The sequence below is a fragment of the Anas platyrhynchos genome, chromosome 5 (assembly GCF_047663525.1).
Source record: "Anas platyrhynchos isolate ZD024472 breed Pekin duck chromosome 5, IASCAAS_PekinDuck_T2T, whole genome shotgun sequence".
In the NCBI taxonomy this organism is placed as follows: Eukaryota; Metazoa; Chordata; class Aves; order Anseriformes; family Anatidae; genus Anas; species Anas platyrhynchos.
The window spans coordinates 987650-1059738 of record NC_092591.1 but is presented as its reverse complement, the minus strand read 5'-3'; the positions used below and the strand labels follow the sequence as shown (position 1 = coordinate 1059738).

The 72089-nt window shown below is 45.4% G+C and overlaps 2 long non-coding RNA genes across 3 annotated transcripts; one reads left to right on the top strand and one right to left on the bottom strand.

The window, feature by feature from the left end:
- The first annotated feature begins 28812 nt into the window (after window positions 1-28812).
- On the top strand, window positions 28813-33238 carry LOC110353436 (uncharacterized). Of its 2 annotated transcripts, none has more exons than XR_011809370.1 (4): window positions 28813-29093; window positions 29198-29303; window positions 30543-30675; window positions 31070-33238. It is a non-coding gene; the product is annotated as an uncharacterized lncRNA (long non-coding RNA). The 2 variants fall into 2 exon arrangements; XR_011809371.1 differs by having other exon boundaries at window positions 31044-33238.
- A 35823-nt stretch (window positions 33239-69061) lies between these two features.
- Window positions 69062-71152, bottom strand: LOC110353435 (uncharacterized). Its single transcript, XR_002403912.4, has 2 exons — window positions 70719-71152; window positions 69062-69888 (listed from the first exon to the last, which is right to left on the bottom strand). It is a non-coding gene; the product is annotated as an uncharacterized lncRNA (long non-coding RNA).
- Window positions 71153-72089: the final 937 nt, after the last annotated feature.

The following is a 72089-nucleotide window of genomic DNA, read 5'->3' as shown; positions in this document are numbered from 1 at the left end:
AGAGGTGGTCGGGCACTGGCACAGGCTGCCCAGGGCAGTGGGCACTGCACCGAGCCTGCCGGAGGTCAAGAAGTGTTTGGACACTGCTCTCAGACATGGGGTCTGATTTTTGGGTGGTGCTGTGTGTTCTATTCCCTTATAACAGTTTTATAGCAATGTTTCTTGATTGCACTACATTTGCTCCTAGTAGACAAAAAGAAATATTGTGAATTCTATACGTTTAAGATCAAGACAAACCTAAATTAATGGTGGCTTTTCCAACTCCAAGTATTCATGTCATCCTGTTCTTCACATATACCATTTATTCCCTTAATTTTTGAAGTGTTTCTCTTTTGTATCTTATAAATCGAGTTTTTTTCAGCTGGGGTGGATGCATTGCAACAATTATCTGAAGAGCATGAATACCTGGCATGTACTGTTGATGAGAAACCCACGAAGGAATAGTTCATAGACTTTGTAAGGCTTATTCTCAGACGTTTGTGATGAAACACTTTGACATGAAAGGAAATGTATCATCATTATCAAGAATATTAGTAATGAGGTTATTGTAAATAGAGTGGGTGGCAGAGATGATCTAAATGGAGTGGTAGAGGTGGCTTCATTCTCAGATATGTAATTATCATGTATATAAATAAACATTAACAGGTGTATAGGGACAAAGAATTCCATTATCATGTGTTGTGGGAACTGGGGAGATGTGCCTTGGAAAACAGGGCTTTCAGCTGCGATTGGAGATCAAGAGGACTGGCTGTATCTTGGTTTAGAGTGCTGAGAGCTAGGCTCTTAAATCAGAGTAAGTCACCCTGGATTCTGTTTGTAACTAATGAAGAGATATGAGAACATCAGAAGGGCAGTTGTTACGCAGGTAAATCAGATGGATGGGAGCTAATTGCCCATTCCTCCCTGTGGGCTCTAAAGGGAGCCCAGAAAGCTGGCTCAGATTTAGATGTCTAATATTTATATGAGGAAAGGATTTCACTCTAAATATATGTGAGCTCCCATGGAAACACTGAGGCTAAGGAGGATTAATGTCTCTTTGGCTACTTGGAGGTGGAAGAAATGAGAATGTCCTCTCTTGTGCTCTCCCTCGAGGCTCTGCACAGAAGGGCTGCCACCTCTCACAAGGGCTGGTGGATGGGAAAGAAGCCCTCACACAACCCGTAAGAATCAGCAAGAGTTCTTTATTGCTGGGTGTTTGGCGGCTCCAAGCTAGTGCTTGGGATGGAGCCTGCGGGACGATGAGTAGGGAGCTCGCCGGGCCCTGCTGCAAAGCTTCTGGAATTCTCTGCCGGCACGGAGCAGAGACCTGCCGGCGTAGTCCCAGGTCTGCTGCGGCCGAGCTGGATCCACTTCCATGGGCTCCTCCGCCTCTTGTGGACCCGGCTCCATGGGCTCCATGGAGTTAGGCAGGAGGACGAGCCAGTCCTGGCCTGGGACTGCCCACCTGGGCTGCCTCCCACCGGGTGTGTTCTCTGGCCAGGGTGCCACACCGGGGGGTCGCCCAGTTCCACATGCAGGCCCCATGCCGCTCTCCAGGCCATTTCCAGGCATGGGTTCAACGCTGCCGTCTGTTTGACGGCCACGGCTGGGTCCCACGCTGCCTTCTGGCCGTCGGGCCCGCCTCAGCTCCCCACGGCTCTCCGCCTCACTGCACGCCACCCCTGCACCGGCTAGGCCCAGGCCCCTGCTGCTGTACGGCTGAGGGGCTGGCCTGCTCCCCGCATGGCTGCGGTGCCAGTGGTATTGCTGATAGATGTCTGTGGGCCGGGCACCACACATCCCCTGAGCACTGCTGACTTCTGTGCCACAGGTGCTGTCCCTCTGCCCACCACGCATCCTCCTCTCAATAGCTGCCGTCCCTCTCGGTGCTTCCTCAGACCGCTTCGCTGTCCTCACACCGAGGGGGGCTGCCGCTCGCCTTGCTCCTTCTCTAGCCTTCCGCCTGCCTCAGAGGCTCTCAGAGGACCGAGTCGCTGAGCAAGTGGAGGGCCAGCGGCAGCGGGGCCTCTTTTATAGGGCCCAGGGCAAAGGCGGGGCCATGGTGGCCACTGGGACCTCCAGGAGCCTCTGTGATGGAGGGGCCCAAAGGCGGCTGTGCTGGGAGCAGCCTGGGAGATGCCCTCACGTGGACAAGGAGGAGGGTTGGGGGGCTGAGGGCCCCTTTTCTGGGGCTGGTGGCCCCGGGCCATTTGGCTTGCCAGGAGAAAGGCTGCCCCATGCAATCCTGCCTCAACCCATTTTTCTTCACATCTCCAAGGGTTAGAATCTCTTGTTAACAACAGAAATTACATGTCCTGGATTATTTCGTGTATTGTTTACAGACGTTGTGAATTTTCCTCTGGATCTATTAATATTCTCAAGTTCAACTATGTAAGGATCTGCAAATTTCATCACAAAGCTGGTTTCCTTTCCTTTGCGCTAGGAGGCTACTCAAATTCAGCTGTAATGCTGTTCTTTCCAGTACTGCAGTCACTTTTCAGTTGCATTTTGTTCTGCCATCCGTTACAAATTCACATTCTAGTTACAGCCCCAAATACACACATACCAGAGCAGCACAGTAAAAATAAAAATAAAAAAAATTAAAAAAGCAGTAGTGCCCAGCCTCCTAAACTTCAGTGCGATGCATAAGAAATTGAATTAGATTATGACCGACATATCCACAAGCTACGCAACTTGTAGAGCTCCACTTTTTAACAAACAAGGCCTCTCCAATCCTGGCAAGCCCCTCAACTAAAATAATGTATACTAAGTAAAAGCTGAAAAAATTATGCACTCTACTTTTAGTCAGCTTAAATACTGTTTTCCATACTTGTGCTCAATTAGCAGCAGTATTATAACAGTTTAAAAATTATCAGAAGTAAATAATTGATATTATGCAAAACATATCTAGCCATCAACAGTTCTTAGTATAGCACATCATGTTCAAGTTTGTTACAATGATTTTAATTCCTTGGCCAAATGTTATGTTAGGAAAAATATTTTAAGGATTAATTACTTAATGCAAGGTTTTAGAAAACAAGAAATTAGAAGCCTGCAGAGCAACAGGCTGTAAAACACGAGGGAGAGCTCTTTAGACAATGCTCTATGTTCAGTGTTAGGCAAAAGTATTCATCATTTACAGACACAAAATGTTCATGACTTGAAATTTTATCAGTGTCCCCGTTATATTCCACTCTAAGAAAAGACAGGGTCTTGCTTCAAATGTTGGAGCACTTCCAGTATCTGTAAATTTTAACATGTATCCTTTGCTTGCCAAACATGAGAGCTAGCTGTCAAATTCCTCCGAGATACGATAAAGATGGCACTCAGGATTCAAACTCTCATTTATATAACATAACACATACAAAAGATTTTTAGACTTGATATGGTATAAAGCTTAAATTCTGGTTGATCTAGGAAAAAAAAAAAAAAACAAAAAAACAAACAAAAAAAAAAAACAAAAAAACAAAAACACTGGCAATAACAACAAAAATAAGAATGAAATGAGAATGTGGTTGGAAAAAAAAAAAAAAAGAAGAAGAAAAATACAGGACATAGAAAAAAAAAAAAAACAAAAACATAAACAAACAAAAAATCTTCCATTTAAATATTTTACCCCAGAGGAAGCTAAGAGCTGACTTGATCATGGTGTGCATGTATTTATGCATGTTCCTGTTAAGAAAAGGTTCTTTAATGTATCAGGCAAGGAAATGCTGAGACCTACTTGGTGGAAGTTCAAACTGGAATTTCTGAACACTAGAAAGAATCTCACAAGGAATGAGGTGTTAACTTGGTACAGGAGATGTAATAGCATGTAGCAGACACTGTTGCTAACTCCCTAAATAATAAGTAGCTGTTTTTCTAAAAAATTATTCTCTCCCAAGTCCTAAGAGTTGATGCAAAAGGACAAAATCTACATTTTGCATTCTACAGTAGCCCTGGTTAGAAGCTGAGTATTGTTGCAACGCTCTGAACCCATCTCATTAAATGAAACCCAAATTCACCCCAGCATTCTCAGGAACAGTATTATTACAATGGAGACTAAATACAAAAAATAATAGTAGTAATAATAATTAATACCCATTACATCTTTTCATCACAAGACATTCAGAATCTGCCACATTAACTGGTAAAGCCAGTTCAAAATGCATTTAGTAGAAAGTGATATTTTTCAAGCAAAAGCTTCCGTTCAGATTCATGTATTTAGTCACGCTGTAAGGAAGTGTGTGGTGGTTTCGTGCTGATTGGCAGCTCAGCTCCAACACTGCTCTCTCACTCCCCCTCCTCAACAGAACAGGGGCAGAAAATACCACAAAAATGGGCTCAACGTTTGAGACAAGGACAGGGAGAGCGCTCACCAATTACTGTCACAGACAAAACAAACTCAGCATAAGAAGATTAATACAATTTATTGCCTATCACTAACAGACTAGAGCAGTGAGAATTAGAAGCAAAGTAAAAACGCCTTCCCCCCAACCACCCTCTTCCACCTCCTCTCCCCAAGCAGCGCAGGGGAACGGGGACTGGGGGCTGCGGTCACTGCCTGAGGCTTCGTCTCTGCTGCCTCCCCGGACCCTCTGCGCCCCTGCTCCCCGTGGGGTCCCTCCCATGGATGCCGTCCTTCCCCAGCTGAGCCTGGGGGGTCTGCCCACAGGCTGCAGCTCTTCATCAAGAGCCTGGAGCACCTCTGGAGCACCTCTCGACAGGCTGAGAGAGTTGGGGTCATTCAGCCTGGAGAAGAGAAGGCTCCGAATGGGGCGGGGGGCAGCCTGTTCTAATGGGAGATGTCCCTGTGAGGTTGGGGTTGAATCCCTTTCCCTCTGATACCGGATAATTTCAGCCACTATGGCTGTCTTTCCCATCAGACCATGTTGGAACTGTTGGGAACTGCCTGAGACATGGAGCCAGGGAGGAGGAGGAGGTACATCATGTCTGTGCTTTTTTCATAAACTCTGGCTTAGCTCAGCGGCCTGTTGTCAGCCCCCCACTCTCAGCGAGGTGTACACGCTTCTGCTATTGCCCGGAAAGGAGGACAGACAACTCCAAGCAGTCTTACCCTATTGTAAAGAAGGGACACAGAACAAGGGGGTGAACTGCTTTTGGAATTGGCTTGTGCTATTTCACAATTGGTTGGAGGTGGAAACTGTGACTTACATTTAAACAGCGTCTTCAGTTTTATTGCTCTTTATATGCAGAACTCAGTAAAGAGGACAGGGCAGTCAGGGTAGCAGCAGTGCAGCAACAGGACACTGCGCACAGGCTTGTGTCACCTGCTGAAAGAGAAAAAGAGTTCTGCTGCTGAAATCTGAGGAGAGCTGTTTATTCATGCAGCATAAAGAACAAATTGCTAGTGCATATGAGTGAAATCAAGTTTGCTAATGATGATAATTCAGAATAATTAATCCAGTTCGATTTCCTGAGTTAACAGTGCATTTTCATGGGGATTAAAACAGACTGCATTTATTTTTTACATTGGTGTTCATAGGTGATTTCATACAAAACTACATCTTCATTGCTTTCAACATTTTTCCTTATTTGGGATATTTTTAATATATTCAAGAATACTCAGCAAGACTCTTCCTGAAGGCAGTACTACGGTGGGATAGGACTAACAAGCTGCATCTCTGTTGTAAAAATGTTTGGGTGGGAAGGGACAGTAAAGATCGTCTAGTCACAACCCCCTGCCATGGGCAGGGCCCCCTGCCCCCAGCCCCCTGCCCCCAGCCCCATCCAGCCTGGCCTTGGGCACTGCCAGGGATGGGGCAGCCACAGCTCCTGGGGCAGCCTGGGCAGGGCCTCACCGCCCTCTGAGGGAAGGATTTCCTCCTAATACCTGATCTCAACCTACCCTATTTTAGTTTAAAGCCATTCCCCCTTGCCTTATTGCTACACTCCCTGACAAAGGGTCCCTCCCCAGCTTTCTTACGAGCCCCCACTAGGTGCTGGCAGGTTGCAATGAGATCTCCCCGGAGCCTTCTCTTCTCCAGGCTGAACGACCCCAACTCTCTTGGCCTGTCTTCGTAGGAGAGGTGCTCCAGCCCCCTGATCATCCTCATGGACCTCCTCAGGACTTGTTCTAATACCTCCATTTCCCTCCTGTTCTGGGACCCCAGAGCTGAGCGCAGGGCTGCAGGTGGGGTCTCACAGAGCAGAGCAGAGGGGCACAATCCCCTCCCTCGCCCTGCTGCCCACGCTGCTGTTGGTGCAGCCCGGGGTATGGTTGGCTTTCTGGGCTGCAGGCACACATTGCTGCCTCATGTCGAGCTTCTCGTCTACCAACACCATTACTTAGTTTGTCATCATGGTTCCAGGACTTCACAACAGTGGAGTGGGCAGTAAAACAAATTTACTTTTCTTAGCAGATGCTCACATTGCCTCTTGTTGCATATTCAAAGTTATCCACAAGCTTCATAGAAATGTGGTTAAATTCTCTGTTTGAGACAGCTGGTGAAGACTAGGCTGACCAGACTGAATAATAATACTGCGATAAATATGACTTCCTTTAGAAAAGACTGCAGAAGTACCACGTGTACTGAACCACGATAATATTAGTATCAAGCCTGCTCTAGTTATGAATTAAATATGATTTTTATTCATTTATGTTATTTTTATTTACAGACCTTGCAGTCTCTAGATCTGAATATTTAGTTGTGTTAATTCCAGTGTATTGCCAACAGACTTTCTGGAAGGCTGTCCATCCCCCTGTTATAACTGTTGAGCCAGGTACCCTCTGGTAGATGCCCGTGCTCAGAGAGGCAGAGGTCTCTGGTTTTTGTTACATGCTGAGCAAAGTGTTTTTGATAAATAAAGACCACAGCAATAGAAGGGGAAAGTGTCATTTTTCAAAGTAAACAATGGTAGTCTGAAATGGAGATTTTCTGAGATCTGAACAGTTAAATGGAAAAAAAAAAAAAAAAAAGACCATAAATTACATGAGATAAGAAGATAGCCAAGCAAGAGTATTGATTAAGCTTTGAAACAGAAGTATTTACTAGTAAGTTATCATTATACTCTGACATAATACAAGAACTGTTTAGTTAGGGGAAAAGTGGCTTACAGAACGCTCTATTTATAGCATGGCACAGCGTGGCACGACAGAGCATAGTTCAGCTGGAGGGACCTACAAATGATCATCGAGTCCTACTGCCTGACCACTTACTTCAAAGGTAACCAAAAGTTGAAGTATATTATGAAGGGCATTATCTAAAAGTCTCTTGAACACTGGTAAGATAAAATCAATAGATTTAATAGATTTGGTGTGCCAAAATATAAATCTAGATGGAGTTTATTTAACTCCCAGTTCTACTGGCAGTTATGGGGTTACACTTTTCTGTAACTACATCACATTTACAGTAGCAATCTGTGTCATTTTTGTGGATAGCTCATCTTTTAAATTAATTTCTTTGTGAAATTTTCTTGCTGTCCTTTAAAAAAATTCTTCCACTTCCTTGTATTTAATGAAAACAGATGGCAAGACCTACTTCTCACCATACACCCCTGCCTGTATGCATATGTAATGAAGAAAATCATTACAAAAAAAAAAAGAAAAGGAGGCAGGGCGGGTGTGACAGCTATGCCTCTCAAGCCCTCAGGAGCGTACTGTACCAATCTCCAGGTGATGGAATAGATTAACTGGGTACCTCTTGTAGGATACCTTGTACCTCACAGAATTGTTTGTGACACCGTAACTGTCCAAGAGCAGATGCCTGTTGCTGTAATATACAACATTCCACCTAGTATTTTGTGCAAAGGCAACTGTAGGGCTATAAGGGAGATACGTAAGACCTCTCCCTCTCACCCATCCCTTCCTATGTGCCAGCTTTCAGTGATACTATTCCAAAATAAACCTTAGCCTTCAGCAGTACAGACTACAAGATGTCCTGTGGCAGAAGTACTGCCTTTATACTTTGTAGCTGCACAGACTTTTTCTTTGCTGAATTTGCACAGCTGCTTTTTGAACCCATGAAAATTGGTAGCATCAAAATATCCTGTGCTAAGGAGCTCCCCAGGGAAGGCTCTATTGCACATCCCACTTCGCTTGTTCTGATACAGCTTCCTGCTGTCTACTTTTGATGTTTCCTAGTTCTTGCGTTAGAACAACATGTGTACTTTTTCTTTCTTACTCTGAATACATTTTCCATTTCATTCTGTTCAGTGAATATTCTGGAATCTGCTTATCAAAAAAGGAAGAAATGGTCACAATGAACTAATGACATTTCTTCCATTTTGTTGAACTTTTTAATGTCAGATCAACAGTTCAGAGCAAATTTGGATCAAAGGAGACCAAAAAACAAAGAAAAATAGATTTGTTGAAGAAAGTTTCAAACAATAAGCAACATTTTCTCAAATTTATGTATATTGAGATGAGTACACACAGAGATTTTGTCACTGCTGACGAGGTTGGTTAAAATTTTGCAGTCATATAGAATAATAATCTAATATCCAATAAGCTAGTATCTGCTTGTGATTATTAAAATTATTCAATGCAAGTGATGCATTTGTAATTTTCACGTTAACTTATTTGAAACCTCAAAATTTCATCTTTGGGGCACTGGGATTTTCCCTTTTTCTATGTACAGTGTTTGCAAGAAATTGCCTTGTGCAAGGTGATAATACCTTTCACAGGTTGTCGTTATAGTCAGGAAATGTTTTATGGCAATAAATGTGTTAGTTCTGAAAAAGATTGAAGATATGACAGATTCTTTTAAAAATACTCAGTATACACAAATAAGAAATATGATGTGTCTGTATGCAATACAAACTTCTGGATGTGAAAAGTCACTTTTGTTCAAGTGAGCTAGAAATGTAGTTTCTTTTCATAAGCATGCATTCCTTGCTGAGAGAACTTTTTGCTGCAAAACCTAAAATAAAATAAAATAAAATAAAATAATTTTGGAAAAAGAAAAACAAAACAAAACAAAAAACAACACCTGTATTTCTTAGGCAAATCTTTGATTTCAAAGGGAATTTCTGCCTGAATGATAAATATGTGGCAGTTCTACATTCTTTTAAATCAATGGAAGTGCAAAATGTGGAATCTTTTAGAGTCAGATCAAATGAGATAGAGGTTACAGGATTTATCCCTAATACTTTAAAAATCAAATATTTTTAATTTTGTTTTTGTTGTTGAGGCTGAAGGAAGGATGGAGAACATATTTCCTATTTCATTGCAATACGCTTTGAATTATTATAAGACTGGCATGTTAATCATCTGTTTGATGATATCACTGTCTTCATGGGAAGCAACAGAGAAGTAAGAGTGATCAACCTTTACATATTCAACTCATTCACATTCTATATCATAACAGAGATATATCTGGATGTAGGCTGGAAGAAATAATCACTTTCTCCTTCATGCCAAGTTCTTAAACTGGGATTGAAGCCATTGACTTGTTTTAATTAACTCTAATGATCAATTAGATTAAATAAGTGTTAAGATGCACAAACTATAACTTTCAATTATCAAATGATTTTTAAGGCAGCTTGTTAGGATGCAAATGCATAACAGCCTCCAGGCAAGAGGATCCCACCTTGGAGGCAAAGGGAGCCTTTACAATGGCTTCTTTCATTTACAGCCTGACAGCAGACAAGCATTACGGTGTCCAGAAGGAACATACACGGTCCCACTGTGCATCCTGCCCTGCAGTTATATGCAAGATAAAGCATTACACAGTTTTATTCTTGTTGATTTAATTTACTTCCAATGTAGGTGTCATGATAAATGATGACAGATTTGCCCTGTCAATCAGATTAAGAAGAGAATAGCAAAACTAATTTGGCTTATCAACAAGAGAATAAATCTTGTTGGGAGGTGGTTACAGTTTTCTTATTCATACCAGCTTCCTCTACCAGGAGGATCTCAACCACTACATCATGAAGGCTTGTCAGGAGCAAACCTGAAAACCTTGCCCTGGTCTCTCTTTTTCTTCATGTGCTAAGAAAGCAGATAGAGGAGGTTCTGGCCCTATGACTGCAATAAACAGTTGTTCCCTCAAATCATTAATTCTTGAATGAAGTAGTTCCTCACAGCTGTGGATTCTTTCAAGTCAGCTATGACAAAATTTTTATCACTGGGTGGTATGCTGATTTATTCATTTTTTGGAAAATCATTTGGCAACTTGGAACTGATTCTACATTTCAGAATGGCAGCCAAGGTTACTTTGCTTTGATAGTGCCAAGAACAAACAAAGCAGCGGTGCGCACAGGCAGGGCTTTGTCTGCCAAAGCACACTGGTATGGAGCACGAGATCTTTGCCCTGCCCAGAGCACCGGTTCTGGGGCTGGAGGCATGTGTGCCATGAAGCAAGAAGGGCCGGGAGTGAAGGCATTGACATAGGTCCTGAGAAAGCAGGATTCATTTCTTAATTATCCATTAATTATCCAGGCTCCGTGTGCCTCTTTGGAAAACCCTGTTCTTATGCTGATGAAACTAGCTATAAGCCTAGATGTTACCTGCTAAGCCTTCCCACTCGGATAAACATCTTTTCCTGCGTAGCAAAATGTGATATAAAAAGCTGCCATTAAGGATGAGTTCAGAAGCTAAAATGTTTTCCCACAATTGCTGTGTCTTTTCCCCTGTTAACTCATTTTCAGTTCACATAAATCCTATTTTCTAAGCTACAGTCATTGCTCACAGGCTGCAGATCAGTGGCCAGACTCCGTCTCTGTTGGCTTTTGAGGAAAATTTTCTCCTGAGTGGAAGCACCTCCAGAAGAGAAAGGCAGCAATTGATACCAACAGATTTTCATTCTTTTTTTTTTTTTTTTTCCCATTTCTTTTTCCAGCTCCATCTCCTTCTTCCTTCCACCTAGAAGTGAAATTAGATTTGTTTTACTCATCTGCAGAAGTTGTATACTATTGACCAGTAGGTCCCAAGGAGAGAAAGCACAAAAAATCCTGACATGCTGTTCAGCAAACCACCCCGCATGTCCCGTTATCCCCCCTATTCAACCTTACCACCCACTGTCACTAATGTAATCAGATTTAATTGTGAACCCATGCGTGGTATGCGGTATGTCAGCACATCAGGAAGGGTTAGCTGGCCTTGGAGAAACCTGACATACCTGACGTGAATGTCAGGTTGTCAGACACGGCATCACCTATCCTGCCGTTACTGGAGTGCAGCAGGACTAAGGATGTGCAGCAGCTGGCTGAGTACCACTTTCCACCACTGAGACTGCCCATTCCCCCCGAGGAAGATATGACATCCAAGTCAGGAAGTCAGGCTCCCCAGGATACCTCTGTGGCCACGGAAGGCACTTCAGAGGGTGAGGCTTAACCTAGGCGATGTGTCTCACCATCTGGAGGGTTTCTTTTACTGAGAGGTGGAGGTGCCCAGAGTCAGTGCTCTGCAGAGCGAGTGCCCTTGCCAGGCATAGAGGCACGGCTGCCACCTCAGCGCCCATGAGAACTCTGCAAATACCAGGAATTTTCGCTTAGAAGGTGAACCAGAAGTCACAAGTAGGAAAAACATGGTTAAAAAGAAAATAAATAGATATCATTTTTTAATAAAAATAGAAAAGCATTTTGTATCATGTTGTGAATTAGAAAGCAAGATTTAGATGGCAAAATTTCAAACAAAGGTTTTTTTTTTTTTAATGAAAATATTTCTACAAGGTAATGTCTTCACTTGAGATTTCGAAATCTCTAGAAAACAACCCATCTTAGCAATAACAAAACGAAACCAGAATTCAGCTCAAATTCCCAAACTACATTTTTAGTCACTTAAACTAGTCATCTGAAAAAAATGCACTCCGTTCTGTTCAGATGCACTAACCAAAAAAAGCCTTTGAGGATGGAAATGGCATTGTTCCCAAAGTGCTAGGAGCCCGATGCTTTATTAGGCTTGCTGATCATACAGGCCAGCAGCAACGTGCTGCTGGAAATGTTTCTTTCTCTAGCGTCCCTCTCCTCGCCTCTGAACACTCGGTGGGAAAATCTCACGCTAAGGCCTCGCTGAGACCTTGTCCATGGGAGGTGGGGAAAGCACAAGGCTGCCGGATGGCTTCAGGCGATGTTTCCTGTCCTGCCCTGTCCGTGGCGCTGGGCTTTGGGGCAGTGGTGCTGCTGTGGGAGGGCGCAGGGCTGGGCCCCACACACGATGGGCTCGGGGCACGCTGCCCACCAGCAGGGCCCAGCAGCCTCCAGGCCCTGCCATGCGGTAACCAGCAGGGCTGTGCCGCCTGTTCTCACCTCAGGCACGGCAATCCTGGGGCTGCTGCTTGCACCCCCAGGCGTGGCAGTGCACTCATGGGAAGCACACGCCTTTCCTGATAGCCCTGGAGTAAAGCCCTCCGCATGTCTCTTCACAGTGAGGCCTTTTCACTCGTGGTCCCAGTAGGGGCCGTGCTCACTGGTTCCCAGTGCCCTGTGCTTTGCTGGGCCCGGGCGCTGTGTTCCCCGTGTGAGGCCATCACCACGCTGCCTGCTGGCCTCGTCTCTGCACAGTTCTCTTCCACGGCAGGGCCCGGGCAGGAACAGGAGGCAGAAAAATGGCCAGGGTTATGAATTTGGCCTGAAGAGAGTGGCAGGGTCTGGCTGTGCTCAAGGCCATCTCCTCTGTCCTGCTCTGCAGGGTCTGAGGAACCAGCTCACCCAGGGGCACGGGATCTGTGTGGTTAAAGAATTATGTCCACAGAAATGTCCTGCGTGTTTTTAAAACTGAATCGTCTGCTTTGATTACAAAGTCACAAGAGGCCTGTCAGAAAAAAACAAGAACCACAAAATGTAAAAGAAAAACATATTCAGAGCCTTTTGGGGGGACTAAGCTTGTTTTTTAAAGGATTGCTGTCTCCAATTTTTTTTTTTATTTTTTTTTTTGAATACCAAATAGAAACGTCTTTCTTTCCTCATTTGGTGCTAACAAGAGAAGTGAGCTTCTCTGGACAGCGTGGGGTGGCGTGCTGTCTCCCCAGAGACACCCGGGGTGGCTGGGGGCAGAACATTTCTGCTTTGGCCTCAGCTTCTCTTTGCTGTGGTACAATGAGCATTCCTTCCTTCCCTCCTCGTTTCCTTTACTCAGGGCTACCTATACACACCCTGACCACTCCTGTCCATTAGCAGCGTGCCACAAAGTGCCCCATCTGCTTCCCGGGAGGGATTGCCTTTAGCTCCATGTAGGTACGTAACAACGCCCTTAGCACAACAAAGTCCAGCTCTCCGTGACACCTTTGGGCTCTGTAGCACAAATGATTTCATGCAACATAAAAGCAAATATATCAGCCAAACGAATTGTTCAATTCTCAGACTACACATTGTCAGATGAGGATTTATGTTATTTTTTTTTCCTCACTGAAAGGTTATCAATCATGCAGCTTTACTGCTGTATCTGGCTTGTGGGATTAGTCGGGATCTATTCATCTTGCAGCTTTTCCTTGTCTCGAGGAGAGGAGTTACCTGCAGAGGTGATGCGTGCTCAGTCTTGACCAGGCAAGATGCCCCATTTTATCTCATGCCAGGCTGTGGAAGCTCTCCTGTTTGTCAAAAACAATAGCCTCCAGAAATGACAGGCTGTGATAAAGGTGTGTTCCCACAAGCACAGCTTTTCAGGGAAGAGCAGAAATCAGTGAAAAATAAACCCTGCTCTGCAAACACGGGCACCTTCCTGCCGCTTGCAGCCGGCCCCAGGACGCATTGCCAGCTGCCTGGCCTTGCACCAGAGCTGTTCTCCATCCCACGGGCTGTGGGTATTTTCTTACAATTTTGCTGTGTCTCCATCTGCATAATCCCTTTTCATGAACCAAAGTCCATTTGGCTGCACAGCACTGCTGTCAAAATAATGTCACCGTATCAGCAAGGTGAATGTCAGGACGGTTCCCCTATCTGCCAGCATGTACAGATACTGTATTTTGAGTAATTTCTAAATAGGTCACAGGTTTCTGTCAGACAAAAGCAGAGTTAGCTATTGTTATCTTGTCTGTTTTTACATAAATCTGACAGGCTGATTACGAGAAACCCCCATTACCTATGTGCCATTCACTGTGCAGCTGTGAGCATATGTCAGAGCTGTCACTGGCAGCCTTTCTTCCAGGATTTTGTAGTGTTGTAGAAATACAGAAGACCTTGCTCCTGGCTGAATCCTGACCTGCTGTATGGACTTGTCACCTGGGATCAAACCTGTCCCTTCCTTTCCTTTTCTCCTCTTCCTCCCACCTGGTTTTCACAAACAGCAAATGAATGGAAAGACTTCTCAGCTGGTTGTTAGTCAACCCATTATTACACGTCTGGCAGCCTTGATGTGGGTTGTTCTCCCTGCATGGCCATTCCTCCTGGGACTGATCAGAAGCTCTGCCAGAGTGATCTTCTGTCAGGAAGCACCGCTGCACTGAAATAAAAGTGATTTTAATGATTTTTTTGGATAAGGGAGGAATGAAAAATCTTCTGGCCATGCTGAATCCCTGGTTTTAACCTGCCATGTTTGTTTGTTTGTTTGTTTATAAGCAAGGGATCAAATAAATAAAGAGTGTATGTTTTAAACGAGTGTCAGGAAAACATGACTGTTTGCAGCCTTCCATTGGTAAGTGAGCTTGCAGCGGCACGATGACCCAGGGCTCAGGAGTGCTCCTGCTCTCACATTCCACTGCTTTTGGTTTTCTTGGTAGAGGATGGGTGCCCCTCTCTTACCATTCTCCAGGGAAAACCCCACTTCTGGGCCCGTCCTCACTGATCTAAATTGTTCCATCATAGAATGGCTTGGGTTGGAAGGGACCTTAAAGATCACCTAACTCCAGCCCCCTGCCATGGGCAGGGATGCCATCCACTAGACCAGGTTGGCCAAGGCCCCCTCCAGCCTGGCCTTGAACACCTCCCGGGATGGGGCAGCCACAACTCTTGGCAACCTGTTCCAGTGCCTCACTACCCTTACAGTGAAGAATTTTCTCCTAATGTCTAATCTAAATCTATCCTTTTTTAGTTTACGACCATTCCCCCTCCAGGCTTCTTGTTGAAGAGCAGAGTGCTCAGACATGTACCCCTGCAGGGCTTGAACAAAGGTACTGTACAGTGTAAGTGCAGTTACGCAGTAATAGCTATTTATTGGTTTGCAGTAAGAATGTATGGGATAAAATTGCAGAGAACTTCTGTTCTGTGCCTGGTCCAGAGTTGGCAGTAGACCGTATATTTCTGAAGTTTTTCAGCAAAACAATTGTAGAGCAAACTTTAAGAAGTCATAAACTTTAAAAAACTGTGTATATACATAGGTGTGTGTATAGGTATATTTGTGTATGCACACATATCACAGCCTGCTACTGCTGAGAAATATAAAATGTCAGTCCAACTAGTAAGAGTCATGGACCTGCAAGCCCTGCCGGCACCCCTTAGAACTGCTGTGCAGCTGTGTGTCCATCCAAAAGAGGGTAACACAAAACAGAAATTTCCTACAGACGAGATGGGATGCATTTGTTATCCATCTTACTTTTCTGTTTCCAAGTGTGTTGCTGTATTTGTTGTAAATGATTTATATTATGAAAATTTATTCTGGTTATACTTGCAGATCTAGTCTTTCTCACCTCCCAAATTGCTGCTTTACCACCAGGAGAGAAGTGCTGTGATTGGGGTAAACATATCGCTACTCGATGAACAATTTTATTCTGTTGAGAAATAGATCATGAAAACAACAGTTCATATCACTCTTATGAGTCTCTTTCTCCCTACTTTTTTTTCTCCTTTGGGCTAAGAAGTTATTAATTCTCAGACCTTCTACAAATAAAAGGCATTCTCAGAATATTAGAAATTACTCAGAGCTGTTGTTTAAGTGTGGGACTTTTTTGACTTTTACATCAATGAGAGCATTATCCAATTCCAAATCATTTTCATTAAATACATGTAATATTTTTTTTCCACATTACTTGGGCTTCGGAAGAATGGTAAACTCCAGTGCAGTGATAGAAAACAATAGGTACAATTTTAAAAGTAAGTGATCGTGGCTTTTTAAGTTGCTATGTGCACTGTGGCTCCAGTTAATCAATTAAAGTAAACCTCACAGTAGAAAATGCAATCATTTCAGTTATTCTGAATTTAAAATTGACAAGCGTGAATACAAAGGAGCTCTGCTGATAACTGAACATGCTGCTGAGTCCAGGTGTGTCAATGCAGAGCCAGGTCTTGCTGCACAGGTACCTCCCAAAAGAGACCTGCACCCGGGGCTTGGAGCAGAGCTACGCTTTGCCAGCAAATTGCCTGCAAAAAAGTTCAGCTGAGCCACGCTAACCCTGGTGGTTTTCAGAGGTCACTTTTTGCTTAGTGCAGCATGCAGCTGATGTCATATGAAAGGAGGGAATAGCTTAGTCCTGGGTCACACCAATCCACGTGGGGAGAAAATTGTGGCTGCAGACACAGGAAAAAAACTCCTGGGGGCCACCAGCACTCCTGGCTGCTGCCACAGCACAGCAGTGTCCTTAAAGAGCTCGTGTGACCCTGCATGGCCTCAGGAGCTGGGAGCAGGAGCAGGACAGCAGTATCAGTGCTACACCAAAACCAGGAACCTGGCCACCAGATCCTGCCTGGACCAAGAGCAGAAGTGGGGATCCATCTCAGCTGAATGACAGCACCAGCAGACCTTCCAGGGATGGATATCTAGTCTAACTTTTGTTTGCTTTTGTCTTAGATTTGAGACAATTGGGTAATTCCTGAGCAAAGAGCAATGTTTTATGTATATATACACAAGGCAAGCATTTAGATTCACACTGCTTTATATAAAGAGCAAATGTATTCTGGTAATACTCCTGGACACGTCCTGGACACATCCTTTTCTGTCTGGTAACTGTAGGTAATTATTAATATGGGTGTGCATGTCTGTGTGGGCTCAGGAAGTTTCACAGGTGGAATGGTTCCAGCTGTCCCCAGCTCATCTCTTGACCCCTTGTCTCATGGTTGAGTACCTCTTGAACATAACCTGAATTATAATTGCAGATGGAAAATTCTATTAGGATCCATAATTTCCACAGCAGCTATTTCATTTATAGGCATTGTCTTAAGAGAATAAATACATTTTTTTCCTGTTTTATGGGGCAATGATATTCTAAACCAGAAGCTTGCAAGGCAGTTGAAAGAAGTGGCTGAGGACAAGCTATAGGAAAATTCCTTTAACACCCCTTGTCAGTATTGATGTATTCACAGTACGCAAGTATTTCTGGAAACCCATTTCTCCATGTAAAAAGGAAACTTCTACGTGCAAAGGAACAGCCAGATCTCAAAGTGAACAACTGAAGATCTGAATCTGGAAACTATCAAATGAAGTCGTATTTTTTGACACGGAGACAGCGGACGAGGCTCTTAGGTTGCACTTCTCAGTACTGACATTTTCTACAAGAGTCCACAATTCCAGTGGCCATCTCCTGTGGTGGATAGGTGGTGACTGCTAGGGGCTGAGAGAAGGGGAGCCCATGGCCCCTTTCCTGAGTCCTCCCTGGTGCAGAACCAACATCCTCCACGGCGGGAGTGGGGATACTTTCCCAGCTTGGTCCTCACAGGCAAATCCAGGCAGCAGCCAGTGACGCCAACGTGATCAAGTGTGGGCTATCACCCCCTTGAAGCAGGGGGGGCAGAGGCAGCCAGAGGTCCCTTTTCACAACACCTCCGTGACAGTGATACCGTGCCATCACTGGCGTGTCAGAAAACACGGGGTGGCAGGACATCCTTACACTGACTGAGCTTTCCCAGGGCAGGCACAAAGCACGGGATATTTTCTGTTAAAATTCTGCTCAGTCTTCAAACGGGAGCTAAACACAGCTGAAGTGAAGCAGCTGAAAGCTTTCGCAGTTTTCTGTGAAGAGGTGTGAGCTTCCCCCGCGCTCTGCAGGCACTCGACATGTATTTTTAGCTGATTCTGTAACAAGGGTGCGTGTGGGGAGACATTCATGAAAACAAAAAGTCTGTGGAAACTTGATTGTGACCCTATGAGAGGAATTATTTATCATGAGAATCAATAATTTTGCAAGGCAGAATTTTTTTTTGTTTGAGCATCAAGAGCTACAGTATCTATTGAGCCCACTGAGTATTAATATTTATGGAAAAAAAGGAATTTAAAAGAAAATGAGAACATTCTGTGGATAATTTAGATTGGATATAGAAATTATTAGTTTTATTTGCTTTAATAGAGAGATCTAATTTCACTGCTACCTAATATTTAATATTGTTTCTCCCTGTCTTGAGTTTTTTAGCTTTCCATAGTACTGAAAAAGAAATAAGGGAGGAAAAAGAGACAAAGAAATGCAAAGTAAACCAAAAATAAGGGTGTTCAATCAGGCAAGAAAAAAAGCTATCTAAAATCCCATGAATAAGGTCAAGCAAAATTAATCATATCTTTTTCATTCAAGAAATGAATTTTGCTTCAGGCACTAAAATGCAGTCTTAAAATGTTTGAGACATACTTACTATTCTTCTTGCTAAACCTCTCCCATTTTTGTCTGATCTGATTGCAATTCCAGAGCACATGTATTATTAACAGAGGTTTTCTTTGTAACTCAACCTGTTCTTTAATCTACTTACAGAGCAAAGAGACTGGATAGCCCCTGTCTGATGCCTACAGATAAGGACACATGATGAGGCTCCAGAAAGGGCTCGTGCAAGCAACTAGAAACTCTCTGTTCCTGGAGGTTATTGAGACTCGGCTGGCCAGTGCCCTGAGCAGCCTGGTAGGAATGCGGTGTTGGTCTTATTTTGGGCAAGAGCTTAGGCTAGGGACAGCCAGGGTCCTTTCCAACCTGAACCAACTACACAAGAGTACTTTAACTACTATATCTTTGGTTAGATACATGATTTTCTTTACCAGAAAGAAACACCAAAACATTAATTAATTAATTACAGACTACAGAAAAATAAAATAAAAAAATAAAAAGCAACCAACCAACCAAAAAAAACCTGGCATCCTGCCTTCTGGTGCTTGGATGGACACAACCTATACGAGGGCTATCAGATTAGAAGTGAGGGAAGAAAGGCAGATGTCTGCTGGGTGCCCTTACTTTGTGGTGATGCACAGGAGGAAGAGAAGTTGCCTCACCTGAAGTTTTTCTTTATAAGTGATGACCCCAGCATACTGCCTGGGGAGCTGCTCCCAGGAGGTGAGTTAAAGCTGTCCCGGCTCACTTTGAAGCTTCCATGCCGTGGCAGATCCACCATGGGGCTGGGGAATGCTGGTTGCTTTGTATCACTTTGCACCAAAGGAGCCTGCATCTTATTTCTGGGATGAAGTCACAAAGTCCCAGGCTTCAGCTGCTGGGCTTTGGGATGCCTGTTTTGCCAGACTGCTCCCTGTCAGAGCTCTCCAGTGACCTTCTTGTGTGTGTCCATCCAGGTTAGATAGGGGTTAAGAGGTGATCTCCCAGTGCCATGTCCCTGTCTTGGTTTTGCCCCAGGTTTCTTTCTGGGGTTTCAGATATCCAAAAGTGCATATTCTTCTGCATTTGAAAAAACAGGGATTATTATAATTTTCCCTGCTGACTGCCTCAATCACTGAATGCTCTGGTAGCTCCGTGTAGCAGTGTACAAGAAGAGCTTTTTTCCATGTGAAACTTCACAAGGGTCACTCTCAGTGCTCTGCTCCTCTCTGTCCCCAGCGGCATCTCCTCAGCCACCACGCGGCACCGCTCCCAAGGGGGCTGCTCCAGAGCTGACCCTGAAAACAAGAACTCTCCTTCTGGTTCAATGGCGGTGAAGTGAAAAGAAGTGCAATTCATCACATATATCAGATTTATCTTATTTGTCATACTTCTGACAGCATTCCTTGCTTAAGTGCTCTTTCAGAGTACCAGACGTTAATGCGACAGAAAATAATCTCTGCCAGTGCTCGTCTCCCTTTACTTCTTCACTGGGACACGGCTGATCCATCACACAGTCTGACTAGGCTGTGAAAGTGACTTTTGGCTCTCCAGCCTCAGCCACAGAATAATTCAGGGAGAGTGGCCGGAGTCTGCTGGACCCATCCCGTGGCACCCAGGACAAACCGCACCGAAGCCAGGGTCGGATGGGGTGAGGTTACACGGTGCAGGACACGGGAACAGCCGCCCCGAGCACCTGAAGTGGCCAAAAGGCTTTGGTGATTGGTCACTCGAGCAGCTGCAGCAAGAACCTGGTCCCACAGTGTGTGGCTGTGGCTGCAAGCAGTCTGGCTGTCCGTGCCGGCTGCCTCGTCCCCTCTGCGCCCCAGCTCACAGCCATTGTGAGCTGCTTCCCAGCTGGTTCAGGGGCACCCCATTAAAACCCCCAAATCCACTAACAAATAACAACAACAACAAAACTGGAGAAAACAGATGCAGAGCACACCGAGGTAGCCTTGTGTGCCCCCAGCAGGCCCCCAGCGGGGGTCTCTGCCCGCCGGGGAGTGCTCTCGGGAGGCAGCGTGGCTGCTGCCGGCCCCACGCTGTCGGCTCTCTGGCGCTGTGCAAGCCCACGGCTCCTCAGAGGCCGACGCTCAGCATCCGTTTGTGTTTCAGCCTTTCCAGGCACCGTCTGAACTGCTTGCGTGGGTGGATTTTTCACTCCAGGAAGACTGATGCTCTTTTCCTCTATTACATAATCCTTTCAGTAATCACACATCTCTGGGTAGCACCACACCAGCTAATTAGTTTTTTTAGCAACATTGTACCGAGTTTTATTTGCAAACAAGCAAACAGAAGTACAGCAGTGACTGGCAGGAGCAGAAGGGAAGTGAGAAAGGGGGAAAACACTGAACTGAGGAAATGGGTGTCTGCTGCTCAGCCACGGAGCTGGGACTCAGCAGCTCGGCTGGCGGGACCACGCTTGTTCCTTGTCCCCAGCTGAACATCCCATGCTCAGTGTGACGGGGGGTTTGTGCCATCCCCTGCTGTTCTGCAAGGGCTTTTCCTGCCCTGTGCCATGGTAACTGCCATAAGTGCTGGCTCAGGGAATCCAACCTTCTCCAGAAAGCCCGGTCAAGTCAAGGAAATGCTTTGGGAAGCTGACTTTCTGCGGAGGTGTGTGAGCTGGCTGCAAGGCTGTAAGAGACACAAGAAATCCTTAGGCATGAAGGCAGGCAGTTGAGGCAGCATGGGTTACATCTCCACGGCATTTCTGCTCTTGCTTGCTCTTCTGTCCCATAAACACTTACAACAGTTTGAACAGCATACCTTTCCTTCAGCAGTCACAAAGAAATATCAAGGCAAAGGAAGATTTATTTATTTATTTTTTTCAATCATCTTCTATCTCCTACTTGAGCATAATGCAATAGACTTTAATCAAAACCACTTTGGGATTTTTTTCAGTGTGGTTGCTTCTGCTCTTTTTGGTAAGCTGGGATGGATACTGCTGTGTGCAAGTACAGCTCCCGGTAATATACTTCATTTCCAATGGAAAGTGATCCTTGCGATTGAAAATAGTTTAAGAAGAACCTTCCCCAAGGAAAACAGATGTTAATAACAGAGAAAACCAAACAGTGGAGTCCTTCTTGTTCTCAAGCAGAAATGTTTTTAAAGTGCCCAGCAGTTCAGCGTGGGGTGGCCTCTGCCGCTCAGCCCAGGACAGGTGCTGGTCATCAAGTGTGGGCTTAAAAAGTGCCCACCTGAACCTGAGAGCAGCTTTCGTTTGTGTCCGTTCATTTACAGAGAGCCTCACTGCCCTTCAGGGGAGTCCTGAGCCTGAACACAATGCCTTGGTCAACTTCCTAGCTTCCACTGGAAATTATTGCAATGAGGTTTTGCCATAACAAATCCACATAGAAAAGTTATATATTTTTCTAATACAACCCCAAAACTTTCTGTCTTTGATGTATACCATGAACAGTGCACATTTTTAACCATTTAATAGGAATTTCAAGTGCAAATTCTATGTTTCCGGTTCCTAAACACACATTTGTTCTTTCTGTGGATGTGATTTAGCTGTTTGCTCTGTCAGATTTCATTTCAATTACAGTGCAGACTTTATGTGGATATTTTTTCCTTTAGTCATATTTTTAAAATAAAAATCATCCACATGAACCAGACCAAAACCCTTATAGCCTTTCAGAAGAATTTCCAGTGTTGTTCTCATGCTTTATGTCTTTTAATTTATTTTCAGAATATCCTTAGTGTAATTATTTTCGTTGGCATTAAGTGGTGATCTTGCAAGAAAAACAGAAGCGGGGAGAGGGAAATATCCTCCCTTTGTTTGCTGCCTGCCCCTTCCCTCCCCGTGAGACACGCTGCCCGTCTCTCTGCTCAAAGGTATATGGCTCAAATGAGCTGGAAAACAGCTCAATCTGCTTGAGTGAGGCTTCACCGGCAGGAACGAGCTCTCAGCGGGTGCACGCGGGTATTACTGGTCCCTGCAGCATCTCCCCTTCAGCCAGACAGCAAGGGGGCAAGGCAGATTAGAGGCCCAGCGCAGCGGAGAACACAGCTCGAGCACGCTCTGCTGCCAACAGAGCTCGGTGCTGCGGGGACACGGCTGCGAGCTCCAGGCTGGGAGCTGGCGTTTGCCAGGCACTGAGCACACCTGGTGTAGGTGGGCAGCCAGAGGGTCCCTTCTACCCCAGCCTCGTCACACCTGAAGTGGTGTGGGCTGTACAGAAACAGGCCGGAGGTGCTTCTGCAGAGGCAGGCAGCCTACTCAGATGGGAGCACGGGTCTGGCATGGAGATGCAGTACTAATAACTGGGGAGGAAAGAAAATAGGAAAATCTCCTATTTTTCTGGTGCTGAGCGTTTCTCTGTCCTCCACAGGCAGTGCTGCCAGAGCTGTGTGTGAGCACAGATCAGGAAGGAGACCAGCAGTGATCTGCCATGGGCACAGGGGCGGGAGAGGGGGCACTGTGCTGCAGTGATGTAGGACAACATCTTTTGGGAGGAGTCGGGGGGGAGAGGAAGGGGAATCAGAGAGAAGCTGACCTCCTACCTGTGAGTGCAGTAGCAAAGAGCTCTGCCTGCTGGCCCAAATACACACCTGTGGAACTGGGACAATTTGGATGGGAAGGATGCTGGGGGTCTGCATCCAAGCACCTGCTCAGGGCAGTTTGGGTGTGATTTGGGAGTCCCTTCATTGGCAGAGTTAGTGCAGCACCTAGTAGCCAGATATTCCTGTATTTCTGTATTCCTGTATTATGTATATCTGTTTGCAACGCCCACACAGCCTGGGCTACAGCTGCAGACCGGTGGGTGTGTTTTGTTCCTTTCAGGCAGTGTGAGAAGGGACATCCTCCTCCGGCATCCTCAGCCCTCCCAGCTTGGAAACCTCCCCCCAGCCCTGGCTCAGCTGGGACAGCGCCAAGTTCTCACCTGCGTGACCACAACCCACATCCCCATTCCTGCAGGGACAGCAGCTTTCTGCTCGGCAGGGAGCTCACACCAGGTGCTGTGCAGGCAGGGATAGGCTCAGCCTCAGACTGCGTCCTTGCTGCGTGCACGCCGCAGCTGGGTTGGGATAAGCTGCTCTCACAGTTTCTCACCCTGAGAACATTGTAGTGCTGCCATGCCCATCGAGCATGCAGAGAAATTACAACTTATACATACAAGTGAAAAGCAATTGCATTTCTTCATCCAGGGATTCCCAGCAGTGCTGTATTACATCACTTGTACTGCACTCCAGTTCCCGCCACCCGATCAGTGCATTACAAAGGTAAAACAAAGCCCACAAATAGCATCCTCAGAGCTGTAAGGAGTGTAAATGTATTGAATGGAAAACCCTGTAGATAGTGCATCACTTTTTGTTTCATTTTGTTCTGAGCATGCAAAAAGCAAGCGAGCAGTCCTGGTGCTGGGGAGCAGAGAAGCGCCTCTCAGTGTCCTGGTGGGGCTGGGGCTGAGGGTCCCGGGGAGGGACCGATCCTGGTGGCACCTCGTGCTGCTCCGGCCACCTTCAGTGTGGGACTTGGAAGAGATCAGAGCTGCTGATCCCCCCGTACTGATACACTTGGACTGAGCTTGTCACTGCTATTTATCACTGAAAACACTTTTTGTGCAAGCGTCGCGACAGGTATATTTATTATTTCATCTCCTCAGCCTTCGGGTTTTCTTCTTGCAGTGCTCTCCAATCATGTACTGCTCTCTCAGAAGTGAGCACCTGGGAAGTCCAGCAGATTAAAGAAACCTGTCCTCATTATGAGTGAGATTCATGGAGAAGAAGGCAAAGAAGCAGGCAGAGGAAAAAGCTTTTGTTCAGCACTCAGGACGGCTCGTTTTCAATACACTGTTAAACTGCTACAGCACAACTCTGCCAGAAAACACAAGAGGCTGTCAGATACCTGTCAATGGGCTAACTTTCAAAACAGTTCAGCCACCGAAGACAAAGATGTAGCCAGAGTCAAAATCCAGAGGGAAAAGCAGCTGCATTTCACCCCAGGTACCCCAGTTTGCCCAGCACTGAGGTCCCAGTCACCCCTGCATGCCCAGCACCCAGGGGACATCCAGGGTTTTTTTTGTTTTTTTTTTTTTTACCCCTGCTTGGAGCCTGTTCCCCTGTCATGTTAAAGTTATCTAAATACTTTTCTTTCTTGTCATGGGATTACCCCTTGAGGCAAGGATCGATATTTTCTCTATCTCTAACCCTGTCTGCCTCTGACCATGCTTGAAGCAGCTGTGGCTGCTGGAGCACTCGGTGTTGCTCCCTGCCCGGGCTCCTGCTGGTACTTTTAGGAAATCCACAAGCCACATGGACAAAGAAGGGGTTGTGTGTGCAAAGTAAGGTGCTCACTGAGCTCTGCTCCTCATCTGAGTCACCAGCAGGTCTCGTTTGCCCCTCAACCTTGTCTCGCTGTGCAGTTTCTCACCATGCAAGTACCATTTGTCTTAAAAGAGGAACTCCTCTCATGGGCAGAAAATCTAAACAAGAAGAATAATGTTCTGAATCACTGCTGGTAGTTTTGTACAGGATCCACAGACATGGGTTATATTGTGAGGTTGCTCCTTTATACTGAACACACGTTCAAAGATTTGGATTAATAATTCAGAACACATTTCGCAACTGCATAGCATATGCTCAAACATTTATTGGTGGAATATATTCCTGCACTTATGGATCAGTTTGTTGCCTTTAAAGACTAATATATTTGTAAATGAATGCTGATTGGTTTTCCTGAAGTCTGTTTCAAACACAGATTATAGACTTCACAAAATTGTAGAAAATAAGAACAAATGCCATAAGAAAAAATATATTTGAGGTTTTTTTTTGTTAAGGTAGTTCACTTTAAACTAAGAAAATGGAAATATAAACTTGTAGAAAATCTATGAAATGTTATGGGTGAGAGAGAAGTTAAGCTGTCATGGAAGAGGGCATCTCCTCACACTTTAGTGGAACTCCTTCACACTACACGGTCTGGCATTACTATGTAGTCAAAAGTGTTTCCTGATATAAAAATTCATTGAGGAAATGGTTGTTATGATTGAGATTATAATCTCTGCAAGATGAATAAGATTGATATTAATTTAGTTAGATGATTTTTAGGGGCATGGGGTATTTAGGTATTCACTTAAATATATGACAAAAATATTAACGATAAAAACTAATACCCTGTTTTATTTTAATTAGACAATCTCTTTTTATTAGTCCTTTGAAAGTTACTCTTCAAATAGTTACAAAGCTTCAAGTTTTTAAATTTTATTTTAACTTCCCCACCTTTCCCAAAGCCAAGAACATTAAATATTTTATTCCACTACTGTACTCAGCAAATACGTGCACATTTTGCAACTAATTATTTTGAAATGTATTTTTATCTTCAATGCTTTACAAAAAGCATCCAGAACAGGAGTAAGATTTGTGTCCTATTAATGCTTTCCAACCAATCACATAGTTTATTGTTCAGTCAACATTCTTTTGTACTTTTCTTGCACAGATGTAATCAATTATAATTTTTTAGGTTTCTACCAATGATCAAATAAATTACTCTTCTGAACTTTGACACATCTTCTGAAAAATGACATGTCTAGACATCCTGCTCCCAAAGAGGCACAGATCTGCAAATCTCTTTTCTGTGTGTGGCCCTTACCTGCCACAGCTGCTGCAAATTTATTTTCAGTGATGAAAACACAGTATTCCCCATTGGCTTGCATGACTAAAGACAAATTTCACTTCTTTTCTGTTATAGCTGAAGTCCTTTATACTGTAGAAACTTTCTCCTTTGTCATTACTGTTCCAGTTTTAATGATGACACGTCCTCCAGGCGAGGTGACTCACCACGTGTGGGGAGAGGTGTGGGTGTGGAGAACTGATTGAAGAATCCTCATGCACTGGCCTTTCCTACGTGAGGCTCCTTTGCCTCCCCTCTCGCTCGGCAATACAAGAAGATGGCAGTGTTGCAGAGCCCCTTTCGACGAGATGCCCTTTGATGAGCAGAAGATCTGCTTCCACAGGCAAGGGCTGTGGGCATGTGAAAGCTTTTCCTGCAGGGGCGTGTGGCGTGCCTGGAGTACCCGCAGACAACACCATCACCTCTCCAGCCAGCCAGCAGGGTGTTAGGGGCTGCTGCCGTACGGCTCCTCTGGATGCTCCTCGGTCCTTCTTGTGCTTGCTGCTGACTGTGCTGCGCATGCCAGCTGGCAGAGCCGTGCCGTGCCCCGTGGCCAGAAGGCTACAGCCTGCCTGGGCAGGGCTGCGCCTCCTGCAACTGCAGCGCAACTCTCACTCATGTCATCTTATTCAGTGCTTATTAAATTAACATAATTTAAATGCCAAACGCTTCTGTCTGTGGCGGCAGTTTTTTATGTGCATAGGAACAAAGGAGTGGAGGGCTGGAAAGAATCTGGGTTACCAATTCCAGTGCCCTGGGGTTGCAGCAATTTGTTCCTTTTTATGAATTCATTGAACTTAAAAGTGGAGATGCTTGCACCCACTGCTCCGCTTGGAAGGTTGTTCATGGCTCTGCAAGGTTTAATGTTTAAGAATTTTCTTCTAACGTCGACACCACACTGTTCAAAAATATATTTATTCATGGCCAGTTTATAACCATTTGTTTTTATGCCAAAGTTATTTTTAGAATAAATGACGTTTTATCCCTCCCTGATATTTTCCCGTTCGTGTGTTTGTAGAGAGCAATCGCATCCTTTTCAGCCTTCACTTCTTTAGGCTAAAGAAGCCAGCCTCGTTAGGCTCCTCTTGTAAATGCAGTGTGTTCCCTGAGGAGTGCCTCCCTGTGCAGGTTTTTCCCTGTGGAGGTCCTCCGTGCCCAGCTCTGCACCTTCCAGCCCCTCCTGTCCTGATGTCTGTCACTCCCCCCTCTCCTTTCTTCATCTCCTCAGATTCCCACTACAGCTCAGCCACCATCACTAGTGCCGGCTCTCTTGTATCAGCACCTTCTTCTATAAACTCTGCCAGGAATCATTATATATATAGCAACTTGCACATCTGCTTGAGGGTGGTGCCCACCTTACAGCTTTTGTCACTATTTACTCGCAGCACTGACTTAAAGACAGTAAATATTCAAATTATTGTCATTAGCAGCGGAATGGATTCGAACATCCCTCAGGTAAATCACAAGTCTGCCTGCTACTTCCTTGCATGGGAGCTCTTCTGTCCCTACAACAGCCTTGTTACTCTGTGCTGTGGTTTTCCCTTTCCCACTCCATATTTTTTGTCAAATTCAGATTTGACATGCAGCAGAATCTGAAATCTCTAAATCCTTTGCGTGGCAGCTGGTCGGGGCAGAGCTCCTGCAGCCCCTTCCCCCCCGGCAGCTCCCGTGCTCAGCTCACTCTCTTGCAGGAGGCTGTATTTGTTTAATGCGCAGAACCACAGTATTTTAATTAAGTGTCTTTCGCCCCTGCTGCCATTTGATTATCTGCAGTTATTGGAGACTTGGGTTGTTTGGCTGCCTCTGAAGTGAGAAGGAGCAACAGAGTCAGCTTTGAAGCATTTGCTGAGAAAAACAACACTCGAGATTGATGCTTGGTGAGCTCAGAACTTCTGAGGGAGTCGATGCCAACCTTGGAGGAGCACTCTCCATCTCCTTTTCACCACTCAGCCTTTGTGCTGTGGTACTCTGACCCTGGGCAGAACTGGAATTTAAAACTGCTCCATATTTTTCATCTGAGAGCTCAGCAGTCGCTTTTTTGACCTGCAGTAACACTGACCACAAGAGTCTTCTTTCCCTTGAAGAAAAGAAAGGCACCGAAGAAACCTTTGGTTTCAAAACAGGAGCAATATTATTAATTTTTCCTACCAACTGACATCTTTCAATTATCTGCAGCCTTTACTGAACAATATTCTTTCCACCTGTTGGCATTTCTTATCACTTCAGTGCCATGGTTAGGAGAAATTCCTCTACTGCCTACAGGCAAAAACTCAGTTTATTGATCAAGATAAACATGTTTATTTAGAAGGCAAGTGCACAGAAAGAAAATTACTGTTGGGCCTCATGGCTCTGGTACCTCTTAAATATGCCAGAAACTGAACATGGGCTCCAGGGGCTCCCAGGGGAGCTGGGAGAGCGGTGCTGCTCCTTGAGGGACCGACCCCAGCCAGGGCACAGCCCATGAAGATTTTTTCAAATACAGCAGATCGTGATAAGTACAAAGTAAAACCTGTTTCAACTATCAAGCAAAATATCACCACATTTTTTTAAAGTGAAACTCATGGCTTAACGTGAAATAAAAACAGACTTTTGAGAGGAAACATGCTGCATAATACTTGTGAACAGAACATGAGAAGATTTTGGAAGCAGTACATAAGAAGATTATTTTGGGTGAAAAATGTTTTTCTGTTCCTTTACTCATCTCTGTGTGTAATTTGATCAGTAGGACCAGTGGTTACTCTTCATAGTATGTATCCACACAAAAAACCTGAGTGGGTGGGGTTTTGTTACAGTGACCCACGAGCACTATTTCAGCTAATTACCCCCTTTCAGCTGGGCTTTCATTAGCCAGATTGACTCCTGCCTGCCCTTTTGTAAACCCCGTGTTAGCTGTGCCAGGTGGTTATACAGAGAGGCCCATATCTGGGGGCTTGTGAGTTTGTTCCTCTGGGGGGATCTTGGCAGCGGTGGCGTTACACTGAGTAACCTCGTCCATCCTGTGTATGGTCGTTACCTGCATTTTACAGGCCATTTTAGGTTCTCCTTGACGTCAACAGGCTTTGATTTCTGTCTTCAGCAGAGCTGGGGCAGACCCTAAGTCCTGCAAGATCTTGGTTTCCTTGAAGTGACTGAGAGGTAGCGCTGGTGGTGCCGGGACTTCGTGCTGTGTGTCCAACAAGGCCAAGGTTTCACAGTCTCATCCCACAGTGAACAGGGCTTTGAAACTGGGATTTTTACAAGCATGGTTATCTGGGCAGGTTGCTACACATGGTTTCACTCTTCTTCCCAGGTCAAAGAATTTCTCAGCAGCTACAGAAATCCATGAATGAACAACATGGGAAATTGAAGCAATGCTAGGAGGCATCGGGACACTACCACGGAAGCATGCACACGTGGTGAGTGATGGCTGCCTCTGGGGACAGTGACAGATGCGGTTGATGTTACAGCTGTTTTTTTTAGGTTGATTTCAAACACTCATATGAATTGATAAGGGTGCAGTTACCCTAAGGCTGGACTTATTAAGAACAACACGATGAATCACTTTATTCAGTGTGACCTGACCTGACATAAACCATGAGTAGTTTGTACTTTTTTTTTTACGCTGTTCTAAAAATATTGCTTGTTTGATCTAAATAGTTTGTAGGTAGTTCAAAAACTGGTGGAATGGGTGGACCTGCAGGGTGGTGATCAGTGTCATGCAGTCCAGTTGGAGGCCAGTAACTACTGGAGTACCCTGGGAGTCAATACCAGGTCCAGCTCTGATTAACACCTTCATTAACAATGTGGACAATGGGACAGGGAGTACCTCAGCAAGTCTGTAGACAAAACAGAACTGGGGGGAGCAGCTGTATGCCAGAGGGCTGGGCTGCCATCCAGAGGGACCTCAACAGGATGGAGAAATGGGCTGATAGGAACCAATGAAGTTCAACAGGGAGAACTGCAAAGTCCTGCCACTGGTGAGGAACAACCCCGGGCATTTATACACACTGGGGGTCACCCAGCTCCGCAGAGAAGGAGCCGGGCGTCCTGGCAGGCACCAAGCTGACCATGACCAGCAGCGTGCCCTGGGAGCAAAGGTGGCAGCAGGCAGGGCCTGGGCAGCAGGAGCATTTTTTTTTTTTCCCTTGAGATTGACCAAATGCAACCCAGAGATTAACCAAAGGTTTTCTGAAGTGGGAAGAGCCCCCATTTCAAAAGCTCACAATGAGGCATAAATCCTTAATTTTTGTGGTTTGAGAAGTATGCTGGCAGCCATAATCTTTCAAATAATAGTGTTCTTTACATGCTCTCCAAAACAAATTACAAATACAATGGTCAGGTGACTGAAACAGTGGAATTCATATCATCTGCAAAGTGGGCCCATGAGTTATTGCCTTAACCTGCTCCCTAGAAAGAACATGACTTTTTTGCTCTACTTCGTTTACAGATCTGTATAGGTCTAGAGAAATCCCTCCTGTCTGGTTACATTTACTCACAGATATCCAAATACATCATGTTTCATTCCCCAGTGCCTTAGACTGCACTTGTGAAAAGTCCTTTGCCTTCCTTTTTGAACGCACCTACAGCACTGCTTAAAACAAATAAATAAATAAGCCAGCACCTAAAATATCTGAATTGCTCTGTCTGCCATATAGTTCTCGTGCTGAACTGTGGAAACCTGATACAGAAGTGCAGTAACGAGAGAGGAGAAGGCAATGTCAAAGTGTCATTGAATTACTGCAGCATTGCTGACTGTCGTGCATTGCACAGCACCTCTGTTGTTCAAAGGTGAGATATCTCTATCTTTTGTTCCTGCATGCCATTGATATTTGAAATTCACCCTGAAGCCATCACAGTTTGGCACACTCGTTATCAGGTTAACAATGGATTAGATGATGCTTTTGGATGCTTTTAGATGATGCAAACTGTGAAGAGGACACCCTTGTCCCTGGTCAGAAAGTTCATCTTCTTTTGTCACTTCATATGTTAAATAAGGGCACGGGCAATTACTTACTCTCATAGTTGACTGGATTTGATATTTCATAAGCTAAAATAGAATGGATTTTGTTCTGCTGACCCCAAAGTTTTCAATTCTGTATTTAACTGTCAACACCTCACAGAGTATAGCAACGTCTGAAAAATTAATTGAAGGTCAGTCTTTCTATTTATTTTCTGCATTTAGAAACCTGAAATAATCACTCCTGGAGCAGCAGGGAAGACGGGATTTTTGTTTGTATTGAGTTTTCTGCACCTGAACGCTGGTTTCTCCGGTCTCCCGTGGGAAATAGGTCACAGTAGATGGAGTTCACCCCTGTGAGACAGAACTGCAAAGACTTGGACTTTTTGCCTGAATGTGAGCGGATGTGTTGTGCCTGCTCCAGCACGCATCAGCTCCCACACTAAAGGCTTTCTATTGTTATGGACAATTAATCGTGTGAATTTCATTCACCACAGCTGCATGGTCATCAGCATAATTTGAACAGATAAGTGAACAAGTGTTTAACGTCGTTGACATAGAAAGAGACCCATTAGTAGGATGAACTCTGTGTGCCACACATCACTGCATGGCACACTGCAGGCATTTAGTCTGGTACTGCCAGTCTGACACAGAAGGAATTTGGCCGAGACACTAAGCTTAATGAGCTTCATTGATGAAAAGTGCCAAGACAGCTTTAGTGGCTTCACTTAATCAAGAGTCTTAACTTTTGATTAAATGAGGGGACATAAAACCATCCCTCAAATTTAAAGGTTTTTACATGCATATTATTATCCATTACCATTTCTGTCCGTATGGAGACAGTGTGCTGCCAGGTAAATTATCAAAACAATTTTTTAGCAATTATAAGTAGTTTAAAGGTTTTCATTTGTCTTCAGGATGGTAACCCCTAAACATTTCTCGCTCAGCTGGATGTACCAGAGAAATTTCACATACATGTACATACCTGACATTATGATTTTATTAACTTTTCTTGTCAGCTTTCATGGGTCCCAGATAAACAGCGCACGGACTCCCTCAGGGTCTGCTGCTCCCACAGCTTGAAGCCCCTGGACTAGAACATTTAGGACTGCTCAGGACCCTGCACGCCGCTGTGTTATTTTCTTTTTGAATGGGGAGATGTCATTTTGAAAAGCAGTTTACCATTTTACATATATACTAATGACAATGCCCTTAATAATATGGTTTAACTTCTAGTCAGCCCTGAAGTGGTCAGGCAGTGGGATGACCTTTGTAGGTCCCTTCCAACTGAATTCTCTTCCCCCCCTCCTCTCTCCTCCCTTTAACTGGATAGAGCCCTCAGCGACTCTCCTACAGCTCTTTTCCTGGGCAAACAACATAAGGCTCCACTGAACATGAGAAACGAAATGACTTGCAGACCTGACAGAATTGGGCTCCCCTAATAGTGGAACACTACGCATTTTGTCCAAATACCTTTAGTGCTCCCCGTTCACCCAGACTGAGCATCAAACTCATTTTCATTTGTATGTATTCTTGCTCCTTTTTTTCTTCAACTTGCACCTTCAGAAGGAGACACAGAGAGCATTTGGTGTTGCCTTACCCCAGCAAAGAAGGGATGGGGCTGAGCTTCCTGATGCAAAAGTGGCACCCAGCTGTCTCAGATGAGTGCTTGGCAGCTGCGTGATGTGAGAAGGAAGAAGAGCTTCCCTCTTCCCTCTGGTGTCAGAGGGACTAGCAGCTGCCACTGCATTTTTTCATTAGCCGGGTGTGCAAGGCACAGATTTACCCCTCTGTGAGCGGTGCAGGAGCCCTCCAAGGCAGACGTGGAGCAGAGCTGGAGCACAGAGGCACAGCGGGACCCTGGCTGGGGGCAGACCAGGGGGTAGGGGGCAAGGATGACCCTGGTCCTCCTGCATGTCTGCCCATGCACCATCAGACCAGGCTGCAGGGGCTGAACATGCACAAAACCCCTGAGTGAGCAACTGAGCGGGCTCGCATCTCAGAGAAAGCCTGTCTGCCTGGAGTTTGTGCTTTAAAAATGAGTGGCATTTAGTCATAGAAGAATTGACTCACTCCCCCTTTTTATATTCTTTTAGTTTGATATATTCCACAACAACAAAACAATCACTGCGCTTTACTTACAAACAGGAGCGAGATAATTTTCCTCTGAATCTGAAACTGAGTCTCTAAAGAAACTGTTAAAAGAGGAATCAGCAGGACATAACAAAGGTTTTCAGGCTGAAGAGGAAAGCCATCCCTCCTAGGAATAGGATGGATTTAAGAAATGTATGAATATCTTCTATTAAGAAGGAATATAAATTCTATAACCAGCTTTCTGGATTTATATTTGAACACAAAAATCAATGACTTAATACAGAAAATGCATGGGCTCAGGCCTGTTTAGTCATCCCAAAAGACCCACTGTCCCCTCATTGGGGAATGAAGATATTGCAGAAGAGAGATGCTGGAGTCCCAAAAGCAAAGGGGGGATTAGAAAAAAATCATTCCCTGTGATGCTATAAAAGTCCTTGAGGAGACTTTTTGCTGTGTGGAACAGAGCACGCGAGCAGGTTGTGGGGCTGCTGCTGCTGAGCGCAGTGAGCAGGCTTACCAGCGGCAGCTGATGCTTAAACAAACCCAGCCTTGCTCCAATATGGTTCACTGCTGGACATCACGGCCAAATTATTAAATATCTCAGTGTTCAGAAGCGTTCAGTGTTGAATGCTCTTTGCACCTGCAAGGCACCCGGGGGCAGGCTCACACTGGCACTGGTGTACGAGGGGAACCCGCGCATCCTACCTGGGGTGGCCACGCACCGCCCTGACCTGTGCCACCCTGTCAGCCTTCACAGGCGGGGCTAACTGGCTGAAAACTCACAGTTGGCTTGTTAAAAAGGAAAGGTCATTAGTAATAAAAAGAAAATAAACAATTAAACCAGATTTACCATACAAGAAATGAAAATTCTTAATATATTAAATCGAAAAAGCAGAGCGTGTCAGACGGAAATTCTGACGTTCCAAGGTCTGCCTTCATTCCAAAAGGAATAGCGAGCCAGTAGATAAAATGTAACAAACACAATTTAAGAAATCAATGTAAAGTGGCACAACTAAAAATGCTAATTAGGAAAGAAACATTTCAGCATCTGAAGTGAAATGTCCAAATAAACGTCTGTGTGAATGGAAATATTTCTGTTTGTTCCATCACTTTCAAATCAATATTGTCCTACCCAGAAAAAACTCATTCCAATTAAACCACATTTTCCATCGAGGACAAACTTGTGCCTTCGTTCTGCTGGGCTGCCTCCATGCCCCCACCATTTGTTCTTCCTGGGGCAGCCCCCATGGGCCATGCCTCTGCTCATCCATCTCCCTGGTGCTTCCCCGTGCTGGCTGAGCCCTCCACCCCGAGCAAGCAGCATGGGCCCGGGGCAGCTGCGGGTGGGACAGGAGCAGCCCCATGAGAGTTCAGTGCTCAAATTGTCCCACTTGCAACTTTGCCCGGCCATCTCCTCAGAACTGGTGTGGCTCCTTGCTCTTTGAAGCACTGCAGGCATCAGCAGCTGCACAGCCTCAGACATAGATGGGTTTGGTGTTTGGTCTTCTGGCTGCGGATGGAGCAGAAGAGCCTGAGTGTTTCGGGGACCCTGTGTTGATGGAGCTGATCTTTGGGGAGAGTTTCAAAACTGACTTAATCTCTTCCAATGGAGGGATGGGAGCAGGCTGCACTGCTCACAGTGCTGTTTGGAAGTTGGCTTCCCCAAGCTGCATCAGCTCTGCCTGCAGTTTGCCCCTTTGAAGAGCTCATTGTTTATGAAGACAAACAGACAGGGGGTTACTGCACAAACATTTTCCACCTGACAAGAACTGTTGCTGCGGATTAATGAAAAAAGAAAAATCACTTCCTTTTGTTTTGCCAGGGAATTCAAATGCTTTAAGATTTAGTGTAACATAGGATCTCTTTAAGTGGTAATTGTTCTTTGTTTCAGACTACATCAATTTACAACTGGAACACTATGACTGTTACTGAAAATGCTTTGTAAATTTATTTACAGGCTGCTGGAAAGTGAAGAAGCACACAGACTGCATTTTAAATACAAATTGCTTCAAGGTACAATTTGCTCAAATTGCTGTAATGTGCATTATGAATTTAATTTTAGTACATTTTTGCTATATAATAACCTGATTTGAAAGTATAAATGCAAATTAAATTTAAATAACCTATAATTGTTACGTGATGCAATGTTTCATAAATATTTACTACGGGCGTCTCATTATCAAATCAACTAGTCCTTTTAGAGTGTAGATAGTAATAAAGGCAAGGTCATCTCTTACTTGTGTGTATTAAACTTGTACTCTGCAGCATGTGAATGTTCTTCGGCTCGTCTGTCTATAAAGAGATAATCACGGCAGCATCTGAGCGCCTCGCCGGCTTTAATGCCTTTATCTTTCCCTCCGAGATAGGGAGTGCTTTTGTCACCATTACGCATCCGGGGAACTGAGGCCGGGGCAGGCGGTATTTAGGATCGTTCAGTGTCTGGGTGCCGCTGGAATCAATGGCAGCTCAGCACTGGATGTGAGGAGCCGTGTCCAAGTCCCCGTGCTTGGATGAACGAGAGGCGGGCAGCATCAAGCAGCCATCGATCTCACCCGCAGCGGGACACGGGGGGCCTCCAGCGCCCCTCCATGCAGATGCTTTTGCTTGTGAGAATCCCTCCACGCAGGGAAAATTAACCTCAGGGATAACATGGGGCGATACTGCCTCAGCCAACTTCCCACACATGCTTCTCTCTTTCAAGAAATATTTTCCTGAAAGCAAAAGCCTGAGTGTTATGACACTTTTTATACTGAAGAGAAGTGACTTGGCCAGCACGGGTTACCTGCCGCCAGGGCCAGTTCCCTGCTCTCACTGCCAGGTTACACTTTTCACTAATCTTAATGTAAAAATGAAAGAATATAAAGTCTTGAAAGAATCCTAAATGGAAGGTCAGCTTTGGTGCTATGCCTTTTGAATGGATAAGACAACCGTGACGGGGTGAGCATTTAACCTGTGCTTGAACAACGAAATGGAAGAAGGAGAGGAATGGTTGGTGGCTTACCCTGATGAGGCAGCGGACGTTTCCCAGCAGCTGATTTAGCGGAGGGATGGAGGGATGGAGGGACGCTGCCTTCCTCCCCTGCGGGGGGAGCGCGCTCGCTCCTCACCTCCCGGCATTTCTGGCAAGGCTGCAGGAGCTGTAGTTAAATGAGATTTAGCTCACAGATGATTTTTTGCAAAAAACAGCACATTTTGAAAGAAAATGTGGGTGTTTTTCTAAACTGAATGCTGGCTTTTCAGAAGTGACAATTGTCATTTCTGGATGTGGTGACTGGCAGGAGCTTTCTGTCTCCAGCCTGAAGCATAGTCGTACCAGGCCACACGTTCCCCATGACAAACCAAACGTTTTAAAACAATGCATTTTTTCTTATATTGTCACCCCACTGCAAACCTAGGGTGGAGTTAAGGCTGAGTGAAGAGAGCCCAATGAAGCCCACTGATGAGATTAACACCATGAACAAGAAGCCCCATGAAGCTGCCTCCAACTGCTGCTCGTGTCTTAGTCAGCCAGCAACCCTTTGCTTTGCCTGCCAAGAAACTGAATTATCTCTGCCGAAGGCACCACAGCTCGGAGGCAAAGCCGGGGGGCTCTCACCCGCCGCCCCCCAGGAGCTGAGCGCCCCCCGCCCGGCCGTGATGGGCCCCAGCAGCAGGCACATGGGACCCCGGACATTGAGTGCTGTGATGAGTGCTTTATTGGGGATAATTAACAGGAACAACGGGGTAGCTGGTGGCAGCACGTCCAGTGCCAGTACCACCTGGGCTGCCCAGGCATGGCTGGCCCCCTGGGGTGAGCAGCACCAGGAGCGAGGCAGCCCGGTTTGCTTTGCTCAGGTAACATTTAGGCTCCTGTAACCTGAAGCAGAAATTGTCCAGGAACGTCTGGATGTAAGAAACACCCCTTCTTGTCAGCAGAGAGCCCAGGTGCAGAGTAAGGCCACATGAAGCCATGCTGGGTCTCAGGCAGCACAGGCCAGTAAATAGGCGTTGCTGCCCAAAGCCTCCAGCTGCACAAGCCTGCTGCACGGCCTTCCTCGTTCCAGCTATAACATTTTATTGTGAGTGTTTAATTTAAAGAGGCCACCTACAGAAATGTGACGTCCATTCAATCAAATTATTGCAGCAGGTGTTAAATACTGCCTAGAAGATTTAGCCAGTGTTTCGGCATAGAAAAAAAATGAGAAAAATATCAAAGGCTATAAGTCTCTGTTCTGTGTCTACCATGGGCAAAATGTATCTTTAAATAATTCAAAGACACGCACGGATAATTAATGACATAACTTTTTGCAATTTTGGTTTAAAGGATTGTGTTTTTCCTCACCATAAACAAAAATGTGAGAGTTGGATGCTGAGCTTTGCTGCTGCAGACAGCTCTTTCCGCAGGGAGCTGAGCAGAGTCAGAAGTGAGGGCACGCATTCAAATGGCAGGCGATGGGCTCCTCGCCAGCGGAGGGCACAACCCTTGTGTGTGAGGGCACCGCTGGTCCCCCAGTGCCCCACTGGGCTCTGCAAGGGCACCGCGCTGGGCTGGCAGCCCCACTGCTCTGTGGGGAGCGACAGAGCCTGGCTGCTGGTGGCTGTTGCTTGCTTTGGGTCCAGCACCCAAAGATTCAAGAAGCTCCCCAGGGTAAGAGTTATTCCATTATGTGATCCGGCTACTTCATAAAAACTGCATGTCTGTATCTCATTTAATGTCTTGCCCCATTTACGCCTGCCTTCCAGAGGAGGAGCCTCTATTGCATTCCCCCCCCCTTCTTTTTTATTTTTTTTAACATATAACCTGGAAATTTATTTTAAGATATACTTTGGAAGTTTTGAAACCCTGACATCTTCTGGCTATAATTCATCAGTCCTCTTAGTAATCCCTCAAGAAATGCAGGCTGTTTTTTTTTGTTTTGTTTTTCTGCAGTGGATTTCCTGCTATTTGACAAAATTGCCTTAAAGTACTAAGAACATGGGCAGTTGATCATGCCCAATGTATGACGTACCAAATGATTCATTGAGCAGTTTCTCTTCCAAAACCCAAAGTTTTGTTGGTAGGAGGCATCAGTCCACAGCTTTGATTGCTGCTGGTTTGGGACCCCTCCTTGGAGATCTCCAAAACTGCCTGGCCGTGAGGCTGGGCACCCTGCTCAGGGGACCCTGCTGGGGGGCACAGGGGCACCCAGAGGTGCTCCAGCCCCAGCCATGCGTGATGGTGTGAGCATGGGCACCACCTCAGTGCTTGGATCCTTCAGTACAGACATCCATCCCCAATAGCACAGATGAGCAGTTTTCCTGGTAAAGCATCATAAGTTTAGGATTAAATTAAATTCCCTGAAAATGGCATAAACCATGTAAAATAACATATATGTAGAGTATATAATAGACCTTTCTTATAAGTGGGCCATGGTGTAGTATGATCTTAAAACCAGTTTTGACAACATACCAAACATGATAAACTTGTATCCACACTGGTTATCTTCCTGATCACAAAGCCCACTGCAATATGCGACTTTTTCTACTATTTCTGCTTTTATTTTTAATATGGTGCTTTATTTTCTTTTGTATTGTTACAATTCCTGCTTCTAGAGTTTTCTGTGGTTTGGTTTTGTTTTGTGTTTTCCTGGTTTATCTTTTTTTTTTTTTTTTTTTTATGCCAGCAGTTCTAGTTGTACAGCACTGCTGTCATAACCATGCTGGATCTTTGTGCTTTTGTTGAAGTGGTGTACTCTCGCATGTCCCTTCTACATGTTAATTAAGATTTTGCAGCCTTTAATCAGGCAGTTACCTGTTCTCACTTTTGGTATCTTCTTTCACAGGGAAGAGAACTTTTTTTTTTTTTCTTTTAAATATAATTGCTACCTTTGTAGTTGGAATAAGGTTTACGTTGGCAGTTGAGGGAAAAAATTGCCAAACGTTGTAAAGGTAGGAAGAGCAAGGCAGAAGAGTCAGAAGGATTAGTGGGATGATGGAAGAATTCATGATGTGCAGCCAGGATTTGAGGCGGTTCATCAGGACAAGGAAGCAGAGGAAAAAAGCCTTCAGCTGTCCTTGGTAGTGTGGCTTCACCTGAAGGTCATGGGAGAGGCTTAGGGGCTCTAGGGTTATTTTCTGGAGTAGAATTTGGTTCTAGTTTAGACAGGAACACAGAAGTAACATGGCTGATAAAAAGCAAAGTCAGAACAGATTTAATGACCAAAGGGCCCTGTGCAGTCACTGTGCAGTGAGCGACAGGGAATTTCTCCTACTGAATACTACGCGCTGCCTATAAGAACACTCATTTCAGAGAGTAATCCCAGACTTGTAAAGAGTTCAGGTTCCAGACCCTACTACACCCTGAACAAAACAGCTGAAGGCTTGGACTCCTCCCCGTGAAAGCCCTTCCCCTCATTGCTAGCCATGTTGTGCATCCCCTTATAACTTCTAAATCATGTTCGAGTCTCAAGAAAACTCTTTTCCTCATTTAAAAGCAGGCTTTTGAAACATAAAGACACGGTGGCAGCCCTTTTCTGAACTCTTTCTTGTTTGTTGGCCTTTTTTACAGCTTAATATCAATGCAGAACTGACCTTATTAGTCCTGCTTCTGAGAGTAAGATTCCCCTCTACTCTTCTTTTCTGTTTATTATTCGAACAAGAGGGAAGGCCGTATGTCATGCTGGGATCACTAAATGATGTCACCAGGCTCCCTACCTACTTTTATATGGCTGACTTGCCCTTGTCATTTTGCCAGAAATAATTTTGCTGTCTTCTATGTCATTGGAAAAACATTCCAGACAGTTGGCCCAACATCAAGCTTCTGCAGTAAAGATAGAGCCTATGTTGCACAGTGATTTTGCATTTAAAATGACTACAGGCAAGACAGTTTTTTTTGCTGCTTATAGTATATGATTTAACTATAATAATTACCATTAAATATAATTTACTACATTTAAAGATATAATAAAGTCTAAGTATTTTAGAATTTTGTAATTTCATAAAATTAATATTTAGTGAAAATACTTTATCACCTAAAGTTGTTAAACAATAACACTTCTGTTACAAATGCTAGTGAAATTAAAAAATAATAATTAGCCCTTCTGCATCAAGGGCACAAGAGGCCTAGTCAGGAATCTGAGTGGTAAGGTGGGGAACTGCAGCTGGAAGGGCCTCTCATTTCTAAACCCCGTTTAGGAATACCATTGCAATTTCCAAATTCCAGGTTTCCTATTGAGTTTCTGTTTATTTATTCATACAGACACACAAATACAGCTGATAACTCAAAAAATGAAAGCACCCATATTAGCCATAGCTGTGTAAGAGCGTTCCCACCCAGGACAGCAGGAGAAGGAAAGCAGCACACATACAAAGAATGACCCGAAGCAAGCAAGCTGTCACAGCAGTTCTGGGAACAGCGTGATATTTTGTACAACACATCCCAAGGGAAGGGTGAATCTCTGAAGGCTCTACACAGAGAAAGCCCAGAGACATTCATGCACGTTAAGCTAACTAAATTAATCACAGGAACACCACTCCAAAGGGGAAACCAAAGCACGCTGCCCTCTCTTTCACTGAGCAGCAGCACTCACTGTACTTGCAGTGCTGATGTGCAAACGTTTGCTGTGTATTGCTGTTACAGGAGAGAGCAACTCAAACGCCCTGCGCAGAGGCTGGGGAGATGCTGAAAGCTGACGCAGATGCCGGCCTCATCCTTCAGAGCTATGCAGCAGACCCACGCTGTGGTGAATGTAAAGCAGCGATACCCCCCCCGCAGCGCTGCCTCTGCCCAGCTCCCTTCCAGCAGGGACTCAAGGGCTCAGCCGCACTCAGCCGGAGGTGTGTGCCTTCTCCTGGGAGCGCGGGGCATTTCCAGCAGCAGAGCTGGGGGTGCCACAGCGCCCAGCCCCGGGGGGCTGCAGGAGGGCCCACTCCTGTTACCTCTCGTCCCCTTGGGCTGAAGGCACTGCTGAGCTGAAGGATGGCGAGCTCACGGGGCTCCTGCTGCCGCTTGAACGGTGGCAGGGGGAAAACCTCAGTCCCTCAGACAGCTTCTGGCTGGGTTTGATCCCCCCCAGGTACCTGAGTGGGATAGCATCTGTGAAACTGGGCATGGCCTTCACAGGGAGCTGGGGGGTTATCAAAAAGGGCAAAACCAGAGCAAACCACGCATACCATAGTGCAACGTGTTCCTGTGCCCATTCTTCAAGTCCGTCCCTTGCAGCAGTTCATTAGGTGCCTTGGCACGGATCTTACACCAGGATACGTGCAGGGAAGTCATTTCTGGCCCCTGCTCTCCTCGTCCAGGCAGACAGGCTTCACACACTAACAGCAGAAAGGCTCTGCTGATAATGAGCTCCTAATGAGCTTCTGGTCACCTGTGGGAGCATTTTATATTCTGCTGCTGAGTGCCTGCAGCAGGCACCAATCCTCAGCCCAAATTTCACTGCCTTAACCTGAGTCTTGAGCAGGATTTAAGGTAAGCATCCTGTGCAGGCTTGGAAACCGAAGCTGGAACATGCACTTCCCAGGCTCTCAGCACCCTGGCAGCTGCGTGTGTCCTGGGCAGAAGCAAAGGGTGATGCGATGTTAGGTAGCAGTTGGTGGAGTTTGTTTTTCAGATTTTTTTTAAGCTACTGCTGTTAAAAAATAAATAAATAGCGAAGGGCAATGTTAGCAACATGATTCTAATTTGTTTAATCAGATTATGTTGTTTTCTTCTCTGCTGATTTCTAATTTGGATATATGAAAATGAAATTAATATTAAATTCTCATATTTATTCAGACTTAATGAGATGACTGGAATGGCTTGCCAGACTCAGTTGTCTTTACATGTGGCTAACCATCAGCTCCTGAAAGCTGTCTTTCACAGGACTTTATAACTACCTGAAGTTCAGGAAAAAGAGACAAAAGAACACTTTCATTCTAGTCATTTCAGAGTCATGACGTCAACAATTAACAGAAACAAGCATTAAACAAGATTTCAGAGGAATAAGGAGCTGTGTTTAAAAATAAAAACTCCTGCTTATTGCAATGGTGAAGGAAACAATCTTGCTTTACTAAAAGCCTGGCTACGGATGACAAACAGTTCAGCCTGTGGATGGATCAGCTCCTCTTTTCCTTTCGGCCTCTCCTCCCAGCATCGTTCCTGTGCGTTCTCATTTTGTTTCAGCAGCCCCGTGGTGAGGAGCAGCTGGCAAGGCTCCTTCCTCCCAGTGTCCTCCCCATCGAGCTGCAGAGCCCGGCACTGCCTTGCTTGTTGTGCTGGTGCTCAGCCTTCTTCCACACCATGCATTATCACAGAATGGCCTGGGTTGAAAAGGACCTTAAAGATCACCCAGTTCCACCCCCCTGCTCCGGGCAGGGTTGCCAACCCCTAGAGCAGCCTGCCCGGGGCCCCATCCAGCCTGGCCTTAAACACCTCCAGGGACGGGGCATCCACAGCTCTCTGTGCCAGTGCCTCACCACCCTCTGAGTGAAAAACTTGCTCCTAATGTCTAACCTAAATCTCCTGTCTTAGTTTAAAGCCTTTCCCCCTTTTCCTATCACTGTCAACACATGTAAGCGGGCGTTTCCCCTAGTATTGATTCCAGGAGGCAACAGGACCTTGTTCTGCTCTGGTGTACGGCTGTCGCCTTCTTCAGCACCTTTGGCAAACTGGCACAGATCTTGAGAATGCAGAGAGAATATTAGAACTCTTTCTAACTCTTTAAAGATATAATTATCTTGAAAATTGTCTTTGTGTTGTACACAAGAGTTCTCTATTTTATTTTTCTAGACCGAAACCTGAGTGTCTGGCAATGCAAAGCTATCCAGGCAGTGGAAATTCTCGCTCCTGGAAGTTGGACAAAACTGAGAGAAGGGGAAAGTCATTAAAGCAGTTTGCACATTGCAAAATTAAAGTGTACCTGCTGGTAACAACTGTGTTTGTATTTGGCCAACTGCTTTAAACTAAGTGATAACCAAATTATACCTGCTTCAGGCTGTTGCAAATCCTGTTAGTAGGGGGTAGGCTGTAATGGATTAACTTACATCCCATCCTGCGTATATCATTAGAAGGTCTAGATTCTCTGGTACTGATTTCATCTCCCTGCAATGCAGCCTTGAAATCGGGAGAGAAAGATGCTGGATTTTCTTTAGATGATTCACTCTGCTGCCACATTTTCTTATCTCTTGTTCTTGCATGTTTAACACTGGCAATGTACAGTCATAAACAGCAGGTTATAGCTGCAATCAAACAGATTCTTCCCACCAGAAAAAAATAAAATAAAAAATCCAAAACTTCAGGGGTTGAATTCTGTCCTCCCAGGCATGTCCTTGGCTCAGTGATTTCATTGCAAATGGGCATATGGAGCCAGAGTCTGGGCTGGTACATCCAGATTTATGAGAAACACTACACATCATTCTCCAATTTCAGTCTGAGAGCTGTAGATCTTGGCACAAACCATCCTGAAGCAGAAGGTGGTGGTGAGTGGCAGCTTGATAAATTTCTGTCATTGGCTGCTACAGCACATATACTTGATTTGGAGGCAGATATGTTGGTTAACTCTGGATATATTGTACCACTCTGCAGACACACTGTGGTAATTATTTTGGGTATTCAACAGACCTTTTCTTTTAAAATCACTGAGTAGTACTCTACCTGATTATCTTCATTGTGAATCCAACCTTGTCTATATGATAAGATTTCCTACTCAATCAACACATGCCTCTAACTTGTAATTATCTTTGGAAATGTTTTCATAATGTGCAACCCTTAACCTTTTTTTATATGTTGATTTATTGCCTCTGAGTTAAACCTTGATGTTCAATTTCCTTGTGTTGTTATTAACATCTCCTGCTAGAGAAAATAATTCAACTAAAATTTCATGGGGAAAAAAATGAACCAAAACATGATATTTATATTCAGCCTTTTAATCATTTCAAACATAGAGAAGTTTTTGATTTAAAATTACAGTAATTTTATTTCAATTGTTCTTGGTATTATCCTCAGACATAATTAGGAATATCCACGTAATTAACTAACTGTCAGCTCCTTCCATGAACTATAAATGCCTATGATATATAAAATACCAAATGTCATTTCAGATACCAGTTTTTAAAGCATTTGCATGACAGAAAAGTTAGATTGATGTCCTTTGCTTCTTGTTCAGAGTCACGAGCAGCTGCAGAGGAGTGGGGCACCAAGTTCTGCCTGGCCTCCAGCAGCACGGAGTGGCCAACGCACATCCTAACCCCCGAGCTGGGGACTTTTTAATGCAGAGGAACAACCTCAGAGAAGCAGATTTATAATGCAGTGAACTCTTAAGAAAGGAACATGGCTCTGTAGGCTAACACTTACGGACCTAAAATATGCAACAGGAAGGAGCTGTCAGGAGTCCGAAGACACCAAAGGGCCTTGTTAGTCCTGACCTTCCACCCCTGGTCCTGCAACTGGGAGAAGAACATTTTCCTTATCTTATCCAAAAGATTCTTCTTGTAAGTAGGCAAGTGTGCTATCAGTAATATTGAGATCTGTTTGTTGTTTCTTTTTTTTTTCTTTTCTTTTTTTTTTTTCCCTCCCATTAAATTGCCTTCTTAAAGTGGCATCCTTTGCCCATCAGCACTGCTCTGATGAGGTCTATCAGGTCAGCATCTAGCTATCCATTTACCCGTCTCCTGGGTTTGCTGTGCATTTAGGGTTTGAGTGCTGCTCTGTGTGCAGCTATCGTGAACTCAGCTGGTAGGTCTTCATAAAAAGCAAAACATGTTCAGCTCATCCAAATCTCAATCAGCTTTCATCAGTGCTGCACCAGAGTGCTAAAATGGAGCCGGCTTAGGGCCCAGTACCCATCAAAGCAGATTTGGATGGATCACCCTCATTTTACCACCTACGAATCTAATAAACAAACTGTTGTTACACTTTAATGCATTATCTGTCATGATAATGAAGTTTTATTTACCATTTCCAAGAACATTTTCACTTTTAGAGATGTTATCGGAACAAGCAGATCAGCTGAATCACTAATGCTGAGTGAACGCTGCCAAGCTGCGAAGAGAAGTCTCCGGTGTGGATGCCCATGTGTTGGCATACACCGCCTCTCAAGATCCATTTCTGCTCTGCGTTCGTTGCTTTATTTATTTTCTAGTCTGCTGAAGGTTAAAAGAGGTGGCTGAAAGCCATCCCCGTGCACAGTGTGCACGTCCTCTTCTCGTCCCGTGCCCTCCCCAGGGTGTGCCTGGGGTTTCCCCAGTCTGGGTCCCCCCCAGGCTGCCTAAAGCCCCCAGGCTCATACAGCAGCTCTGCCTGTCACCTGCTGGGATGTGCTTTCCCTTTCCATCTCTCTTCCTCCACCAGTATTTCTATATTCTTTTCCCAGTCCCAGCCTCCTTCTACATTTGCTCCACCTCATTTTGAAACAACCCCTCCAGGGCTGTGTTTATACAGCACCGGGCATGACAAAGCCTCCCCTGGACAACCTCCAGATGGTACTGCAATGCAAGGGTATGGTCGGAACTGGTTATACCCATAGCAGCCACAGTAACATTCAGCAATTTATCCTAAGACACAATTTACTCCTCTTCTTCTTCTTCCTAATAATCTGCTGATGCACTGATCCATAAAACTTATGAGAAATATTTATAAAGGTGACAGCCTTGACATGGAGAATTAAATTATAATGCAAGAATATGCCAATTTAGTGGCTTATGAAGTTCAAGTAATAAAAAAAAATAAAATAAAATAAAAAATCCACAGAAACAGATGAAGAACTGTCACAGCTGAGAAAAACAAGCCTCTGAGAAAGAATTGGAGCAACAGATTTCCCATATATGACAAAGACAGAAAGGATCAATTTTTGTCAGGTGACAGGTAAGCATGAAGTGAGTGGTAAGCACCATGTTACAACATCTTGTACATGAGCAACTCTTACTGAAACAGCTGTTGTTTAGGAAGAGAGAGGTGCCTCTGTTGTAGCTGAGAAAATAAATGGTGAAGCAGCAAAAACAACGCACAGGAGAAAAATCAATTGGGTGGGGGCATAAGATATTTTAAGGATGTGTTCACTGGGAAGAGACAGGCAGAGCAAAGCACCAGTCTCTAATTTGTGTTGGGTTTGTGCTCTCCTACCATCTTTAATCACACAGACCTTCTGCTGTGGTAAACACGACTCATTCTGGTAGTGCTGTAGCAGAACAGCTTTTGCACAGAGATTTTTACCAAAACAGAGGCAGGAGGCTGACAGACTTAAAAGAGAGCAACGCAGTAGCCACCGATAGTAGTGAGAGATTCACAGTGGCCTTCAGCATATCCTTTGTGCTGACTCCTCTAAGTTCTTCTGTAGCTGCCATATTCTCTCAGGTTTTCCCGGTTTTAAAGTGATTTTATTTATCTGTTTATTTTATTATTACTATTTTTTTTAAAAATCAGATTTATATATTGAACAGACCAGGGAATCCAAAACATGCTGTAACTCATGTGAAAATAAAGAATCTGGACTGATTACGTATTTGAGAAGAGCAGAGGTTTCCACCAAGAGGCTGCCCATCAGTTACCCCCACCCTGAGCTTTCGGGGAACAACTGTCCCCTCGGCACAGCCAGAGGTACACCGTGTGCTTCTGACACGGTGTGCCTGTGGTGACACAGATAAACTGGCTGTGAATACTTCAAAGGTGCAAGCACGATTATGACAATGTTGAGGTGTGGGCTACTGCTATAATACCTCATCATTTCCTTTTTGAGGGAAAAAAAAAAAAAAAAAAAAGTAATTGCATCACATCGGGGTCCACAGCTCTTCCTGTGCTGTTTGGCACCCGGTCCCCCAGCTTTGGCCCTGGTCCCATTCCCCCTTTACTGGATTGCTTTTGGCTGCTCCTGACCTAGTTCTGGACTGAGGGATGAAGTTGCTGGCAGTGGTGAGTCCGACTGAGCATCCCTGGGCCAGGGCGCTCGCAGTGAACGGCTGCAGCGCTGCCCCTGCCCCTGTCCCAGCGCCAGGCTGACAGGATCTAGGGGATTGTTTTCTTTGACTCTTTTTTTTTTTTTTTTTTTTTTTTTCCTTAAGTGAAAGCGTTTATACTTCATATTTTTTAACCCCACGAATGATTTTAAAATGGGTGTGCCAGTCCCTTTCCTCTGCACATGGGCCGGTGTAGATGGTCCTTTAATACAATCCAGGTTACGTGTGTGACCGGGTTGGTTAAAACTGAGACATTTGACAATTCCAAGAGGCAATTTCTTATCCCATGACTGGCAGTCTAAAAGATGGGGACAAGCATTTTAGCTAGTTTAGAAGTGTATCATTACTAGTTAGGGATGTGAAATTTCTTGTCCTTATGTGTTCATGGAACAACAATGTGATGAAATAATTGAAAACAAGAAAGGAAACCTACAGTGGTCTGCTATTTTTCACAGAATTACAGCCTGCAGAAAACAGGCAGGCTGTGTCTCACTTAAAAACCCATCATCATCCGTGGAAGGAAGCTCTGGAGAGCACAAGGGACTGCTTGTATAAACAGCTCTCTACATGACAATGAAGGGGTGATGAGGAGTGAAGTACACCTACAGCAGCAAGCCAGGGGTGGCAAGATGCTGGGCAAACAGAAATTAGCAAATGTCAGATTTACAGTTCTCTGCTAACCCCCTCCCCTTTATATAACAGAAATTTGTATCGTTTTTGTTGCCCTAATCCAACATTTGTTTTAATCACAGCCAGACTTTTAAACAATTTCAATGAGCTTTTACTAATTGCTTAGTCATCCTCTATTTTCTCCGTGTAACTCCATCTCAGCTGCAGAGACATGCTTCTGACTCCAGGACTCTCTCCAAATGTTAATTCATATTCTGAAACTCTGAGCATTAAAATGTACAGAGCAGGGAGTCAGCTGGGGGCAAACAGAAGCAATGGAAATTGCAGGGCAGAAGAACAGATTTTGTCCTTTTCCAATCGGCTGAAGATGTATTGTTAACAGCAAACATGAGGCAGCCTTAACAACACCGCCTGCTATTTCAGTGCCCAGAATAAGTCTTACCAACAAGTAGTGGCATCTTCAGCTTTTTGCCATCCTTTTCCCCCCTGTTTGCTATGCTCCTAGCAATGATGATTGCAGCAGGGTAGCCAGGGTCTTTACAGATATTTGTTCTGGCCTATAAAGCAAGAAAAACCCAATCCTTATGTTCTCTTCACTAATTTCCCACTAGTCACTCTTGTTTTATCTCACACACCCAGGAGTGTATTGACCCTATTCCCTGTTTTGCTCAAGCATGTTCAGGGAATGGCTCACAATGGTTCACGGAGGGTTCAAAATGGTGAAAGTCAGGCTTGGAGTCCTCTGGTTTTGGTACAGAATTTGGCGTCTTCCCAAAATTACAGGGAGTTTTTATCTGGCCACCAAGAAATGCCTACAGGTTGTCTGCTAGGATGCAGTTCCTGTGACTGCGGGGGGTGCCCACTTCACACCCCAAATCCCACAGACAGGCAGGGGACAAGCGAGCTGCCCTTCTGAGCGCCCTGTCCCCTTCTAAACGTGCAGTCCTAAAAGTGGGGCGCTGGCAGGAGCTGTAAACCACTCCCGTTACACACAGGGAGGTGATCAGCAGGGCAAATCCGTTAGGCTGTGCGATGGGCATCGCACAAAAGCTGTGCCCAAAGGAGACATTGCTGGGATGGGTGGAAAGGATAAAGCACGGCTGGTGGGAGGCTGCGGGACGAGCCAGCCCTGCAACAGGCCCTGGGAGCAGCAGCGAGCAGACACGAGCACTTTCCTCTCCTAGCAGTAAGTCACTGACAGAGCAAAGGTGCTGGCTGACCAGCACGTGCTTTTCTTTAGACACAGGTCAGGAGCCAGCCACGGTCTGCAGGATGTTCATCGTGGTGCTGAGCACTGTGCTGTACTTACATGGACAGTAGTGTTAGTTTAGGAAGCCTGGAAAAGCCCTATAAATGCATTCAGGAGGTTCCTATAAAATGCACTTGCATCTGCTGGAATTATAATGATTTTTTTTTTAAATTTTATTATTATTATTTTAAGTACTAATAGTCATTTGACAATCTTTAGGTTTTTACCTAGGTTTCTAAGAAAGTTTCCCTAAAACGTTTCCTGCTATAGGTGAAGGAATGTTCTTGCTGCCCAGCAGCATCAAGCAGTGTCTCTGTGCTGTCCCTGTCACCCCAAACCTTACACACCCTGCCCAGGTGCTAAAGCAACCCCTCCATGCACCAGCCACTGCCCCTGCACCCCCAGAAGCCATGTCATCTGGCCTCTAACTATGGAGCAAGAAAAGGAGTTTGGATGTTTTCGTTTAGAGTGGGTGGCAGAGCTCCAGTGCTAGCAAAATAGTGTTGACTTAATGTTTGAGAAAAAAAAAAAAGCATAGAATACTTAATGCGGAACCTGATGGAATAGATAATGATAATGGCAGATGTAACTTTTCTACGAATCATTCAAAGAAGAGATTATGCTGGAGAAAAATGATAAGAACAAAAAAGAGATTCCTGAAAAGGAAAAGTTCAGTGTTTTGAGCTTTAGAGAACCCAAACAGATGTTACAGGGAAAGAAAGCTTGAAGGACAGGGGGAAGTACAGTGTCAACAAGATGCAATACAATCCTAAGGCAAAGGATGCATTTCAAAGAACAGCAGATGCTTACCTCCAGGGATAATGATGAAAAGGTAACTAGACAAAAAACAACAACAACAAACCAGGTTTCTGAACCAGAGAAAAATCAGGGAGAACAAGGGACAAAATTACAAAGACATTGGAAGTAGTAATGTCATCGATAAGTAGAGTTATACTTGGAAACTGCAGAGGCAGTTGGAGAGCCTACAGGTGTTGAAATGCCTGTTTGCTAAGGTGTGTGCAGAAAGATGCGGTACGGCCGGCACTGCCTGCAGCCTGCACACGGGCAGGAACAGCGGGCAACAGCAAGCGCGTTTGGAAGCACTTTGCTTCTGCACCAGAGAAGAAACAGCCAAGGATGAGCTCAACTGCAGATCACTTTATGCAGTGCTCGGTGATTTGCTATCAGTAGCACGGTAGTGGATGATGGTGTGCTGTTATTACGAAGACACACATTTACCAAAGTAAAACCATTTAATAGGAATCTCCATTGAAATCTCCAGGGAATTATGTCCAGCTCTGCTTGATGCTTTAACTGTAGCTGACCCAAACAAAAGAAGGGAAGAAGATGTGTTAGGAGTATTACAGCTTAGTGACATAATATTCCTAAAGAGTTAAATAAGACAAAATGGACATAAATGTTTCTCAGACTCCAATGAAGGGCTAAGTGGTTTGCTGGGTTAGTGCTTTTAGGTACAATCTTTGCAAGATGCTGCAATTCAGGCAGGTGCATTACTGAGCCACATTTGTTGCTGGCCTCTCCTGGTCTCCCTCACTGGGGTTCTCCAGGCCCTGTCACACTCCATCCTCAGCTTTGCTGCATTTGGAACCTCCACAGGAACTCTCAAATAAGGCCAATACAAAGACCTGCATATAAAACCTCTAACCCCAGCCTAGAGACACAGCTTATTACTTTAATGCCAAATGGTCGGGTGAGACTCGTGAAATGCCATTTTCTGACCATGCTGACAAGCAGAGTAGCTTGCTGTCTGCTTTGCTTATCCTCCACGGACATGAAATACGTCACAGGTTCCCAGGGACTTTCTGAGCATGGTTTTTTTGTTGTTTTGTTTTGTTTTGTTTGTTTGTTTGTGTTTGGTTTGTTTGTTTGTTTTTGTTTTTGTATTTTTTAATACATTAATCGAATTTCTAGACAATTAGAGTTGAAAATTTTGCAATCACTGCTAAATTATATTATAGTCTAGTCACTCTGTCATGTGCTTCTTTTTAAAGAAAAAGAAACAGGAGAGAAAAAACACTTGTTGGCTGCTTTTCTATCTATCCAACCTGTCTATCAAGAGACTAATAATCTTAATATCTAGACACTTAGCAGATGTAAAAATCTTATGATTCACAAAGTAATGCAGGCATATTAACAAAGAGCATCATGTTTTACCCAGGCACGTATTGTTTTAGGTGCCACAGGTTACCCGCTTTTTATGATAAAAGTCTTGCTAGTCAAAACAGGTGGGTAAAAGTAAATGAAGTTTAAAGCATTATTACATTTTCTATTCTTCTTGCATGATGAGTGTTCCAGGAGGAAAATTGAACTATCACTTCCTTACAATTTCAGGGAAAGTGGTATTGTGTAAGAATATGGTAAACTTGAATGGAAGCTAAATTGACTGTTTACCCCAGCTTTGTGTTCCCTCTGAATTTTGAACACTCTGCTCCATTCCAGTGTGAATGTAACATCTCCCAGCCATGTTTAAAATTACATATGCATTATATTTTACAAGTAATCCATATGGAAATTGTATTTCAGAAGAAAAATGAGAACATGAGATACAATTTAACATTGATGCATAGTGAAATAAGACTCTACCACATCTTTAATGACTCCTGGCTCACTGAGTGCAGAATTAGGAATTACATTGCATTTTGCTCTCAAAGCTGCTTGAAAATTGCTTAAATCCAGAAAAGATTTTCCAAGTAACTAGGAAGAAATATGGACTTTCACATTAAGATTGTTCCTATTTCACTGTTATATGTCTGTGATTTACATGTCAAGCTCTGAGCAACTATTCAGTGAGCATATGTCTAAAAAATCATTTAATCTGAGTCTATTTTAAAGGTTTCTAGCAAACGGACTCTGGGGAACAGCCATGCATTGGCAAGGAGGTTACTCATGACCTCATACAAATTTCTAATTGCCCTAATTCTTTTATATGAAGTAACAGGTTGAAGTGATGCAGTCATTTAAAATAGATTTGGGATCTGACGTGGCTTATAAACTAGCAGATATCTTGAGGGGTTGAGAGGATGTATATAAAGAAAATGCTGATCTACGGGCAAAAGAGAGGAACTGTCATTGGCATACGTTTGCTAAGAGGACTGGTGGGTGGTGATCAATTGACAAGTAGCTGGCAATAAACAAAATGCAACAGCTCCAAGTGTTTAGAGGATAAGAGCATTACAATAAAATCACGAGTACTTTGAGACTTTTGGCAAACAAATTGTCATTACATGAGCAGAGTAGTCCCACGTAACTGCTAAACCAAAGAGTTAAAGTGGTTCTCTTTACTTTTTGGTTAAGGCCACAGATTTAAATATGCTATTTACATAGAGCACTTTATCTTTGCAGAGAGAAAATGAATGGGACACTCCAGAATCTGCGTAGTGGAAGCAAGGCTCCTAGCAGCACCTTCTGCTCACAGCGGCTGCTGCCTTCCCTGTCACTGCTTTGCTCATGGACACGTGTGTGCAACCCAGGGGGAAGGCGAGGCAGGCAGCTTCTGGAAAAAAATTCTCTGGGGATCAATCTCAGCAAACACGTGGCTTGCTACTGCTGAAGAACATCTGTTGCGATTGCCAAGCTATATATGTGTCTGAAGATAAACTGTGTGCGGATATGAACATATTCCCCCCATAGTGAGGTTGCAGGTAGGAATTTCAGTTCCAGGCTGACCCCAAACAGAGCTGAGCCAACGGCAAGTGAAGGCCAGGCTGACAGCTCCCTCAGCTGATGTGTACCTGGTACATACTTGCTTCATTCACAAAGAAGCTGTAAGAGCTCCTTCAGCTTCCAACCTAAATGCTAAAACTGCTCCAGCATGGGGTCCCCACGGGCAGCAGCTCCCCCCGGCCCCCTGCTCCTGCGGGGGCTCTCCATGGGCCGCAGCCTCCTCCAGGCCACATCCACCTGCTCCATCGGGGGTTCCTCTACCCACGGGGGGGCTGCAGCGTGGAGATCTGCTCCATGTGGGACCCATGGGTGCAGGGGGACAGCCTGCTCCACCAGGGGCCTCTCCCTGCACAGCCCGCAGGGGAACTGCTGCTGTGAGCCTGGAGCACCTCCTGCCTCCTGCTGCACTCACCTTGGGGCTGCAGAGCTGGCTCTCACTCCCCTCTCCCAGCTGCTGTTGCCCAGCAGTTTATTATTTATTTATTTATTATGTATTTATTTTTATTTTTTTCCCCTTTCTTAAGTGTGCTCTCACAGAGGCACAAACAACATCACTTATTGGCTTGGCTGTGGCCAGCAGCAGGCCCCTTTGCAGCTGGCTGGAGCTGGCTCTGATCTAGCATGGGGCAGCTGCTGGGCTCTGCTCGCAGGAGTCACCCCTGCAGCTCCCCCGCTACCAAAACCTTGCCACGTAAACCCACTACAGTGTACATGAAGATTCTGGAGCTATACTGATTTTTCAGAGTTGTCTTTGCCTTTCTGAATCTGATGCTGTGCTTTTACCAACTGGGAAATTAAATTAATTTCTTACAGGTAAAACAAAACTTGTAGTCTGAATGCAAACAATATTGCCAAATATTCCGAGTCCTCAAATGTAAAGTCAAAACAAAACTCTAATATAATTTATTAAAGTCACCTGTGGGTTGGTGACAAAAGTGGCAGATCATTGACAGTGTCTTTTTGCTAATGTCCAGATGCTTTATGCTGCTGTCCTGACACTGAGAGGACAGGAATGCCATTTAACTGTCCAGCCTGCTGCAGTGGAGCACATCAGCAGCACCATCCTGCTTAATCAGACCCTGCAACTGTACTGACACAGAGCGGACCCCAAATCCTTTATTTGTGAGGAGCTGTGATTGAATTTTGCCTGAGGGATGAGTGGGGACAGCAGCTGGTGGGTAGATAATGACATGTACACTCATGACTTATGAGCACAGTTCTGGTAAAATAAGCAGAAGAACATTTTTTCTAGCATGACCACAAATAATAATGCCTTTTACAGCACACAGCAAAGTGTGGTTTCTGTCCCAGCTACCGGACATTCTCCCACCACCTGATAAATGAGAGGAGATAGCATTAATCTTAACGCTGTCAAAATTAATGTAAAGCGATCCGGGAGCTTACTGCTGCTTCCCTTCCCCTCTTCTGCGCTTGTTTGTCTGGAGGAGTGGAAGTTCCAGCAGCAGATGAGAGGTACCGGTTGCATCTGCTGGTGCATGTCTGGAAAGCCCGATGGCCCTGCAGTGATAAATGTGCTATGAGAAACTACACGGGGCAGACTAGGAAGAGCTATTATTGCTTTATTTTGTATGACACCCCTACTGTGGTTGCACTCATAACCTTTGCAACTGAAAATTGAACAACTCTGTAGAAAGACAAATGAAAAAAAGAGAAGAGAATTAGAATGGAGTTGTACAACTGTGACTGAGCTTTTAACCCAGAAACTAAGCCAATACTTTAAATAATGCATCAGGAGGCGAGCCACAGCATTATAATCATACGCGCAAGCCTAAAAAGCCTTCACGATCCCATTGTGACAAGGCTGAAGTTTCAGACTGAAGCACAAGAAACCTGCTGCAGGAATGGGGCAGCAGAAGGGCCGCCGGGCATGTGGGCAGCCAGACCTGGCATGGGAACCCCGGCACCTCTGGCACCTGGGGAGCCGCTGCCACCCCTGCCATGCACGGAGGGGCAGCCGCCGGGGTACTGCTGTTTGCCCAGCGTCGGTGCTGTTCTGAGCAGGGGCCTCCCTGCAGCCTTATCAGATTTCTCTTCTGATTTTTGCTTAGAGAGTCACACTGCAACTTTTTAAAATGTCATTTCTGGCATTACATTTTGGATTGAAAATGTTATTTAAATTTAAATGCATTTCACATGTACGTGGACATTTATTATCAGACTTTTGGAAGCTTCTGCAAGCTATGAACTTCGTATTTGTATTTAATAGCTCTCTGGCATTGCATTGTGAGAAAATATTACAAAAAATAAATATTTCTAAAGGCATTGTATATCCTTCTGGATTTATCTTCTTCTCTTTATTCTTTTGCTTTGAGGGTGTATTAAGGTGGCAGCAATCTTGTCCTCGTGGCGGCGTATCATTCGTTACATCTGTATTCGGCTGCCTGCTTTCAGATGGGCTCGGAAGGCCACAGATGGAAACAAACCACAGCAGCAACCCAGAAGCAGTGACTGAACTCAAAGCAACTTTTTTCCTACCCCCCGCAGACACAAGCTGTTCTCCTGACAACGTCCTGGTGCGGGGACAAATTCAGCACTGCTCCTTTGTGCCTTCCCAACGCTTTCCCAGCTCCCTCTGCTCGTTGACGGTGTCTGGCTCCTGGGTGGTTTGGTCTCATATCCTTCTGCTGCAGTAACCAGTACCAGAATGATGCAAATGTAGATTTTGGCACCTACAACTCTATTCCACCTCCCTGGTACCCAGTGAGGAGCTCAGAATGACCTTTACACCACTGATGAGCCTCAATCATAATGATTTGTAACTGATTAATGAGATTTTAGATTTGATGTAACATAATATATGAACGCTTCATGCAGATAAATTAAACAGCCTGCAGTCTACCTTATCATGGGATAGCAACCTGTCCAGGTCCAGTTTATGTCTTGCAGCTGAACGCAGATGTGGACCAGGAGCTCATCAGGCTGCTGGCAGTAGCTGTGACACTGCCTAATTGGACACGAAGCCTGGGGAGGCACAGGCACAGCACAGGACGTGCACCGGCCAGGGCAAAATGCTCTGTCAGCATGGCCATTGCTGCAAGCAGAACGGACGTCTTCCATCAGTCTGAACTTCATATCAAGGATCATTTTCTGTGAAAACATCTTAAGATGGTGCTTTCAACAGCCAGATGAAGTTAAAATGTAAACTGACAAGATCTCTGTCAAACCAGGAAGGGAGAAGGTCTGTGCAAACTGCTGCTACCTCAGCATCACATTACTTTTTTTTCTGCAGTCCTATTTTTTTTTTTGTTCTTATGCACTAATTCAATGTAAATTCTAGCACACATTTACCATTTATGAGCCCTTCTCTGCCCACTAAAAGCTGAGAGGCACTGCCTAGCCCCTCAGTACAACAGCAGAGGGACACGCTCCAGTGGGCAGAGGCACAAGTTGCCCCATCCCTGCAAGGCCGTGCAGATGCAGCACTGGGACAGGATTTCCTTGCTGGCGGCGCTGTGCACCACGGTGCTGGGCAATATGAGCTGCATGGGGTGGCTGTGTCTCCCCCAGGAGCAGGGCAGAGCTGCAGGTGCACGGAGGCCAGCCGAGGCACGGGGACACCATCCTGGCCTCCCACCCCCCTGCCCGCTGCAGGGGCTCCCCTGCCCCAGGAGAACCCCCCCAGCGCTCACACTGCCAGTGAGAGTGAAGATGGGAAGCCAGGAACACGCAGTAATGAGGAGGGGAAGAAAAATGGAAGTAAATTGCAGATCTCCACGCATCTTCTTCATGAGAACAGGCTGCTGTCCCTGCCATCCAGCATCCCATCAGGTGGGGCATTGCTCGGAGGAAAGAAACCACCCACAGCATGCCAGAGGCACCCGGCCGTGGGGTGGTGCTGATGGGGATCTGCTGCTTGCAGTTCAGCCATTCCAGCACTACGTGGAGGCTCCCAGTAAGTTCACTTTCCATCAATTGTGAGCAATTTAGTAACGGAAGATACAAAACTTCCTCTTCTTCCCATGAGCTACTGCTCCCGGGTACTTGCACTCTGATCCCAATCGTCTGCATCTTTTGAATCAATAATCCAGGTCATGGCATGTCAGCACAGGGAACTTCCCTCACCACGCCAACACAGAGCCAGCCATCACCGTTATCACTGTCATATCGCAGCCCAGCAAGGAGGAGTGCTGGTCCCACGGAGGCTCAGTTCCTGCCAGATTGTCTGTTTTTCCCATTACTTGCCCCATCATTTTTGTAGTGTTTCTTAGAGTTACACTCAGTGCTTGATTTATCCTCTGTTCGTTTAATAACAAATGATTATGTGTCTTCTAACCGTGATTTATAACGATGAATCACCTTCTCCCTGAAAATGCTTGCACGGTACGTGCAGCCCTCCACATTTATAAATCTGAAGTGTTGTTCTGCGCTTGGCAGGACAGCTCCGAATTGTCTCGCCGTTGCTGTGACCATCAGAAAAGTCAGGAAGAGAATGTGTGGATGGTGCAGACTTCGCTAATCGGGGAGTCTGTCAGAGGGCTTGATGCAACCAGGGTGAATCAGCACCAGCCAATCGATAATAATCAGTTATTGATTTACTAATTGATCTATAGTCTTACTGGAAGACACGGGTTGTGCTTCAGAGACCTTTGAGTGCTGCTTCTCTCCTAGCACCAGCGTGTGGGCAGCCCTTTGCCCTCCCATGGGCCGGGCAGACCCTCGGTGCAAACCCAGCCCCAGGAGCTCTGTCCTGGCTCACTCGGGGCAGGGGCCCCAGGAAAGCTCACGCAGAGCACTGCTTGCTAGGGGCACTTGCAGGGGTCTCAGGGGAACCTCAGCGCGCCCAAACCTGCAAAGCTCCCTGAGTTTCCCATAGCCTGACCACAAGGGGGGTGTTGCTAACTTCTCCTGCAGTTTTAAATGGTCTCCTTGCAGTGCAGAGGGACAGATCCAGGTGTCTGTGCACGCACCCCGCTCCGTATGGGAGATCCCAGGGCACCCACGCCATGGGGTGGCCGATCACAGACCTGGTGCAGAGGGGGCTGGTGGCCCTGCAGGTGCCACAGGGCTTCACCATGCTGCTGACACCTATGGTTGGGCACCTCAGTCCCATCTCCCAGGGGGGGGGTTAACAGTAAAAAAATTATTTCTGGCAGATTGTTTGTCCCTCTGTAGGATCTTACCACAGAAATGTTTTTAATGAGCTAACTAGCTAAATGAAAACACTTTATTTTTAGCCTTTATGGTTGTTTCATATAATAAATCTGGGAATGAATACATCACTTTTCCATTTTATGTTCCTTCAGACATTGATAATTGTAATTTCCATTTTAAAGAGCATATTTAAGGATATTTCTTGCGTCTCCTTTTGAACTGTACTGTTAAGACCATACAACCACTTAACAGGTCACAGCCAACGTTTTTAGAGCACGTGTAAATAAAATAAAGGCCAACACAACTGAAGGAGCCAAGACTAGAATCATGCATGTAGAAGCCAATTGCCTGCCTGCAGCAGTAGCGAGGAGTTTCCGTGTGGTTTTAAAGTTTAGCACCCTACACAAAGCACATTAAAACACTTCTCACAAGGACCAAAGTTGTGGGGAAATGTTTTAAGCCTGGGTTTCTAAGAAAAACCACAGGGTCTGGGAAGTGGGCACTGAGAAAAACCTCTTCCTTGTGTCTCACAGGTGTTTTTTCTGGCAATAAAGGAGAATCCAGAAAGAATGGTTATTTCAACTGCTCTTTTGTTTAAGAAATATTAAAATTTGACAGATTGTTCCAGGAATTGGAACAATTGTTGCAAGAAACTGTGTTTTAAAAGGGCAAACAACACCAGCTTCAAAGCAAGAGCAGGCCGTGTACCTGCACAGGGTGTTTCAGCTGGGTGCCAGCCGGGGCTGGGCTGAGCCGTGCCAGGACTCCTACCCCTGGGCGCTGGGAGCAGCGTCCTGCTCCTGTCCCCAGCCCAGCCGGGGTGGGACAGCTCCATGCCAGGGGCACAATGCCTCCCGCTGTACGCCGTGAAGATGCGTCCGAAGCCAGACACCTCCTGAGTTCAGCAGGAACCATCTTACCCATCCTTACTCAGCATCCCCAGCGCCTCCTGCCCCACGGCAGGCAGCAGCAGAGATGTGGGGATGGCAGCGGGCGCAGGGCAGCGAGCCGTGCCCCTGGGAGCTGCTGCCTGCAGCCAGCTCTGCTCAGCCCCAGCGTGGCCGTAGAGAAAGCACGGCCTTCCCTCGAGCATGGCTGTAAAGCACGGCCTTCCCTCGGGCATGGCTGGAAAGCACGGCCTTCCCTCGCAATCTTCCCCCCTGGCCAGAGGCTGTCACCCCGCCTGTGTGCAGGGTCTTATCGCTGCAGGCAGACCCGTGGGCAGGGGTAGCGATGGGTACAGCCTGCAGGGGCTCCGGGCTGTGACGGCCAGCACCAGAGGGGCATCAGCTCTGGGGTCGCAGAAATGAGCTTCCTCATCCTCAGGTTTTGGAGCTGCTGGAGGACAAATTGCACCAGAGGCGATCATTTCCTCGTACAGAAGTGCCGCTATGAGTGCGGAAAGGGTCTGCGCCTTGGCAGTGGTGCCAGCAGGCAGGGAGGTGAGCTGTGACAGCTCTTCATGCTGGGTGATTCTGGAGGCAGCGTTTCTGGCAGCCTGGTGCTGGCGGCACAGCAGCAGCACTCCCAGCCCCTGCCCACGTCGTTGTGCTGCCCCGGCTGGGTGATGGCACTGCCCGATCCCCCGCGCTCCCCTCCACCGAGAGCCACATGTGGCTGCGCTGCGGGAGCTTTCTGAGCCCCATCTTCCCTTTTCCTCCATCACTTGGCCTCTCAGCGGTGGTGCCCTGCCTCCAGGCTGGCCTGCAGGTGCGCCAGGCAGAGCTGTAAATTCAGCCCTCCCTTCTCTCAAGTAACATGAACATTAATGCATCCCTGAAATGCATAATGCATCAGTTTTATTTCAACTGATAAATAAAGGCACAGTTCTTAGAGATTCAAGTTGTTATTTTTTTTTCTCCTGGCTTGAAGCTTTAGAAGAGCGTTTGGGAAGTGTATTTAATCCATCCAGTGCAGTCTCAAGAGAATCAAGGCTTCAGGTGTAATTCTACGCTGATGCTCGCCTGAGCCTATAAAGCACCAGCACTTCTGACGCAGCCCAGAGACAGCAGCCTTGATGCTGGAAAAGCATTTGCAGAACGAGCGAGACTTAAAATGATTAACGAGTGCCAGGCACCTGGGGCAGAAGAAGCCGTGCCACCCGCTGGGCTGACCCTTTGCTGCAGAGCCCAGGCACTCCTCCTGCACGCCGTGGTGTGGCGCTTGGCTCTGGGCTGACGGTGGCAGGAGCCCCAGCGAGGTCTGTCCATCTGTCTGGCCAGGAGACTCGTGCTGCCCCAAAGAGGGTCTGGGGCAGGCTGTGGCTGGTCAGTGGGGTGCGGATGGCACCACCCTCGGTCCCAGCAGGGCTCCATGGGGTTCCCCCCGTGTCCCCGTGTCCAGGCGCAGGGCATGGGGTGGCTGCAGCAGCTCGGAGCGGGGACGGCCGCCCTCCTGCCTTGTGCAGGGTGCTGTGAGTCATGTGCTGGATGCCATCCGTCCCATCATCCTGGGAAAACATGAGCACCTGGGGAACAGTTAATTACTGGCACTGCTAATTAATTAGCTCTACGTATTGCTTTTCATCTTGGGTGGAACTCAGATGATAAATCGTGCGTTTGAACCTGCAAATCCATTACAACTAATAGAATTGTAAAAGCTTTTTCTCTCTAGCTATTATTCTATACCGAATGGCCTGCTCACAAACAGAACATAAACGTAATTAATTTTCATCACAGTGGCAACTTTTACTATTGCAATGGTCACGAGTATCCAGGCTTCTTATTACAGCAGTCTTTTTTATTTACATTTATTTGTGAGCTAATTATAATGTTCCCTGTGTTCTTTGGGGAGCAGGGAACCATCCACAATCACGCTTTATTTGAGGACTTTTAACAGCTATTTTTAATTAGGAGTTCTCAGTGAACATATTTGCAGGCCAGTGGTCCCTGCATCACCCTTTGCCACGTCCTGTCACCAGCAAGAAAGGACGAGGTCAAATACGCTTCAGCTGTGCTCAGAAAGAGCAAGAACACCCATGGATGGCAGAGAGGGACTCAAAGGGAGAGAAATGCCAACTGGAAAGGAAAACAGTGAAGCTGTGGGGAGAAAGCAGGATTATAACACAGAAGAAGAAAAGTGACAAGCTCGGGCTGTGGGTCTTCAGGAGAGGAGAGCAGGGCCCCTCTGAGGCAGACTGCAGCTCAGACCCACGCACTGCGGGCATTAAACACGTCTTCACCAGGGCCCCAGCCCACTGAAAAACGCTGTGCTACCATCAGCACATCTGCCCTGCACCTTATTATTAACAGGTTTTCCTACAGCTTCTGGACAGGGCTGCAGCAGAGTTACACTCCCTCTTCCACATAAATTGGAGCTGGTGTGTTTATTACCCGAATCACGCCGGATAAGTTGCTCATCATATCTCATTAGAAATTCATCTTTAAACAAGGTCTGTTATTTCCCTTGACTCCTTTTTGGTGTTCTAGATTTACACGGTGCTGTTCCTGCTTTATTTTTTGTTTTCAGGCTAGAAAGACTCATCTACTTAAGCATGATTTGCTAATTTTGCAGAATCATAAATATCTACGAAAAATGCTGAATATTCTTGCTGGGTTGATTTTTGAATGCATTAGCGTTGGCCAATGTATGTTTGCCTACTGTGGCTCTCAGAGAGGCTAGCAGGGCTTTCAGTCGTTGTTTATGGCTGGCACCACCTTTATGCCAATAAATACACAAATAAGTCAGGTGGAACGGTTCCTGAAAATTTCACAATTCACAATTAATAAAAATGGAAAGAAAAAAAAAAAAAAAAAAAAAGGAATTGTTTTGCAATGTTAGAGATTGTGTTTTGGAAGGCAACGTGAGGCTGGGAGTGCAGATGTGTGTTCATGGCACAGGATACCCGCTGCCGTGCGGTAACTGCAGCGACTGGCATTCGGGGCAGGCTGCTGGCAGCTCGGGGCGGAGGGCGCGCACCCTACTCAGCGCTCGCCCTGCTCTGCTCACCTTCCCTCCCTTCCCAGGAAATGCCACTTGCGACTGAAATTCAGAAGGAAGATGACGTATCGCCTGATATTCCTTTGCGGCCTAGAAATGCATTCGTGTCAAAGATCAAGCGTTCCAAGATAAAATTATTCTATATATAGGTAGCTATATGTAATTTCCCCAAGGAATATTTAGATGAGATGCTTTTAACAGAAACATATTTATAGTAAGGAAAACATGCCTGCCTATTTTTAGTATTGTAGCAAAGGGGGAAGAAAGACAAAAATTATTAAAACACTAAAATAATGAAGAGCACGCTGAGTTATTGGTTTGGAAGATAACCACGTTCACACAAATCAGAAGGAAAATTGGCTTGCTTTATTTTTGGGAAGCCCACACTGACAAACTCATCCAGAGAATACATTTGGGGAGAAATGCATCATTTTACTTCTACAGAGAGAAATGATCAGAAGGTGATGGTTAATTCAGGTTCTGAACTAAACCTGAAGCTGTTGTCTCTGACTGGAAGTGATGAGCACTGAAACCAGCCAAACACACCTCCCAGCACACTGCTCGCCCACCAGTCCCAGTTGGGACTGGCACAGCCAACCCAGGGCCTGCCCGCAGCACTGGAGGGTCCCGTGTCTGTGCTCAGCCCTCCAGGATGGGATTGGGAAGGACAATACAACCCATCGTTCACTTGCGGTCCCATTTAACCTAGCACTGCGAGGTCCACCATTAAACATGTCACTGAGCACCACATCTACATGCTTTTTGGAGAGCCCTAGGGATTGTTTACTCAGCTGCCTTCCAGGACCACATGAAGCAGCCATAAAGCCACCGAGGCAGGAGCAGGGCGCAGGGGATGCCTGAGGCAGCCAGGTGAGTGCATCGCTGCCCGCACACTGCTCCCACGAGTCGAGCACCTTCTGGGAGGACAAACGTGCTAACCAGTGCCCAGAACCCACCCGCCTCCCTCCAGCTGCATTGCTACTAGCACTGGATGTAACCCCGTGTAGAGGGCATTCATTAATTTCATTAATTACCGGGGGCACAGCAGTGTGCACTGTGCTGTAGGATGGGGTGAGCATTCATGGGCAGGAGCTGGACTTCCAACAGCAGCCGTAGTGCTGCTGCGGAGTGCAGCTGACCGAAAGCAGAGCTGGCCAAATATTTAAAGAGTGAACACACATTTAGATTAATCACAGCATTTGTGGAGTTGTAATGAACGTGTTGGAGCCTTTAGACTGAGAAAGAAAAATGAAAAGCAAATAAATAATAATCAAAATGGTTTATATTTATGGTGATATCTGTTTCAATGTTCATTGTGAAATGTTTGTTGTCCTCTTCTTACTACTATTTAAGGTTTTTAAGCTTAACACATGTAAGTAGGGCAGGATTTGTTGCCCAGGCTCACAGCCACCCCAGTCCGTCGGACTTGTGAGTTAGCTGCCCAGAAATGTGACTGCTTGGCCTGCAGGTGAAGCACAGGAAGCAAAATTAAATGGTTTTGATTATATATGCTTCAAAATAAGTTACCAACAGCAAAATGACTCTGAAGCATGCAGAAAGGTATAGAATTAATTAAATTTGATGTAGCATTTTGAAGTAGTTACCATGACTGAAGCCATAAGTGGCTATCCTTTTTTTGTGTTCATTTAGGATGAGCTATAAGGATTAATTAGACATTAGAGGTAAAATCCATATCATGAAATAACACACAAAACCAAAAATATTACAGACACACAAAAAACTCATATTTTTTCCCCTTATATTTTTCCCCTTCTTTCCAGTTCTTTCCTTCCTAGCATGCTTTTGCTTTCCAGATTACCCGTTCCGCCTGCAATTAGTTTAATTTATGTAGCAATAATCAGCTCTCTCAGATGCCATTCTACAATGCAAATTTTCCCTTCCAATCCAAAAACCGAAATCAAGGTCTTAGAGGAGAGATCTGTGAAGAAGACACGTGGATACCAGCCCAAAGCAATGAATTTGTCCCTTACAGTCTCAAACCACGAGCCGGGACACGCTGGTCAGTGCGGGGTCAGTGGGGCTGAGGTGCCAGCACTGAGGATTTGGAGACAAGCCCCCGCAGTGCCCCAGGCTGAATGCAGTGGCCCTGCCCCTGGGGTACGGCTGTGTGGGGGCTGCCTGGTGTCAGGCAGTCTGCCCGGGCCCCAGGTTTTGTGAGGAGCTCTGAACACCTCCTGGGCTCCCCAGGCCATCGGCACGCTCGCTGAGAATGAAAGAGACAAATGCAGAGGGCCTGGTGTGGAATTCAACACGTGTAGACACAGTGTCACTACAGCTTACTGTATGCACAGAGAATAAAAGGGCTGGGAAAATGCAAGGCAGACGGTGTCCCCGGCAGAGAAGCGCTGGGTTTGGCCAGTGCAGGACACGCACCCTATGGGAAGGGGCAGCCTGTGCTCGGGGAACAGGACTGGGCCTTTTCCAGATTCCCCTGGCATACTGAAAGAGGGACAGGGATGAATCGTTAGGTGCTTAAGCTCAGCTGAATCCTGTGAAACGTCATCTATTTTTGTAAACAGGTTCTACACAGAATTAATACTAGCACATCTGTGATACACGTTTTTTTTATTAAACAGCTGGTTCCGAAAATCAAGAGCTCAGTAGCAAAATCAATCTCTGAAAAGTTTCTTCTTTATTCACATATTCCTAGACTCGGAAATGAATGCTATCCCTCCAGCTTTTGAAGTGTGATTTCTCCCTTCCTTTCTTTTTCAAAGCTCGGTGAAAGAAATAACTCAAGGGATTTTTGTCATAGTTTTGTTTTGTGTTTTTTTTTTTTTTTTTTCCTATTTATTTCCTATTTTTTTCTCTAACTTTGAAGAAAGTACAATTGAGCCAATACCAGGAAAAAATATCCATGAGTAGATGAAAGAAAAAAAAAAATAAGAAAATCTCATTATTGGGCAGAAATGTAAATACCAACGGGAATACAGCAGAATGGAGAGAAATCGAAAAGAATATGAGCTCGCCATTTCTCTTTGTTTCCTTTTCACATTACAAGAAGTTTCCCTCTGCACGCTTTTATCAGAGCCGCAGCCTTGGCTGGAGGTTGCAGCGCAGGGCAAGCCCCAGCCCTGAGGCAGGCAGCGAGCACAGGGGCTGCACACTGGGTGCTGCAGGGCACGGGCGATGCCCAGCGCGTTGCAGCTGCTGCCTGTTTGCCCTCGCCCCACATGTCCCTGCAATTCCTCTGTTCGCAGCACGTCCACAGGCTCTTTGGCCAGCAGCAGGGTCATTTCACTGGTATATAGCACCTTTTAGAAACACCATTTATTTCCCTGACCTTTGCCATGTGATGTAAATGCATCAGCGCAGCTGTGTGGGTCCCCACGTGTGGACACCGGGACAAACCGCCTGCATCAGGGACAAAGCCCGCGGGCACTCCTGGGAGCATCCCCCTGGCAGCACAGCCCTGTCTGGGTGAACGGCTCCTGGGCAGCCTGCCCCGGTCAGCAACCGAGCCCACGTTCCTAATGGCAGCATGGCCCTGGTCTGTGGCGTGTTTTATGACTTGGTTGTCATTATTCCAGAAAGATATTGTTTTAATCAAATTATTTTTAATGAGGCCAACATTGCTAAGCCCAGTTTAAACAGAAAGTGCATATTGACTCGATGCTAGAAATGCTTGTTTGTTTTATTGGTGTTACATTATTATTATTATATTATTAGTATCATATTAACAAATTATTCTTATATGATTGATATATTATCATATTGATGTATGTTAATGAAAATTAATGAATATTATATAACAAACATTATATTATGACTGTATTAATATATCCATGAATTTATTTTCCTGGACTCAGGGCTCTGTGTCCTACTCACTCCACATGTACAGGTTTGCAACAGTATTTAGAGTTCTACACGTTTGGCTGCTGCCTGCTCTTGAGCCTACATATCTCCTTACCCAGAAATGCACGACCTGCACCAGCCTGAGGGAGCACAGTGTTTTCAAGGAAGTGCACAGCCGAACCTGGACACAACGCCTGTGCTTGCCCTCTCAAATCCAATGTCCCAGGTCTGTCCTCTGGCACGAGCTGGCATGCCACGGCCGATGCCCATACCTTTAAAACCTCTCATCCTTCAAAACGGAATGGCTGCTGGGCTTTTCCTTTGGCTTGATTTGAATCCCAATCCATGCCCAAGGGGTTTGCAGCAGTGCTAGAGAGACACACCAAGCCCAGACCGGGGAGCTGTATCAGGAAACCAGCCTTTTCTCCCAGTATTAGATAGAGCAGGACTGGGCTTCTACCTGGTTATTTAATTTCCATGAAGAAAATGGATTTTTGACAAGATACCCTTATCACTCATTGGTGCATAGATTCAGCAGGCAAGGAGATGAGGATGAGTGATGCACCATCACCCCATGTTTGTGAGTGCCCACCAAAGCCCACATCCCAAACCCCATTGTCCCAGTGCCACAGAAGAGACCTTGCTCAGCCAAAATTGGCTCAGAGATATAATGCTGTCTTCAAGAGGGGCAGTGCTTGAACACTGGCTGAGGCAGGGATGTTCAGTGCCCCCACTACTGCAAAAAGCAGACGCAGCTGAGATGCCTCCCCTCGCTGCAGGAGCCACCCTCCCATGGGCAGTGATTTGTGGCTCAGCATGGTGCCAGGGGTGCAGGGCTGCCCTCCAGGTGTGGGCTACTCCAGTGCCTTTTTATAAGTCTGAAACAGTGAACTGTTAACAGGAAAGAGTTTTTTGACTTAGGACTTTCCCAAGCATTTCCTTTGTTGGGGTAAATGTGGTGCTTATCAATGTAAGGCTCATAACATTTGTGCCAAAGCGTCACATCACACAGCAGCACTGGACACATTATATGCAAGGGTCAGATGTACAATTTACGTCTATTTTGCTTGTATCGAGCAAGTGGTGACCATTTAGAGAAAGCATATAAAATATTTGAAATTACTGCTGTCAGGAAATTAATGAGACATTTTCTTACTCCATTTCAGCAGCTATAAGACTTCTGTTCTACATTTCACTGACAAAGGTTGTTACATTTAATAGTCAAAAAGAAGGCAGATCAGGTAATGTATAGATGAAGGTAATTGTATTCATATGATTTAGGATAATAATTTAAGGAAAGGGGAATAAACTGTGAGACATAGAGCCTGTAATTCTGCAGCATAATTTTATTATTGCCTACTGAAATTGGCTTCATCTCAGTTACTTTAGCCCTTAGAAAGTTTGAACAGATGGCATCCCTTGCTCTAACTGTATATCTAATTTAGTTTGCATGACTTTTTGATTAGGTATATTTGAATTAATGGGCTTCTCTAAGTTTGTTACATCATCATGTTAATAGTGTTTAAAAGATGGTCATATGTATCAGTTCTCCATTGGCCAGGAGTCCATAGAAAATGAAGCTTACCACAAAAAAAAAAAAAAAAAAAAGTGGTGCTGAACAGTGAAATGACTCTACTAGGGCTAAATAGATTCATCCTTTCTAAATTTGTTGTAGCTTTTTGCTACCCAGCCTACGTATCAAGGGAAGTGAATGGTAGCTAGAAGACTGATTAATCATTGTATCATGCATGTCATTATTGCATCAGTATGAAAAGAAATCAACATTCTCTGAATCTTTAGCAAAAAAAAAAAAATATATATATATATATATATAAATAAAATAAAATCAGATATTGCTTTTTAGATATTAAAAAACAATAAGGAGTCAACCTTCCTGTTTTCTTTTGGAAAAGAAAATTCTCAAATAAGAAGTGCTTTATCAGTCACCCACAAGGACTTAGGTTTAGGCTGCAAGCATATTTTCTGACTGATATGGCTTTGAAAGGAGGCAGACATGAAATACTGAGATGCAGTGTGGAATACTTGAAGTTGTTTGCATCTTCCCAAGGTCCAAATGCTCTGTTTAATTGCTAGAGTTGGTCACACTGCAGAGTGGTTTTCCTGAACATCTGTTCAGCCCAGACAGCTGCTGCATTTCAGCCTGACCATGTCCCTTCCTATGCAGTAGTCACAAACACCAATAAAAGTAGGTCTCTCTTCCCAGAAAAGTCTGAGGAATGGATTATTTATATGCAAATGCTCATCCGTATCTGCATGCAAACAAGGGTTTTTGTGGCTAATGAGTATTCTCTTATGTTATTTTTGCTGCATCTTAGAAGTAGGGTTGAAGAAACACAATCATGTGCTGAAGCATACATCATCAGTAGTGAGCAGTTAGTGCAGCACCGAGCAGCTGTCATGAGCAAATTTCATTCAACTACTTTGCTTTTGTTGTTTTTCCCCCCATGTTTTTAAGGCTGTTTTATCTCTAGATATCTCTATATATGTTACAGAGAATTTCAATCAGTCATCTCACAGCGGTTATTCAGCAACCCATTAAACTGATGCAAGATGTCTCTGTTCACAAGGCCCACAGGCTCAAAGCTTTCACAGTCTGAGAGGGCCAGGTTATTTTATTTTATTTTATTTTATTTGGCAAACAAGGGAAAGATCTTCCCTTTCCATCTTGGCCAGCCTGGCACCACTCCTGGCTGCAGTTTCTCTGCCTGCTGCTCCCTAGGGAAGCACACAGTGCAGCAGCACACGCCAGAAGCACTCGGAGGGTAAATCATTTAAGGGAGCTTTTGCTTTCGGGGCCTTCTCCCTCCTGAGCAGCACAGCAGCAGGAGCCGCACCTCGAGGGCCTCCTGGTGCTCCCCATGCCCCGCAGAGCACAGGAGGCCAGCGGCCTCAGGGCAGGAGGACCTGACCCGCTGTCCCTCCTCCTTGAGGAATCGCTTCCTGTGCCGTGCTCCAGAGGTGCTCTGTGGTGTCCTCACACCGCCCTGCTCATGTCCTCTTTGTGCCTCTGCCAGGCCGCAGGGAGCCGGGCGCTGCAGGCCCGAGGCCCGGCCATGGCTGCGGCCTGGGCGCCCATGGGCCGTGTAGAACAAGGCACCGCCTGCCGCCACAGCTGGGCACACGGCCTGCCCGGCTCACAGCTTGGCCCTGCAATGTTCAAAAAAGCCACAAGTTTGATTCCCTTACCTCCCCCCCAGCCCAATAAAAAGCTCATAATTTCAAAAGGTTAAACTAAATGGGGAGAAAAGAAGACTTGAAGTGTTTCCAGGTCGTGGATCAGAAATGTCCTCTCCGCTCGTTTTAAATGAAAGCAGAACTGCAGAGCTCTCCTCAGCTCTCCTCTGCCTGATCTTACCTGCACCATGCTACAGGCTCTCACAGACAGCACTTCCACATATGCTGTGGAAATTTAGGATTTGTGCCTCATTGCTATCAAAGCTTTACGGATATTGCCTAACAAATTAGAGTAACAAGACAACATGATAAAAATAAGCTACAACAGTAAGCAATTAATGTTTCCATAAGACTTGCCTTTCCATGTGAATTATCTGAAGGTTTAATTTTACAACAGCATCTCCTATAAATAAAGCTAAAATTGGGACATAGTAGGCAGTGGCTCTGTATTATGTTTCTTCTTTATTTTGAGTTTAATTATTATTTATTTATTTTTTTTTTCTAATCTGTGTTGTGTTTTGGTTTTGTCTGAAATGGCAGTATGTTTTGTTTAAATTGGCAGTATGTCTTAAGGACAGAGTCACTGTAGGAAGTGAAGTAGGTAGTAAATCTACATCCAAGTACTGTGTCACTGTTTTATCAGTCCTCATGGTCGAGAAAGACAGTGCTGGAGTGGGCAGAGGAGCAGTTAGTGCCCACAGACAGGGGCTAAGCAGGAGTAGAGGCTTCAGGACCATAAGCAGCTTTCACTGGACACTTCAGAACCCTTTTCAGCTAAACATATCTACATACTTGTCTAACAGGACCACATAAAGCAGGACAGAAAGGATGGTCCTCATGCATATCACATATGACATCACTTGCCACAGGTGTGGTAGGTTTCATGCAACATTTTCTCTCCCAAATACATCTCCCAGTTGGTAGGATGCCTCTTAGCCGGACAAATCTCTCTATGAAGTTCTGAGTTTATCTTCACATTATGCAGGAGATTTTGATCAGCTCAATGAAAGTATTATAGAATTCAAAAGTTTGCTTTTGTCATTTGTCCTGAGTCATCTGTGTAGAGCAGTTTGGCAATGTCGCAGCTGGCCAAGCAGCAGCTGAAGGAGCATCCTTCCTGGTGGGGTTGTCAGGAGGTTACCTCAGTCTGCCGCAGATGGATGATTGTCTGTGTCTCCTGCAGACCTTCACAGTGATGCTACCCATAAAGTTCTGTGGGATGATCCTGCAGCCAACAGCCAGCAGTACCTTGGGGCAGTAACGTTGTGAGCCCATTCTGGGATTTCTACTCATGGTGCTGGTCAGCACCAGCCCCGCCTGCTCTGGCTGTGCTGCCCCGTGTGCTCAGCAGGGCTGAAGCTACACCAACAGGGAATTTCTGTTTCAACCCTCCCTTGAATCATCCATGCTGATATGTCTGTTTGTAGGTCTCCTGCACATAAATAAAATAAAGTAATATAAAATAAAAAAGTAATTAAAAACAAACAAACAAACCCAGTAACATATCCAAAATACCCTGAGGCTTTCCTACATGGCCCAAAAGTGATGGAATAAAGTTAGCAGCGTATTTCTGCTCTCTTTTCTCAGTATTGAGCAGATTTGACAGCACTGAGTATCTCCAGCTCACCATCCACAAGACGAGTTGTGAGGCAGGCTGTGGTGCTGCTGTGCAGTGATTTTATCGGCTTGACCTTGCACCCTGTTGAGAAGATGTCCAAATGATAAAGCAGCCCCATCAATAATTCAGGGTGGATGCTGTGTGCACTGCCTGCATGAAAGAAGCTGCAGCGATGGATGGGCACAAGCAGGAGGGAGCACATCTGCAGGCAGGATGGGCTGCTCCCCCCAGCCAGAGGGCACCGGGAGCAGCCCCCAGCATCACCGGTGCAGGGATGCCAGCAGTTGTGCCTTCAGAAATACTGGTTATGGGACAGAAAAAGCACAAATCTGCTATTGCCTTTGCATCTGCCATTGATCGTCAGGCTAACTGGGACAAGCAACTGCAGGGCTATACTGACCAATTTATCTTGCCTTAAAGCATTTTTGCATTTTGATGCTAATGAGTTATGAAACCTGTAATTAGTCTATATCATTCATCATTAAGCTTGTCACTTAGCCTTTAAATGGAAAGGTTCTATTTGTTGTATATGCTATTTAGGTAATGAGTATTTATTTTTATTTGATTATAATTATTTTATCTAGAAGGCGTCCCTCTGTTAAGGCACTTAGAAGGCTACATATGCAATTAAGAAGAGCACAAACCTGTAAATGCAAATCCTAATAGCATAACATGTAAGAAGCAGATAACAACAGAAGTGGAAGATTTGCTTCAGGAAAAATAAATAAATAAATAAATAAATATATATATATATATATAATGCCAAAATATCAAGGTAGTTACGCAGCTGCTGCATGAGGCAGTGGCTGGGATGGATCCTGTGTGCTGCAGAAACCCAGCTGCGGGTCCCAGCCATGGGCAGCACCTGGGACCCAAGAACCTATCTCGTTTGCCCCCCCTGTACAGCTGGAGCCTAGCTGCTTTTTGCTTCCCTTTTCCTCTGCTGCACTGGTGCACCCAAGAAGATGTCTTCAAAAGAGCTAACTGCAGTCTGCCAGTTTGTCGGGCTGGGAGGGGATTCAGCCAGGACAGGATTTTACCACACCCTTGCTTAAGCCGACAGTTCCCTCTCTATAGCAGAAGCTGTGGGACTGCTGTTCCCTGCAGTGCTGTGGTCTCGCTTGTCAGGCTTTGCACCACGCAGGCAGCAGAGCCCAGGGGCTCTTCTGGATGCTGGCTGGAGCCCGGGACGCTTGGTGTGACACCTGAGCATCACAGGAGTTTGCCAGCAAGCCTTGCAGCAGCCGTTGTGTCAGCTTTACGCTGCCGCTGCCTCCTGATTTTAAAGCACGATTTCTGCATCCTTTTGCTAGCAGCTGGTCAGTGAAGCCATTTCTCCTGCCAGCCCCTCAAAAAAGGCTGTGGAAAATAAAACATACACACACACATACACACACACACACACACAAAAAAAAAAAAAAAAAAAAAAAAAAAAAAAAACAGACCTGAAGTCTTGAGATGGGATGGAAGTGACGTGACTCGTAATACAGGGAACTCTGTCATGCAGGAGCAGCTGCGCTGTCTTCTGCCTTCATGTCCTGTAGGAAGGAGCTGTTATCTCAGCTTATACGACCTTCGCTGTGTGACAGGGTATTTGATTTCAGCACTTGCCCTGTATCACACTTGACAGGTTGTGTTTAGATCAAGCATATCATCTTAAAAACAATCTGTCCTGATTTAGTGATGCCAATGGGCAGATTCTCCACCACTTCTAAAGCAGTTTGTTCTGTGTTTGATCAACCACGCTGTTAAAAATGTGTTTCTAATTTTGAATACGAATTTTGAATTTGTTCTTGTGCTGTCTCCTGCTGGAATGAAGTCCCCTAAATCTCTGGAAAGGTTTCTCTCTGAAAGCACTGGGGCTTTGTACTCAAGTGATAGTTAAAGCAGGTGTAAAGCACAGTTTTTGAGAGAGAATAGTGAATCCCTGTAACAGTGGACTCTTCTTGATCTTCTGATGGCTGTAATCAAAATTTAGTGCTCTTTCCGAGAGAGATACTTTTACGGTGACCCAG